We start from the raw sequence: 67,849 nt of genomic DNA, 5'->3' as shown, positions 1-67,849 counted from the left end.
GAGTCCAGCCATCAGCTGAAAACCACCACAGGAACTGGAAAGACCGGTCCCCAGGCCCAGGAGGTCTGCTGATTGGGCACTGGGCAGCCGCTCTGGCAACTAGAGCGAGTAGTGCGCTCCTGCCCCCTGGTGGTCGGGGGGAGCAGTGTCCCAGCCTGCAGGGCTGTAGGCATAGCACCTTGAAAAGGGAGAAGCTGAGGGGACAGTCGCAGTTGCGGGCAGTATCCAACCACAGGGCTAGAGAGCACAGAATCGAGATCATCTTACAGATGAGAAAAGCGGAGCCCCGAGAGGGGAAGGGCCTTGCAGGCCCACAAAGCCAGCTACTGACTCCCAGCCCAGCTGTGTCTCATTCCACCTCACCCAGTGACATGCTCCCTGAGCAGGAAGAGGAAGCTGGGGGAAGAGTTAACAACAGAAAAGGACACTCCCAGGAGGCTAGCTTCTTCTAGCCAAGGGGAGGACAGGAGAGAGGTTGGGCTGTTGGATGAGGAGGTGCCAGGAACACCAGCACGCACACACATGCACATCCACACACAGATGCCCGGACACCCTTTCTCTAGAGTCCAGGCTGGTGCCATGAGAGAGAGACGATGTGTGTGTGTGTCCCAAACACCAGCATGCACACGTGCACACCTCCACACAGATACGGGGATGCCCTTACTCTAGAGTCCAGGCTGGTGCCATCAGAGAGAGACGATGTGTGTGTGTGTCCCAAACACCAGCATGCACACGTGCACACCTCCACACAGATACGGGGATGCCCTTACTCTAGAGTCCAGGCTGGTGCCATAAGCGTGTGTGTGTGTGTGTGTGTGTCCCAAACACCAGCACACACACGTGCACATCTACAGACAGATATGTGGACGCCCTTACTCTAGAGTCCAGGCTGGTGCCGTAAGTGTGTGTGTGACCCAAACACCAGAACACACACATGCACATCTACATAGATACGTGTCCAGGCTGATGCCGTGTGTGTGTGTGTGTGTGTGTGTGTGTGTGTATGGGTGGGTGTGGGTGTGCGTATGTAGAGGCTTCCTGAACAGGGGGTGTGTACACGTGAGAGAGAGAGAATAGACACTGGCAGGAAACCAGGAAGTGGGAGGGCCCTGTGATAGGAAGCAGACCCCAGATGCGGCACCTCTGCATAGAGCTCTGCTTCCTCCCCTGGCAGGTAAAAGGGACAGTGACCCACAACTACCCCAGTCACCGCAGGGCAGATATGATGGGGGCTGGGGGGGTTGGCGGTGCTAACCTAGACTGTCAGCAACTCCCAGAGCTGGGAGGGAGCAAAAGCGACCCGAGCCTCGGACAGCCCAGCTGCCTGGCCTAGTGGTGAGCTCCCCACCTTGACTGGGAAGCAAAGCTCACCTAAACCCCCTTTTCCCCCAACCCAACTTCCAGGGCTGGGAAGGCACCACATCAGCCATCCAAGGAGCCGCTGCCCTTGTTCTTGCGGCTTAGGGGGAAGGCAGACTTGCTCTGGGGCTGGGTCATCTTGCTGGCCAGGTAGACGAAGGGCTCCAGCAGTGAACGGCGGTCAGCCACTGACACCTCCCACAGCTTCACCTTCTCCGACTTGGCCCAGTGCTGAGCCACGTCTGGGTCTACACGCCGCTGCTCCTGCAGGTCACACTTGTTGCCGAGGACCACAATGGTGACCTGTGGAAGAGGAACACAGGAGAGGCCTGTGGCTGCAGCATGGACCCTGGGGGCTGGGATGAGGGCCAGCGACCACCTCAGGCTTGTCATGGAACTCCCAGAGCGGGTACAGATGGAAGCCGGAACTTGAACAGAGGAAGGAAAAGAAAAAGCAACCACTTCCACGTCAGAGTCCTAGGGGAGGGGAAGAAGTCTCAACAGCTGAGGTCTCATCTCTTCCTACATTAGAAACTGTGGGTGGGGCCTCCATCTGGCACTCCCTCCAGGGGTTCTGCTACAAGCCCTGTGTCATTCATGCCTGATCACTACTGGGAGTTAGTGCTGGCTAAGTTAACTGGTGAGGAAGCACTCCCAGCCTGCCTGATTGAGAACAAAGGGCCTTCACAGCTGAGCACACAACCACTATTAAAAAAGCCTAGTGAGGACATCATGTGTTAGGTCAGGGATCTCCTAAACTCGAGTAGCCTCTCTGGCTGAGCTGTCTCAACATGTGGGCACCTCTAGTGGTGAAGACACCTGGCAGTGGTTTCCATCCCCGCCCTCCAGTTTCAAACCTAGCTCCTGGCAAATGAGTGAAAAACAGAGCCGTTCTGGGCCTCCCAAAGCCAGCCCAGGGCCCACTGTCTCTCACCACCGGGGTTCCACCACACACCTCCTTCTTGTCCTTGGATTTGTCAATCTCCTTCTTGAGCAGCTCCACGCGCTGAAAGGACTCCCGGCTGTCCGTGCTGTAGACCAGGACATAGCCGTCAGTGCAGGAGAAGCAGTGCCGGGGCAACTCGGCCCCGTCTCGGAGCCCCCGGGTGTCGTAGAAACGCACCTGCTCCCGGACCCCCCGGTCAGTCTCAATGGAGCCCACGTAGATGTCCTCCTGCGTCTCGATCATCTCGGAACCTGGGACAAAATGAGGAGGAAAAACTTGTTTCTGGGCTTCCCTGGTGGCTCAGTGGTCAAGAATCCACCTGCTGATGCAGGAGATTTGAGTTCAATCCCTGATCTGGGAAGAGCCCACGTGCCTTGGAGCAACTATGCCCCTGCGCCACAATTACTGAGTCTGTGCTAGAGCCCGGGAACCACAACTTCTGAAGCCCATGTGCCCTGGCACCCATGCTCCGTAACAAGAGAAGCCACTGCAAGGACAAGCCCCTGCACTGCAACTACAGAGTAGCCCTCTCTTGCCTTTGCCACAAGTAGAGAAAACCCATGCAGCAACGAAGACTCAGCACAGATTAAAAAAACAACAACAACCTTGTTTCTAGGGAGAAAAGAGATTGGGAACCTGCATGACTGAGTGTATCCTAACAAGCCAACCAGATAGGGGGAGAAAGGAATGTCAGGGCTGAGGATCAGGGTCAGACTTCAAATCTGACTGGACTGGAATGATTTGGGGAACAGAGTCAATCTTATGCTGATACCACACTAAGCACAGCGTGACTTGCAAGCTTTTCCTTCCTATCCTTCTCTGATATTGGGTTTCCTCTTTCCAGATTTCTTCTGTGTGGCAGGGCTGGGATCTTCCAGATCCTGGGAGCACCACCAGGAGCAACTTTTAGCCTCTTGGTATTGTGATCAAATCTTTTCGTACTTCTACTTTCTCCACCACAGCTCATTCCCAGCAACTCACCCACTACATGGTTTCCGTACAGAAGCTGCTCCAGGATTGAAGTCTTGCCCACAGAAGCCTGGCCACACACGACCACCTTGCAGCTCTTCCCCATGCTTAGCTTTCAACCCTGAAGAATGGAAGCACACTGGGTGAGGCAGGATTAAAACACAGGGCCTTCCCTGAATCGAGGGCCCAAGTTCTGAACCGAATGCACAGCCTTGAGGAGTCGGCACTGTCCACTACCCTCAGCAGGGTGTACTATGTCCGCTATAGTGTTTCTGACATGTCTATGTCTGCTACTGGACAGTGAGCTGTATTGTACTCATCTTATCCCCAGGACGTGGTCAGTAAGTGGCACAGAGCAAGTGCTCAGTAAATGCTGCCACAAAGCGGGAAGAGTAGCTGGCTTAAAGGAACCACTCTCCAGTACCTTTTCTGTGCACAGAATGTACAGGTGTAGGAAAAGACCAGTTGCTGAAGGGAGCTCTGGCTCAGCTCCCTCTCTTTAACCATGATCCCGTAAAGAAATAACCAGAGATATTGTTTTGTGCGGATCTATCTTATGTCACTCTCCCTGGGGAGTGAACAATTAAGAAGAACATTCTGCTTTCCAGAAAGGTTTATCTGGACAATTCGTTCCCTCTAATTCCCAGTCAAGGCCATGGCTAGGACGAAGAATATCAGACAAGAAACAAAGGAGGGAAGGAATCTAAGAAAACGATACTTTGGAAAAGAGAGAGACTTTGCCGCCCTCGGACACACCCAGATAAGGCTTAGACATAGAAATCTCAGGACACTCCAAGAGATCTCAAGGCACCTCAAACACAGGTTTCCCAGAAGTCCTAGACAAAGATTCCCCCAGAGAGGAGAGACAGAGATAACTTCCCAAAGGGTTCTCACACGGAAACTTCTCCAGAGGTAACTCCCAGTACAGATCCCCGCTTCCCGCAATTAAGGGGTACCCCAAGAGAGACTGTCACACGAGCCTCCTGCACACTCTCCCCACCAGGGGGCTCCCAGAGAGAATCAGAATCCTGCCACCTAAAGCGTCCCAAAAGCCGTGGTCGACCCCGGCCTCCCAGTTCCATACCTCCTAGGGCCCTCGCAGCAGCACAGCCGGGCCCCCCCAGGCTCCCGGGGACCAGGGGTGGGGCAGCACCGCGGCAAACACTCGGATCTTCCTCTGCGTCGATCCAGGCTCGGTCTGGTCCCGCCCCCGCAGCTTCCATCCGGCAAGACCAATTCCGGCGGCGGAGAGCGGTCGCCGGCAGCACAGCGCCCTCAGAGGCCGGCGGGGAGATGACGGCCTGAACCTCGGCTAGGTGGTCGCCAGGGCACAGGTTATACGCTGGCGGGACGCGCCGGGTGCTGTTCTCGTGTCTCAGATGCCCAAATGTTCTTTTTCTAAAGGCTACTAGAGTAACACTTCATTTATCCAGTCGTTTATTCATCCACTGTCTTCTGAGCGCTTACTCTGTGCCACTTACAGGACTACGTGCTGAGAAAAGGCTGGCGAATTAGACCTGGTCGCGCGGCCCATTAGAATGTCACCATCTAGACATCTAACCCAATTACAGTCTAGCATGTAAGATCTATTACAGAGGTGCTGTGGGAGCACAGCCAAGGGGTATTTAACTTGGGGACAGTGGGCATCACGTTATCCATGGAACCTTCCTGGAGGGGGTCAGGTCTGTGCTGAGGTTTGAAGGGGGTGGAAGGCAAGGGTGAAGATAATGTGGCAACATCCATGGCATTTACTGGAACTACACGTATTTGGGTTCAGTATTGATAGCAGAAAGGAGCCAAAAAAAGAAAAAGAAAGAAAGGAGCCAAACAATCTAAGACCTGTGTGTTTGGCCAAAGAGTTCAAACTCTATCCTAACAGCAGTGGAAAGCCATTGATAGGATTTATGCCAGTGAAGTGACATGGTCAGTTTTTGCTTTTAAGCAGGTCACGCTAGTAAAGAGTGAAGACTGGAGAGAGGTGAGACTTGGGATTAGTTAGGAGAGTAGGGTAGTATTCCAAGATTTCAAAAAAATGATAAGAATCTGAATTGGGGTGTAAAGGAGGTAGATTTGAGAGACATTTGATGAGAGAATTAACAAGACTTGGTGATAAATTGGGAGGTTGTTTTTTTTTTATATTGGAGTATAGTCAATACTTCGGCCACCTCATGTGAAGAGTTGGCTCATTGGAAAAGACCCTGATGTTGGGAGGGATTGGGGGCAGGAGGAGAAGGGGACGACAGGGGATGAGATGGCTGGCTGGCATCACCGACTCGATGGACTTGAGTTTGAGTGAACTCCAGGAGTTGGTGATGGACAGGGAAGCCTGGTGTGCTGCGATTCATGGGGTCGCAGAGAGTCAGACACGACTGAGCAACTGAACTGAACTGATAGTCAATTAACAAATGTTGTGATAGTCTCAGGTACACAGCAAAGTGACACCGCCATCCATATGCATGTATCCATTCTCTAAATTGAGAGTTTAAGATTCAGAGAACACAAAATAGGAACGTGGGTAAGGACAGGTGGGCCTCCTGCATTAGACTGTAGACCATGAGCCATTGGCAAGCAGGGCCCGAGTCTGTGCCTTCCCAACCTAGCTTTGGAGAGAGTTGTTGAATGACTGGCTGGAAGAATGACGTGTCTCTTCCAACCCTGGTGGAGCCTCTCCCCTCCTCCACTACCCAGTGACAGCTGTGGTTTCAGCTCCCTCAGCACTGTGGTAGGCAGGGACTGTGCAAGCAGCTCATGGACAATGGCAGTGACTTTTACTGGAGAAGGGGGATAAACTCTTCTTAAATTCCTTTGACCCCTTCTTTGGTAACCGTTAACTTTATTTTTTTTTTAATTCTTTATTGAATTTGTTACAGTATTACTTCTGTTTTATGTTCTGGTTTTTTGGCCACAAGGCATGTGGGACCTTAACTCCCTGACCAGGGATTCAACATGCACCCTCTGCATTGGAAGGCAAAGTCTTAACCACTGGACAGCCAGGGAAGCCCCTAACCGTTAACTTTAATACTTTAACCTCAACCTCCCCCGCCCCTCTCAGTTTAATGTCAGTTCATTTTAGTTCAGTTCAGTTGCTCAGTCGTGTCCGACTCTTTGCGACCCCATGGATCACAGCACGCCAGGTGTCCCCGTCCATCATCAACTCCCAGAGTTCACACAAACTCAAGTCCATCGAGTCGGTAATGCCATCTAGCCATCTCATCCTCTGTCGTCCCCTTCTCTTCCTGCCCCCAACCCCTCCCAGCATCAGAGTCTTTTCCAATGAGTCAAGTCTTCGCATGAGGTGGCCAAAGTACTGGAGTTTCAGCTTTAGCATCATTCCTTCCAAAGAACACCCAGGGCTGATCTCCTTTAGAATGGACTAGTTGGATCTCCTTGCAGTCCAAGGGACTCTCAAACCCCAATTTAAGTCAGGTCCACAAAAATTATTGGTCTGGGTGAAGGGCTACGAAAATTAAGCTGTGTCCTTGCCCTGTCTGAGTTCCCAATCCAGATTGCATTCGGCAAAACAAGCGTGCTGAGCAGGGAGTTTATATGAGGGTTGGGAGCACTGGGGACACTGTGGAACAGGGACCTCACCCTGCGAGCTGCCTTATAAACTCCAGGGCAGGGTCTGGGGCTCTGTGTCACCCTCCCTAGGCTTAATGCTGAGATGGCACTCCCAGGCGGCTGACATGAAAGCAGCCTCATAAAAGGGTCAGCGTCATTAGGGTGAGGAACCAGTTGGTACTTGGAGGTCCAGAGGGGATGAAAGGCGCGGTGCGAAGACGCCCTGCGTTCCCCAGGCTTGGTTGGGCAGGGCTTCCAGGGGCCGTTGAACACTAGGAAAACTGGATTCAAAGTGTCTCTTCTTGCCTTTCGCAGGAGGCGGCTGTGGACATACTCAAAGGTCGGGAAGGTATTAGTAGGGGGGGGGCTCTTTATCTCCAGAGTCCTGGGTCACCGCGTCCGTACCCAACTCAGACTCCCGGAGCATCACCAGAGACGCTCTAGGATTGGAAGTTGTTATGGCAACGAAGCTCTCGGAATACTGAGGAAAGCCGAAGCCTAGAGAGGCGACACCCTCTTATACCCTCTTCGGCCCCCACGGGTAAAGTGGCGCCCCCTACGCACAGGAACCGTCCTTGGCCCCCCGCCCCGGCGCGGAGACCACCCTGGGCCTCCGGGGGCGGGAGGCCGCTCTGGCCCGAAGCGGAGCCTCTCGCTGGTAGACCGGCCCGAAGGAGCCCCTCTGGGCGCAGCGCCGGTGAGCTGCTCGATGCTCCGACCGGAAGTGCTCTTCACCGCCGACCTCCCACCCGGCTCTTTGGTCCCGGCGGTAAGATGGCGGCTGCCGCTGAGTGCGATGTGGTAATGGCGGCGACCGAGCCAGAGCTGCTAGACGACGAGGAGGCGAAGAGGTAACTGGGTGGCAGGGTAGGGGAAGAGGCGAGCTTCAGCTCCATGGCTCCGGGAACCCCGTCCTTGCTGTGGTGCAACCCCTGTAGAGGCGATGCCCCGCCCTCCGAGACCCCCCCCCAATCTGAGATTAAGTCCGGATGGACCCCCTGAAGGGGCGCTCTTGGAGGTTTGCCCTCCTCTCCCGCTTCCGCCTTGCTGAGGAGCTGAGGTATGGCCTTGTACCCCAAGCAGAGAGGAAGGTCGTTCTCGTTGTAGAGGCCAGGTCTCTGAGGGGATCTTGGAGGTCTTTTGCGGGGCGGAGGAGGCGGCACCGCAATAATGCTGGCTTCTTACACCGCCCCCGACTCCCTCCTTCTCTTGTTAATTTCTTCTCTTGTTAATTTCTGTACCTTGTTGTCTATCAGCCCTTTGCATCTCCAGAGCTTTGGCTGTCCTCACCCCTTTCCTTCGTAATCGTAGCCCAGCGAGCACTAGTTGGGCCCGAGGTGACTGTGTGTGTCTCTATGATCGACCTGGTGGCCCTTCGGTTACCCCAGAAGTGGAAGGTGATAGAGAAAGAAAAAGAAGGGTGAGGGGTTTTGTCTCATGCTGTACACGTCAAACCCTCTCCCTCCACCCTTCCAAAGATCCTCATTCTTCCCAGGGCTGTTTTTTAAGTTAAGCAGCAAGGAGGAGGGCAGCTGCTTGGGCTGTTGGCGCTGCTGGGCAGCCGCAGTGGCTCGAGATTGCCAGTCCGGACCAGCCAAGGGAGCTGCTGAGTGAGTGGTTTTCGAGAACACTCTGGATTTTGGCTACAGCTAAGGCAGGTTATTGGAAGTGGGGCTGGAACACAGTTGTGGATAGTCATACTTGTCCTGAATATGGAGCAGAATTAACAAAAAGCTTCTGGAAGTTTGTAGCCCTTTCTTTATAAACTGCGAGTTAATTGACTACAGTTCCACAGTCTCTTTCCCACATATTTCTTATCTTTATATCAAGGCCATTCTGGCTTCAGTCTGGGTGGTTTGAGGTGGTGGTTAGTTCATGAGATCTGAAATCAGGATTCCGAGATTTTTTTTTTTTCTTTTTAACTATCCAGATTTGAAACAAGAAGTACTCAAGGAGGCAGAATGAATAGTTAACTAGCTTAAAGGTGGTTACTGCAGCCAATTGTCTCAAGTTCCTGACTTGTTGGGAGCTGAGAACCTTGACAAAATGTAATTTGCAGGTTAGTAGGTCCCTGGGATGGACTATATGTAATTTAAAGTGAATTCAGTATAAATTTCTGATGTAGGCACTGTCCCTAATTTGAGTTTCACATCAAAGCCCCTGTGTAAACCAAATCTTTTCCCTTAAAAAAAAGTTTCAGCCTTAGAGGATATTCTATCATGCTGCTAAGTCACTTCAGTCGTGTCTGACTCTGCGACCCCATCGACAGCAGCCCACCAGGCTCTGCCGTCCCTGGGATTCCCCAGGCAAGAACACTGGAGTAGGTTGCCATTTCCTTCTCCAGTGCATGAAAATGAAAAGTGAAAGTGAAGTCGCTCAGTTGTGTCCTACCCTCAGCGACCCCATGGACTGCAGCCTTCCAGGCTCCTCCATCCATGGGATTTTCCAGGCAAGAGTACTGGAGTGGGGTGCTTTTGCCTTCTCCGATACTCTATCATAAGAAAAGGTAAAACAGGTGCTGCTGTAATGTGACCAGGTGATAGCACTTGTCTGCTCAGTCTGACCCCACAGACTATAGCTCACCAGGCTCCTCTGTCCATGGAATTTTCCAGGCAAGAATACTGGAGTGGGTTGCCATTTCCTCCTCCAGGCAGTCTTCCTGACCCAGGGATCGAACCTGCATCTCCTGCCTTGGCAGGCAGATTCTTTACCACTGCACTGCCTGGGGACCCCCATCATACACACAAAAACACGATATTTGCAGGCAGTTAACAGAATAAGGAAAGGTGTTAACTCACGTTAACTGCCTTATTTCATGGAGTTCAAGATTTCATTGAGTGTAAAATACATGGTTGTTTTAGCTACCACTAAGAAAAAAAAGGCAATGGCACCCCACTCCAGTACTCTTGCCTGGAAAATCCCATGGATGGAGGAGCCTGGTGGGCTGCAGTCCATGGGGTCGCTAAGAGTCGGACACGACTGAGCGACTTCACTTTCACTTTTCACTTTCATGCATTGGAGAAGGAAATGGCAACCCAGTCCAGTGTTCTTGCCTGGAGAATCCCAGGGACGCGGGAGCCTGGTGGGCTGCCGTCTCTGGGGTCGCACAGAGTTGGACATGACTGAAGCGACTTAGCAGCAGCAGCAGCAAGAAAAAAACAAAAAAGCATCCTTATGAAATAGACTTGTATGTTAAACATATAGATCTTCTTATTTTTATTTTTTTTAGATCTTTTTAAAACATAATAAAATATAAATGTTTACTGTCTATCACATTAAAAAAGTCAAAAGGAAAATATAATGAAATAAGCAAAAATATCACAGTTTCACTTTGTGTCTTGTAGAACATCCTTAGGGGGGTAAATATTGGACTCTGTTAGTGAGAAAAAGCCTTGTTTATATGTAGATTTCCAATGCTGAAAATGGAGTGGTGACTTAGAGGTTTTGAGGAAAATGGTTTCGCATTTTTTATGTATTCTGGAGTCCTCCTGTGTATTCACAGCAGAGGGCAGGAATAGGTATGTCTCTTACAAATGCCCTTTACTATCTGACTTGGTTAGTTATTTGGCCAAGTTTGTGTTGTCTCTTGTTACAGTCATAGTCCCAGTTCACTTGGGGACAGAAACGTTGATGGGTCTCTTGGGTTATTTTTGTAAAGTCCAGCAAGGAGTTCTTCCTTGTATTGTGGCCCAAGGGTAACCTGCTTCTGAATTGTCATAGTCCCATAGGGGGCAGAGTGAGGTGCTTTCAAGATGTTCAACCTCATGGTTGTAGCATTTTAAATGGCTGCATGTTTTATTTCCTTAGCTTTAGAGTCTCTAGAGAGAAAGAAATGGACTTCAATTTTTTTTGCCTGTCCTTCTGTACAAAATTCTTTTTTCCTTCATAGCTGAGAGGCTAGAATAAAAGGTGTGTTAGCTGGCAGTCCAGAATAGATCAGGCTTCTGAATATGAGGATTATTATTTCTCTTTGCCCACCAGAACAGACAAAGCTGCTTGGGAAGCCCAGAGAACTCAATTTCTGAGGTTGTTTATTTCAGCTAATTTAAGGTCTTCTCATTTTCCTGAGAAGTTGCTGATTGTTTTACCTAATATATGAATGAATGCCTATCTCGAGTGCAGGCTCTCAGCTCACATTTCCTGAATTGGGGAGCAGTTTGGTCACGGTAGGTAGTCTTTATTATGGTAAAATCGAAGGATTTCAAGTTGCTTATCAAGAGAAGAAGCACTTGTGTTTCAGCATATCCCTTGGGGATATGACTGGGCAGTGAGGACTGGAAGACCCTACAGGAGCCATTGGCTGAGGAGCAGAGCCTACGTGCACGCTCAGACGTGTTGGACTCTTTGCAGCTCCATGGGCTGTAACCCACCAGGCTCCTCTGTCCATGGGATGTTCCAGGCAAGAATATTGGAGTGGGTTGCCATTTCCTCCTGCATGGGATCTTCACGACCCAGTGATCCTACGTTGGCAGGCGGATTCTTCACCACTTGAGCCACCAGGGAGCAGGGATCCTAACCTGATTCCTTGGGCTGATCATCTCAGTATCTGTTTCCCTGATGGAGAAAAGCAGGAACAGTCATTATGAGGCCCTTTCTTAGTACCTCGGTATTGTAAACTAAACTCATGGAATTTCGCCTTTTATTTCTCTCTGCATATTGGTCGTGGGAAGCACTAAACCCTGGATCCCTATCCAGGAGTTACTATTCAGTGCAGCTCCTTGGGGTGTTTTGGAGTTTGTGGCCTTAACTGTGGAGCTTGCCGGGATGCCTCTCCCCCTTCTTCCCCACTCTGTTTCAGATTCCTAGGCTTTTGTCCCCCTAAACTCTCTTGATGTTCCAGGGCAGGCAGCTTGACAAAGCATGCAAGGTGAATGGGAATTGTCTTTGACCTTGAGCCCCAGTCAGAGAGAAACTCTGTTCTCAGCATTCATTTTCGTTTTGGTGTGCTCTAAGTACGTGTGGTGTACTCACGTGTGTCCCGTGAGGAAATGGGATCTGGGACAAATAAGTCATGGTTAGGGAAGGGCTAAGCCTAGGAATACAGAATCCTGAATACCGGCAAATAATTGATTGAACCCTGATACTAACAAGTGACAAAATTGTTAATTAATCATAGCAGGAGCAAAAGTAGAGTTTGGAGGAAGGATGTCTCTGTTTTCTGCTGCTTTCATTCAGATCCACGTATTAACTGAAGCCAGGTAAATCGAGCAATTTTAATAAAACGTTGGCCCAAGTGAGTGGCAGTTGCTCTACTGTCTAGTTCATTCCCAACGACCAGAACTCTGATTGGCTTAAAGCCCAGGCTTATTGTACATTCCAACCAATCAGGGATTGGTTTAGTCATTGAAGTTAGTAGTTTTAAAGTTTTTAAAATCTGCCTACTAGGCACTTGCCTTTGCTTTCTTTCTCTAGGCCTTTAAGAGATTGGAGAACAATGGTCGGTGGCTGCCTAGGTGCCTTGTGGTCTGATGCAAAGTCCCTCTGAGAGCCCATTTCTCCCTTACTTCACTAATGTTTGGTCCCCTTTCTCCTGTGCTGAGTGATGTGGAAGTTACTTAGAGGTCGTTCCAGGTATTCTTTTAAACTGTCTTAATTTCAGCAGTAAGAACAGGATTCAGCATGCAAGTTATTCCAGTAGTCTGTTCATTTTATTGGATTGACAGTTTTTTTCCTTCCCCATGCAAGATCCAAACAGCAGTTTCTGTGTTTTAGCCCACCATGGCAGGGGTATAAGTGATTGAGACTTTTGAGAATGGTAATATGAGCAGGAATATTTGACTTTCAAAGTCTGATTCTGAGACCTAATGTTCTATTGGCATATGACTTTGTGTGGGGAGGCCAGATTGTCCGATAAGCAAAGTGTTAACTGTCTCTTCTCATTCTAATATTAGGCTTCTGGGGAGGGTGTCTGAGACAAGCAGTACCTTGTCTTATTGGTGTTGCTGTCCTGAGAATTCTTCCTCGTGTAGTTTGCTCTGAGATCATCAACCACCTGATGAACTCAAGAACCAAGAAAACTTGGGAAGCAAAATAACAGTTGGCAATGTAGATGCCTGACTATGGTTCCCATCTCCACTCCCCCCCACCCCTCTCACACACATACACCCAAAAAAACAACTTGGAAAGCAGCCTTTTTCATAACTGTAGTTCCTCAGTTCTAGATTTCTTGGCCACATCGCCTAGCTAGGATCGCAGGGATCCTAGTTCCCTGTTTGGGGATCAGACCCAGGCCCTCCGTAGTGGAAGTGTGGAGTCCTAACCAGGGGATTCCCCAGCTCTTGATTTTTGATGCATGATAGTGTCCCCGTGAGGGTAGTGGGAGATGTCACAGAATGGGAAACCAAGGGATAGAAAATGATGGATTCGGGGAGATATTTTGAAAACAAGTTTCTGGCCAACGCCGAAAAGCCAGTGGCTGTTGTCCTCAGAGTAGCTTCTACCAAGCTTACTTCTCAGAAACAGCCTTACGGTTGGGTCTCCTGTGCCCAGGGGTAAATGGAGGTTAAGTAGATGCCACAGATTGTGACATCCCATTTAAGGAACTAGCATAAGTATTTAACAAAATTGAGTTCACCATTTCTTTGAGAATATCCTTCCGCATTTAGTGATGGAATTTCTGTCCAGCCTGACTGCTTCCTTGCTTCCTCTTTTTCCCTGCTGAGTAGGAGAAGACCACAGAGCCTGCTCCGGAGCATTGGCTGGTGTCCTTCCCTGCTTGAGCAGTAGAGAGCGCTGTTGCCTTGTGTAGTCCTTGTCTCTGTCTGCCCTTGGCAGCTCTTGGTCTCTCTCTTCTGGCTCTGCCCCTGTTGAGACTCCTGCGAGTGTCCAGACAGAGGACAGTTTGAACTGGTATATTTTCTTCATCTCCATCTCCTCTTTTCTGGGGAGGGCGGATGTTTTAACTGGGCTTTTAAGTGAAAGCAGAAGCTTTCTATTCTACAGAATATTGGGGAAAGGAAGCTGGGTAGCCCACCGTTCACCCCACTCCAGTACTGTTGCCTGGAAAATCCATGGATGGAGGAGCCTGGTAGGCTGCAGTCCATGGGGTCGCTAAGAGTCGGACACGACTGAGCAGCTTCACTTTCACTTTTTATTTACATGCATTGGAGAAGGAAATGGCAACCCACTCCAGTGTTCTTGCCTGGAGAATCCCAGGGACGGGGAAGCCTGGTGGGCTGCTGTCTATGGGGTCACACAGAGTTGGACACGACTGAAGCGACTTAGCAGCAGCAGCAGCCCACCCTTACCAACATGTAGCAGCTGGATAGAGACCACGTTCTGTTTTCTCTGGACCTTTATGAGGCCTTTGTTTGCAATCAGTACGCAGCACTTTGCATTGCGCAAACACTGTTATCTATGAAATGGCGTTGTTGTTTAGTTGCTAAGTCATGTCCAACTCTTTGTGACCCCTTGGACTGTAGCCCGCCAGGCTCCTCTGTCCATGACATTTGTTCCAGGTCATATGTAACTTCCACCTATTCATGTGAAACTTAAATTGTTAGGTTAGCGGACTAAATAGAAAGAAATCGAATAATGTGCATTTGGTAAGTTGGAGTGAAACGCTTCTCGCTCCTCTTACTTTGCTCTCCATGAAGGCCCGAGAGAGTACACATGGCACAGCCCCTGTGGCATGCCTTTGGGACAAGAGGCTCATACTGTGGGAAGGAAGGAGGAATTCTACTCTGAAACTGGCCAAGATCCTGTAAATTCTGAAGGATGGAGGGCATTTCTAGATCAACGGGGCACTAGTAAATCTGATTGAATAAAAGACATGGGTGCAACAGTCAGAGTAAGGGTGGCATTTTGGAAGTAGAAATACGATACAAATGCAGGAAGGATATTCAACCCATTGACAGTATAAAGTGTTATTATTAAAAGCCTGAGGGTAAAGAAAGGAAAGATATCTTGTTCTGTGAAGTTATTCCTGCCAGTAAAATAGTCTCCAGGTCAGAGGCCCCTAACACTTCTTTGCTCTAACAAGAAATCATTTTGTCCCGAGTTGTAATTTTAGCAAAGCTGGAGTTCTCTTCCACTTCTGAAGTAGCAAAATACATCAGGAAAACACAGAGGAAAAAAGAAAACCTCATTCAAGCTGCTACATATGTTTTAATTTAAGCTGTTATTAATGGCTATTGGAAGAGCTGAACTTTATGAAAAAATCTATTCTAGCCCAATACTTGAAATAAGAGCACAGTGGTTCACCCACCACGCCCTCACTTTGATCATTCAGAAATCTAATCAATCAGTATTGCCTCAGTTGCAAATGTAGAATAGCGAAGTCTTTATTTTTCATGCATTGGGGTAAAATATATCTAAAAATGGTATATCACAAATATACCTGTGAAGTAATTCCGAGAGAACCCAGTAACGTTGAGACATTTCAAAAACAAAAACAAAATACTTGCCAGTGAATCCTGCCTCAAGTGAGAGCTGAGTAAAGTTTCTAAATACTTTGTTTCTAGAAGGTAGGCTAATTGGCCTAAGGCAAAGGTATTGTTTAAGTGTTTAACGTGGAAGTATTTAGAGAGAAAATGGGAGTTTTTATAGAGCAGCTAACTTGGGACACATTATATTTCAGCTTTGGCGTTTTAATGTGTTTTTAATTTAGCTGAGTTGTAAATGTGCAAAGTTGGCTGGTGATCATAAGCCCAAGTTGTCTGATTTGATCACATGATGCTGAGCCCTGCTAAGACCTGTGTGATACCAAATGATTCCCTTGGCAGGGTTTGTTGGTGTAATTAGCATCTGTGAATGAGTGCTAAATTAGAGAATGGAACCGCATGATCAGAGGATGTACAGATTTTTAGTGCACATGTAGTGTTAGAAGAGCAGGTTTTCATGCTGCAGCTTTCTGATTAATGAAGTGATTTCTGAAAAGTAAAGAAATATATTTTTAAGTAGCAAAGCAGAACAAGAGTGGAGTGTCTTCTCCTTACCTTTGTCTGTGGAGAGAAAGCAGCCTGGCCCTTTGGCACTGATCCTGCTGTGGGACACCTTCCCATCATACATCCAAAGAACAGAGTTTTTGGAAAACATTTCAGTAGCTGTTTTCAATAGGAATTTGTTGCTGACTATTAAAGTGAAAGGACTGGTCTGATGGAGGTAGTCATTCCCAGCATCTCTTAGTGAATCAGAGAAGTGACACTTATTCTGCCTGGAGTTGATCCAGGGATTGGGTGTGGAACTGGATAAATTAGTTTTAACCCCAAAACCTTGCCACTAACAGGATCTAGTGGGGAGAACTTAAGACTGGAAGATTTAGGAGACCTGTGCAGCCCCCTTGGGTGCCTTACGAGCTCTTCCTCTATTGGAAGACACACGATATTGGGTCCTCATTGGAAATGTTTTGAAATTTTGAAAATGCATTAGAAATATAGTGTAGATGTTAATCGTGACATCGGGTCAGCTGTGGCCAAGTCTGTATTTTGATGTGGTATTGTATTTCAGGGTTTAGTCTGAATTTTATTTTGCAGCCATAAAAATAATATATAGTTTGATGTAGTCCCTTTTGAATCTGTTCCTTTTTTAACCCGATCCAGGTGAACCCAATTAATCCTAATTCTTCATTTTTTTTTTAGTACTGATGTGTTTTAGTTAGGTACATGTAACCTCACTTGGTTCTCACATTAATTGACTGGCAGTTGAGTGGAGTGACAGAGGCCACTGCCAGATTGCCCTCAGTTCCAGTGTCAACCAGCTCTCCTGCTTTTCCAGTCCTGTGCCTTTGACATCTCATCCTTTAGTCCCTTGGCTGTAAGGGCAACTTGAACAAGCTTCAGCCCTTTCTCAGACTCCCAGGCAGGACTTGAATGGATTTGACCCTGGAATTGTTCCTGATGCAGCCTTGTTCAGTTCTTGCTGCTGCCATGCTGGATTCCAAAGATCCACTCTTGGCTGGTCTCACAGGGTCAGGCCCATTGGTCAAAACTCATCGTGTGGTGGGGAGGTTCACAGTGAAGGAGGGTCTCTGCTTTGGTTGTTGGACCTGGAGGCAAAAAATAAGCATTCAGTTTAAAAGCACTAAGTGCCCATTGTTTAGGCAGCTGTTAATCAACCATGTTTCTATGAAAATAAGTCCTTTTCATGAGGCAGTTGTGTGGGAATAGCTAATTCTGGCCTGATGCTGTGCAGTGTGAGGTTAAAAACATGGTAACTTGTCACAACACAATTCTTCTTGTTCTTTCTGCTGTGGGCTGACTCTACATTACTCGCTTTGTTTGCTCTAGAATGGAATCTACTCACCATTTACTAAAATGAAATGCATTTCTTGGGGGAGGCAAAGTCCAGTTCACTAGGTCATGCATCTTAAAGGGAAAGAAGCCCTGCTCGCTCTGTGACTAATTGTTAGGAGTGTCATTTGACTCATTTAAATCCAGATTGCCTGTCTGGAGTTGGGTTTTATACGCTGGGGCTATTTTGTGTCTTAGCATTACAGATTCATTTTTAAAATCTCAGGCAATAGGTAGAGGTGAGTATTAGAGAGAGCTCAGTATAGTAGATAGGGTACAGCTCAGCTTTGGGATCTGACAGGTGTGGGTCAACACCCTGACCTCCAGCCAGTTTTTAACCTCTAAGCCTTAATTTCCTCCTTTGAACCATGGGAATAATGAAACTCACCTGATAAGATAATGTATGGAAAGTACCTGGCCTCAGTAATGATTACTGATTTTCCACAGAAGTCATATTTTGAATCTTGGGTAGAAAGCCAGTGCTGAACTTATGGCCTCCTTCTCTTTCAGGAAAGAAAGGGCACCTCTATGTAGCTCTCCAGATTGTTCCGTCTTTGACTGACAAGCTTTCTACACTGACACAACATGTATCAGAGTGCCCAGCTGCCTTTAGTTTTCCTCAAGAATTTGTGTGGTCTTAGCCACTGGCTGCAGAGAAGGCAGTAGCACCCCACTCCAGTATTCTTGCCTGGAAAATCCCATGGATGGAGGAGCCTGGTGGGCTGCAGTCCATGGGGTCGCTAAGAGTCGGACACGACTGAGCGACTTCACTTTCACTTTCCACTTCATGCATTGGAGAAGGAAATGGCAACCCACTCCAGTGTTCTTGCCTGGAGAATCCCAGGGACAGCGGAGCCTGGTGGGCTGCCGTCTATGGGGTCACACAGAATCGGACACGACTGAAGTGACTTAGCAGCATCAGCAGCCACTGGCTAACTGAAGAGAAGGCTAGGTCTTCTCAAGTACAGTTTGGGCCCAATGCCTTTTTTGCATTTTCTCCTCCCATTTCTTCATAGTGGTTTGACTCAGCTTCTGACATCCAGTGTTGGAGAAGTCCTTTCTTCAGTCTTTTGGCATGTCTGCTCTTTTTTTCTTTAATATTTATTTATTTGGCCTTAGTTGTGGCATGTGGGATATAGTTCCCAACCGGGGATCAAACCCAGGGCCCCAGCACTGAGAGACCAGAGTCCTAGCCACTGGACCACTGGGGGAGTCCCTGGCGTGTCTGCTCTTAAAGGATAGGCTCTTCATCATTTTTATAGTGCGTGGCTTAATTTACAGGTGTTCACCGTGTAGAAAGATTGTGCCTGGTCTTATAAGTCTTGCGCTTGGGGGTTCTTCCTTGAGAACTTCTAATGGCAGAAGGCCTCTTTACAGCATTGTGACACTTGGTGTAGTAAAATTATTCAGATCCATCGCAGATCAAATCTGTCAGCATTTATAGGTCATTTTCCTTTTCTTCTGAGTTCTTTTTTTTTTTTTTCTTAGTTCCCCGACCAGGGATTGAACCTGGGTCCCTGCAGTGAAAGCGCCAAATCCTAACCACTGGACTGCCAACGAAGTCCCCCATTTTGCCTCTCCTTTCTGCTAGCAGACCTTTCATGTTAGTAGGTCTTGCCAGGGCAGTGATGGAAAAAACTGGAAAGGAAGATCGCCTCAATAAAAGGTGGCTTTACCGGTTTATAGTTTAAAATACACAAGTAAATAAAATCACAAATCTCTCCAGTGGCACAGTGCACAGAATCAAGCTGTAAACTTCTTGTACCATCACCAAGGTTAAGAACTGTACTTTCATCTTCCCTTCAGGCAGCACTTGAACTGGGCTCTTAGTGTGTGTTAAGGAAAGAAAAAGGAAAAAAATTTCGTTATTCTTCCTTATAACAGAATGCCCAGATATTTAGTTATGTTACAGTAATTATTTTGGTAAAGAATTATCATTGTCATTCAGGTTGGTCATTAGGGTGATTCATCAGAGTGATTTCGGGTATCTCTAATATAGGTTACAAGTTTGTTCTTTGAGACATTGTTGGTCATATCTGATTTGATTTTAGTTTTTTGGTCAGAATTATAATTCCCCATTATATATCATTGTTTCTTTTTGAAAGTATAGTTTGTCTCATGGCACAGCTTCAAAAAATGGATCTTGGACTAGGGCAGAATTTTTTATATTACCCATTGGGAGGTTATGCAAGGTACTAGAGGGATGGTCAAGGGAGCAGTAAGCATCCACAAAGATGTGACGGAGAGACTTCCGGTAGGCGGGTCCTTTTAGAGTGTGACTCTGGCAGCCGATATTGTGTATGCCTCCGTCACCCGAGTTCTCGGTGTCCCGTCACTCAGCTCTGCCCTCCGTTTTAAACACCAGTATGCTGTGCTTTTCACGCTTTTGTCACCTGCTTTTGCTCTGTTTGTCCTTCCGGTGACCAATGCATGAGCCCAGTTTGGAAAGAATAAATCATCAAAATTCCAAGGCTACGACTCATTCCACATTGAGAAATCAGTTACCCCTGAAAGGAATTACCTAAAACTGATTTTGTCAGTTTGCTAAAGAGGCAGAATTGTGACACAGTGGAAAGGAAATAAATATAAAAATTTCGTCTCTGTGAGAGAGTGTCTGTAAGTTGGTGTCTGTCCTAAGGGAATGAGTAAAGGTAGGGATAGTGAGAAGGGAGGTCAGGCAGCATGAGAGAGTTTTCTTGATTTAGTTTGAATGTATCTAAGTGACCAAAAAATACAGCATCCGAAAAACTCAGATTCTCTCATTAGCACCTCCTTTTGGTCCATCAGCCCGTTGAACAAATCTATAAATTCCTTCAAGTATCACATTAACTTTCAGCTCAATGTGCCGGGGACGCGAGACCAAAAGATTGCTCCCATAAGATTGTAGAGGTCATTCCCTGGGTATTGTAACATGATTCTCTTTCTCTCTCCTTTACAGAGAAGCAGAGTCTTTCAAGGAACAAGGAAATGCCTACTATGCCAAGAAAGATTACAATGAAGCTTATAACTATTACACAAAAGCCATAGGTGAGAAGGAATATGCTGGAAAATAATTTGCCAGATGCTGTTATAAACAGCTCCTCTGTAAGAAGGAACCTTTCTGCTTAGTGGATTGATAACTTAACTGTGTGAACTGTTTTGTGTTTAATGACCTGAAAGAATAACTTCCTCTGGCTCAAGCAGGTGATTCTTCATTTGGCAAATTAAAGGCAGTTCCAGAAATTCTAGATAATATGGCAGAAGGATATCCACCTTAATCCTCTCAGCCATTGCCAATTCATTTACTGTCTTAGAAAATGACCTTTGTAGATTTTTAAATTATTTATTTTAATTGGAGGCTGATTACAGTATTGCGGTGGTTTTTGCCATATGTTGACATGAAATAGCCATGGGTGTACATGTGTCCCCCGTCCCGAACCCCCCTCCCACCACCCTTCCCATCCCATCCCTTTGGGTTGGCCTGTACACTGGCTTTGAGTGCCCTATTTCATGCATGAACTTGGACTGGTGATCTGTTTCACACGGAGGAAACCAGAATTGAGAGACCTTTGTAGATATTAACGAGTTTTAGTTACATGCTCAGTTTGCAGTATTTTAATCTCGTATCAGCATTTTTCTCACCTAACTTGCTCCGTCTGCACCTCCAACTCAACAAATGCAAATTCATTTTTGTATCTTATTACATAAAATACAAATCATTAAGATAAATGTGCTAACCCCTCACTCCTAAAAGATAATCAGTACACTTTAAAGCTAAGTATAAATTATTTCTAAATAACTTTTATTTGTGAATTGATTTCACCATTGTTACTGTCCATTGCACAAGTACTCAAAAATTTGGCCATGGCCTTTAAAGAGAGCATGCCAACATTCCTGTTATAGTTTGATTGTCTTAATATAGTTCTGAGGGTGTCGGCGTCCCTGAGTTTTCGAAGCAGTGACCCATGCTAAACTTTGTTTCACATTCTTCTGCCTTTCCTGTAGATATGTGTCCTAAAAATGCTAGCTATTATGGGAATCGAGCCGCCACTCTGATGATGCTCGGAAAGTTCCGGGAAGCTCTCGGGGATGCACAGCAGTCAGTGAGGTTGGATGACAGTTTCGTCCGGGTATGTAATAGGGCTGTTTCAGGGGTACTAAGTTGCTTATACTTGAGTTCCTGTAGCCCAGGGTTTCTCAGATTTGACATTATTAACATTTTGGGCCAGATAATTCTTTATTGTAGGAGGCTGTCCTGTGCATTGTAGGATATTTTCAGCAGATTCCTTGCTTTCCCAGTTGTGACAAGCAACAACATACCTAGCACTGCTGAATGTTGCCGTGGAAGGCAGAATCACCCCTGGCTGATTACTGCTGCTCTGGCTCTTTTTATCCCTTGTTGATTTTGTGTGGGTGTTCCTGCTGTTGATGTCCCTCTGCTTGGCCAGTCATGTTCCTTTTCTTCCCCGTTTGTGTTTCTCCTAGGGACATCTACGAGAAGGCAAATGCCACCTATCTCTAGGGAATGCCATGGCGGCGTGTCGTAGTTTCCAGAGAGCCCTAGAACTGGATCACAAAAATGCTCAGGCCCAGCAGGAGGTATGGGCTTGGCCTTGTCTGTATCAGAGGAAACACGGTGGTGTATTTGGGAGGAATAGTGACTTGAAAATCAGAACCGAGATCCTGTCTCACTTCTGCCATCAGCCACACCTGGGTGACTGTGCACAAGTCTCATAGTCTTTCAGAGCCTCAGCTTCCTTATTTGTAAAAGGGGTTTTGAATATGACTTATAGCTTTGGAAAATCTGTGAAATGTAGAGAGTTTCCGAGTTGGTGGGAGTGGGGCGTGGGCAGATGCATCAAGGAACTGATTTGAGTGAGGTTAAAAAAATTTGTATGAATTCAGATCCTAATTAAATTGTTAGCAGCTAAAACCTGTTTTAATTCCATTTTCTTATGTACCTTGTTTACTGTTGGATACATTTTAGTGAGAATCTCACCAAACCCCTGACAGTGCCTCTTATTTTATGTTTCTAACTTTTAAGTTCAAACTGAGGGTGAAGGTTGGGCCTTAACCTTTCTGTTAAGAAGTCTTGGCTATATCTTCACCAATATGACTTGTGAAAAGTCTGTGGTTCTGATTTTCTTTAAATTCATCAAGGCCCTGTTGGGTTTTGTGGTTGTGGAATCTACAGCTTCATTAAAACTCTCTTATATGATTTTTCTGGTATAGTTCAAGAATGCGAATGCAGTCATAGAATATGAGAAAATAGCAGAAACGGATTTTGAGAAGCGGGATTTTCGGAAGGTAAACTACAACTGTGTAGAAATCTCATCTACACTTCTCTCACAAAGTTCTGTGTGTGTGTGTGTGTGTGTGTGTGTGTGTGTGTGTGTGTGTGTGTGTGTGTGTGGTAATTAGAGGAATAAAAAGGTACAGAAGATCTAAAACAATAATTTCCCTTTAATTTGGCATTGACCATTTCTTTCCCTCTTTTTTTCTTAAAGACTTAATTTGTTTAAGAACGTTTTAGGTTCACAGCCAAATTGAGAGGAAAGTACAGAAATTTCCCATAGCCCTTCTGCCCCACACTTGCATAGCCTCCCCCATTATCCACATTCCCCAGAGGGGAATTCCAGAGATATATTTGTTAGAACATGTTTTGGGCAGTTATGCATAAAGCTGCTCTAGACATCTGTGTGCAGGTTTTTGTGTGGCTTTAAGTTTCACCTCCTTTGGGTTAATACCAAGAAGTCCAATTACTAGATCCTATAGTAAAAATTTGTTAAATTTTACAAGAACCTATCAAACTGTCTTCAAAAGTGGTCTGTATCCTTCTGCATTCCCACCAGCCAGGAATGAGAGCTCCTGTTGTTCTACATCAACAGAGTTAAAAAAATTTTTTTTTTGTTGAAGTGTTTTTTTTTTTTTTCTTAATTTTATTTCACTTTGTAATAAAAAGCAGTACAGGTCTGTTACTTGAGTTCATCCCTATTTCTAATAGGAGGTAGTAGCCTAAAAGTGTGTTAGTTAGTAAAGGAAAAGCCAGTTGGAATTAAATATTAAGTTTGGATTACATATTTTTATTAGAATAATGAGAGCTAGCTTTAATACCTGTGAACTGAACGCAGCAGAGACCCCTTTTACGTTTTTGAATAGTGTTTATAGCCTGTCATTAGGCTATAAACACTACCCTTTTGACGTTAAGCGTTTCCACGAAAGCACACCACTGTCCTTTATGGAGCTGTATGACAGTTCATGAAAAATGTACTTGGCAAAGGGATTGACCTGTGTGAAACACGGGAAAGGTATCCGAGTTGCAGGTATCTTTCTAGGTCTTGAGCAATGGAACTTGGAAGCAGCTTTCACTAGTTTCAAAGGGAGGTAAGTGGCCCTGAAAAGGGTTAAGTCACTGATAAGGATCAGTTTTCAGGATCACTTAAAAGAAGTTTGTATCATCCAAGAGCTGGAGTTGTCAATTCATATGTGGGAATTTGCTCAGTACTTTCTGTAGCAGGTCCTCAAATGCTTGATGAAAGGGTATAGTTAAGAATCATTCTTAAGTCACAGACTGTGATGGTCTTTTTATTTGGTAATATCTGATTAGCTTATAGAGTCCGCATTAACTTCTTAGCATCCCTCTTCTGTCCTTTGGTTTTAGTAACCGCGGTGTCTTTGTAGTATGATTCGTACTTTGTGTGTGTGTGTGTGTGTGTGTGTGTGTGTGTGTGTGTTTGGAAAGCAGTTCTGCCTCCTGTCACGTTTTCTGAGGTTTACATAAGCAAAAGCTTTGTGTCGAAAGGCGGTCTTTTGGGTTTCTTTTCTTTCTTGCCTATCCTGGAGCCAGAATCCCCAGTTTGTGACAGAATCCTCTGTTTGTGACATCCCACCCCCACCCACCCCCCACTGTAGTTCATGGTGATGTCACAAATGAAGAATTATGATCCTGGCAGGGGAAACAGATGAACTTGTAAGAAACAAAGATCTTCTTTGCCTGCAGCTGTCGATAGTCCTGGGGAGGTGGGGGTGGGAAGTGAAGCCCTGAGGCTCCAACTGACACTCCCCACCAGGAGCCAAACCATCTCGGTACAGAAACTAGCAAAGGCAGCAGGGTGTGACTGCTTACATTTGACTGACTGCTCTCCCCCAATTCTTTTTCTGTTTAAGGAGGGGAAAATTAGCACCATGACTCACCTACTCAATGCCTGCATTTTCCTATGGTCCTTAGAATTTCCAGAGTATAACCTGTGCCATTCAAGGAGAGGCGTCCCCACTTTTGACACTGCAGAAAAGTCTTCCAGGTGCAACAGCTCATGGTGTTTACTTACTCTCCCTTACTTTTAAATTTAAATATTTGAATAAATGCTATTCTTGGTTCAGAAGCTGGAAAGTATAAACAGTGATAAGTGTTTCCCCAAACTTGTCTTCCATCTGTCTATTTCTCACCCCCGGGGTAAGCACTGTTCTTGTTCTATTTTCTGCTACAGTTTTGGTCTACATAAATAAACAAATACAGATTTTGGCGTGCTGTGTGGCTTGCAGGATCTTAGTTCCCCAACCAGGGAGTGAACCCGGCCCCTGGAAGAGAAAGCGCCAAGTCCTAACCACTGGATCACCAGGGAATTCCCAACAAATACAAATACAGATTCTTCATTTTCTTTTTTTTTCTCTTTCTCTTTTGAATGAAAGGTAATAATGCTATGCAAAGTTCTATACCTTGCCCTTTTTAAAATTTTTTTACTTAATAGGCCTTGGAAGTCTTTCCATATTAGTACGTAGAGCTTCTTCATTCTCCGTTAGATCCACATATTGTTCTGTGAATGTCTACATTACCTAACTAGTCTCCTGTTGATGGAATTTGAGTTATTTCTATGTTTTCAAATTTCATCACTTCTTGATCCCGATGACCAGGTTTTTAGAGGGAATAGGTGTCCCTGAACTCCAGATTTCTCTGTTGGATCAGTTATTCTTAGGAGAATATGATTCAAGAAGGATCTCCCAGGAATAGCAGATAAACAACAAGTGAAAGCTCAGAGAACAAACTGAGAAAAAAGATGGGAATATATGGAGAATCTTTATTAAGCTGAAAGACTGAAAAAAATCTGAGCTGTGTGTGTGTGTAACTTACAGTTTGGTTAGTATAGTGACGTGGTAAGTATAGTCTAGGACCACTGAAGGCGAACTAATATATTGGATATTCTAAAGTGGAAGAGTGGCCACCAGGGCAGTCAGTGAGATGTGAGGCTCGCGCCACAGGACGGAGGAAACTGTGAGTGGTGTCAGTGGCGTAGGGAACAGTGACTCTATCAGGTTCTTTTTTGCTGTTCCTTGTCTTTATTACTAGGCTAAACATGAATTATGCAAAGTAGCAAATAATAGTATTCTAGAAGAATGAGAGTTGTTTTTATTTTTTTTTTAATTTTATTTCTTTTGGGCTTCGCTGGGTCTTTGTTACTGCCTGAGAGCTTTCTCTGGTTGCAGTGAGTGGGGGCTGTTGTCTTTATGGTGTGTGGTCTTCTCGTTGTGGTGGCTTCTCCTGTTGCAGAGCATGGGCTCTAGTAGAGTGTGGGAATTCAGGAGTTGCAGTACGTGGGCTCGGTCCCCCTGCAGCATGTGGATTCTTCCCAGCCCAGGGATCTCACCTGGGTCCCCTGCATTGGCAGGTGGATTCTTAACCACTGGACCACCAGGGAAGTCCAAGAATGAGAGTTTTGATCACAGTCACTGTCGATTGGATTCCCTGTGGAGGCACCTTAGCATGGTGATGAGGGTTATAGGCTCTGGGTCTTTGTGTCTGAGATCAAATTCTATTCTTATCACTTACTGGCTTTGGTGACCTTGAACAAGTTAGTTTAATCTCTAGTTTTTTCATCAGTCAAGAAGGGTAATAGGGACTTCCCTGGTGGTCCAGTGGTTAAGAATCCGCCTCCCAATGCAAGGGACACAATTTTGATCCCTGGTCAGAGAAGAGAACTAAGATCCCACATGCTGCGGGGCAACTAAACCTGGGCGCCACAGCTAGAGACAGTCATGTGCCATAGCGAAGAGCCTGTGTGCCGCAATGAAGACCTGATCCAGTCAGATAAGTTAATTTAAAAAATAATAAAGCCAGAAAAAATAAAAATAAGGGTAGTAATACAACTTTCTTGATAAAATTGTTGCGAGCATTAAATGAGTTAGTGTATAAAATACTCAGTAAGTGTCTGCTGCTGTTGTCATCATCTGGATCAGCTGCTCTCCTCATTTCAGTGGTTTAATCTGGTAATTTAGGAATGTTTTTAAACCTCTGGCATTACTTTCCCTTAAATCTCTCTGTTACCTGTGACCAGACTAAAGTGAAGACATTTCTGGAGTTCAGGATGAAGAATCTCATTTGCTTTCTTTTTCCCCATAGGTTGTTTTTTGCATGGACCGTGCCCTAGAATATGCCCCTGCCTGCCATCGCTTCAAAATCCTCAAAGCAGAATGTTTAGCAATGCTGGGTCGTTACCCAGAAGCACAGTCTGTGGCCAGGTATGAAGCCAAGCCAGTTCTGCAGTGAAATGCCAGATAGCACTGGACAAATGCTGTCCAGCAGCTCTCTACATCAGGAGTACGTACGGTCCTATAGATAGGGTGATCAGACCTTCCTGGGACTTAAAGCCAAAGGTTAGACCAGGTCTGAAAACCTAAGGGTTTTACAAAGTTCAATAGGTACTTGACCTGTATGTAAAAGAACAGATGTTAAGTGTTCTTTTGTTTCTACTCAAGGGGTTTGCAAACTGTAAAGTACCAGTTAGTAAACACTTTAGGCTTTGCAGGCTGTGTGGTCTCTGTTAACATTTCAACTCTGCCACTACAGTGTAAAAGCAGCCATAGATAATAGATAAACAAATAGGATTGCTGGATTTCAAGGAAACGTTATTTACAAAATCCAGCAGCAAGTGGAATTTGGTCCTGTGGGCTGTATCTGCCAACCCTGTTCTAATTAAAGATTGTGAGACACAGTGTGTAAAAGGAGGGAACGGGTAATTTTGGAGGAGTTCTTGGGAATCTACCTTTGGATTCTTTCCATATTAGACACATGGTCAAGGAAAAAGAAAAAAGGCCAAATGATAGTAACGGTGAGGGAAATCCAGACCACAGCTGAATGTGCCCCTTTCTGGCTGTTGCAGTGACATTTTACGAATGGATTCCACCAATGCTGATGCTCTGTATGTACGAGGTCTTTGCCTTTATTATGAAGATTGTATTGAGAAGGCGGTTCAGTTTTTTGTACAGGCTCTCAGGATGGCTCCTGACCACGAGAAGGCCTGCGTTGCTTGCAGAGTAAGTTCTAGGCACCAGATCTGGGTGGGAAAGAAAGCTTCCTTTTTGCACCTTTATGACAGGGTGAAAGGTTTCGGCCAGTCACAGGGAATGTGATAACACTTCTTCCCACCTTGCCAGGATGCTTGGTTCTTTCATTAGAATTTATTTCAGGACAACTTTGTATTTGCCTGAAGGTAAATACGATAATTTAGAGTCAGATCCTTTTAATATCTCAGTGTTTTTTCTTTTTTTCTTCCTTCAGTGAAGAAAAGATAGTCATGCTTATCCTGGGGAGTAGAGAGAGGTAAACTCTGGGTAGCACAGGTCTCATTGGTATTGTTTTGTAAATCTCGGTTTCTCCTGTCCACTCCGTAGCAAGCACCAGTGAGCAACAAATAGCCTAGGTGGTGGGGTTGGGCAGGGTAGGGGGTCATCCTGGGATCTAAGAAACAGAAAATAGACCCTGGACTCTCTGCAGTGGTCTGAGCCTTTCTGGATGTGAACTGAAACTCCCCTTGCTTTTCTCTATAGAATGCCAAAGCACTTAAAGCAAAGAAAGAAGATGGAAATAAAGCATTTAAAGAAGGAAATTACAAGCTAGCATATGAACTGTACACAGAAGCCCTGGGGATAGACCCCAACAATATAAAAACAAATGCTAAACTCTACTGTAATCGGGGTACGGTTAATTCCAAGGTAAGCACTTGGTCTGTGACTTGGGGCCTATATTTTTCAGGGCCAACAAAAAGTCTTGGGAACTTTGCCCAGTGAGGGTAAACCAGATGAGAAGAGAAAAGGTTAATATTTCAGCTTATGAGGAACGAACTTCTGAGAGGCAAGCTTTTATTTCTTCTGTGGAATTTAGGGACACTTGAGGGACAGTTTGGAAGGATATTCCCACCTGTTCTTCAAGATTCTTTCTTATAGTAAAAAAATAGCTGGGGGAAAAAAAAAAGAGAATGGCTAAAGGCATTGAGACAATTTTTAAAGCAAGTGTTGCTTCTTTTTGCCTAACCAAGTGATTCTTTTTTAGGAGGGATTCTGAGGGCATGAGAATATTAGACAGGCTTAGTTCTTTCTCCAGTATAACCAATGGTCACCCTGCTCATTGGAAAATACCCTAAGTGCTGTCCCACGCAACCATCAGGAAACAAGAATAGGCTCCTTACTCTTGCAGAGTCCTAGTGGTTTAAAAAAATTACAGTAATTCTTATTCCTGCAGTTGGCCTCTAAAGAATAGGCGGCAAGAACCACCCTTCCTCTTGCCATGTCTGGTTGGGCACTAACCTGAAACAGTAGATGTGGTTTTTGCTTGCAGCTAAGTGTGCCTGGCTTCCATCACTTAGAAAAGAACCCAATTTTGAATTTGGTGTCCTTAGCCCTCTGAGGGACTAGCTTTCTAAGAATGAATGTGACAGTGGGCCAGCATGACTAATGGATCCTCTTAGAATTCTGAACCCATGGCCACAGCTTCTGGGCTCCCTCAGTCACCGAAGATGTGAAGTATGACTGCTCTCTCTCTCCTGAAGCTTAGGAAACTAGATGATGCAATAGAAGACTGCACAAATGCAGTGAAGCTCGATGACACTTATATAAAAGCCTACTTGAGAAGAGCTCAGTGGTAAGTGCCTCTGGTGGGTGGGGGGAAGAGGGCATTGCTGCTGGCCTGCCAGGGGAATTGCACTGTGGATGATGAAGCAGACCCGGGGATGTTGTGAGGTCATTTGGTCCTTCCCCCTGCCTCTAGGTGGGATTGTTCCAGCCCTAGAGCTATCTTTATAGACCTCCAGCGGAGGAGATTGCACAAGCTCCCTCAGTCTCCCATGCCTGTGTCTTACGCCCCTCACGGTCAGTAAGTTTCCTCTGATGCCTGACCCAAATTCCTTTTGTTAAAGTTTAAAATCCATTTCCTTTGGAGATTTTATTTTGTGTTGTACACTTTTGCTCTAACTTGACACAGTGCTTAGCACACAGTAGGTGCTCACTCAATTAATGCTTTGTTGAATGACTGTATGGTGCTTGGAAGAGGAAGAATAAGGTGTCTCTTGTGGTAGTTTAGAGTTGTGCCTATCCTGTATGTTCTGGGTTAGGGAAGACAGTGCTTCCATAGGAAGGGATTTAATCTGGCTCCACATCCCTGCAGTATAGGGAAGTCCCCTTTGAAATATCCTTGTCTGGCGAGGTTATTTATGAGCCAGGATGTGCCTGCCTAGATCCAGCGCTTAAATTTCCTTCAGAGTCAGGTTGCTCTGCAGCATACTTGTTCATCTTATTTTTGAAGCCGCTAGACTCTTCTCCAGACAGGAACATGAGCAAGGGCTGAGAGAGACCGCTCCCCCAAATCCATCTTACTTCAGATTATTTCCCAGACAGAGAAGAACGTTCTGTCTTTTAAAGTTCCTAGAGGAAGACCCATTTGTTATGTCCCAGTCCTCCCACAGCTGTCGTGTTCCTTGTGGAGTGTCCTAGCCAAAGGACAGGTGTTACTACTGCTACCTGGTGAGCAAGCTCATAGTTCCTCAGGCTCCCCAGTCTCACCAGTGGTGAGAGCATGGGCTGCCTCCCATTTAGTGTGCCCCAAATTATCCACGTTTGTGAAAAATAGGAAAACTGCTCTCCTGTGTAGTGCTTTTTTGTTTTTCTTAAGTGAATTTCTAAAGTAGATGACTAAGTCTGTCACACACACAATTATATTACAGATTCTATGAGACTATCTATCAGTCATCTCGTCTTTTCATACCACTTGCAGACATACATGGAAGCTTTGGAATACAGAAGTGGAGTGTACCCTTTGACCAGCTAGAGACTTATTTTAACAGATAGAAAGTATTGTATCCATGTTTACGGCAATGTTACTGTTAAAGAAAAAAAAGCAGACTCTCACCTAAATGTCTGGTAGGGAGGGCGTGACTGGAAACCTAAGACTGTATCAACTCAGTGGAACACTCTGAAGCGTTTGAACAGGGAATGGGAAGAGAACAGAAAATTCTGAATTTGTTAGGAGGGTAATGGGAGGAAAGATTATGTTTTATTTATATGTGTGCAATAAACAGAAATTGCTTTGGTCAGATAGCTCCTTATCTTTGTGGGAGAAGCAGAACTGTCCTCTGCGTAGGTCTGCTGTGAGATCCTGCCACAGAGCACAGCTTGCACTGTTGGGCACAGTTGGCTGAGAACTTGGCAACAGCCCCCTGGAGCAGCTGGGACTGATGAGACGTCCTGGAGATTAGCTCAGGCTGAAGCCTTCCCAGAAGCCTGAGTGCTGCTGGGATCTGCGTCAGCTCACCCCACTGGTGGGGAGAGGCCGGACCTTTGCTGCAGTTCCTGTCACGGGCTGAATGGAGCTTTCCGTTTCCCCTAAAGCTCTACTTTTCTTTTTCTTTTCAACATTGTTTTCTCTAATGTTAGGATGTCCTTGAATTTTTTAAAAAAGTGTGAAGTGCAACTGTAACGTAGGTGTATTTAGTACGTTATGTAAGGGTCTGGAAGGTCCATCGGGTTAGCTTTTTTGTCACGTCAGTCTTTACCCAGAGTTGTTACTAATTTTGTGTTCCTTCAGTTTATATTATTATACTTAATCCTGAAAATGGGCTCTCTGCATTCTTAGTAGCATTTGTGCCCTGCATTTCTGGGGCATTGGTTTTGCGCCGTTTTTTAAAAGTCATGAATCAAGATGTGGCCAGAAATTTGGAGATGCCTAAGAATGTTGGGCTTGTCTCTCGCCAGCCCCATCAGTAATGCTCCCTCCGCCCTGGCCTCTAGGCCTGGGGGTGCTATGTGATGTTCGCAAAGATGAGCTTGGGTAGCAGCGGTCTGAGAAATTGAACCTCTCTCTGCAGTTGGCAAGCTGCACTGTGTGGTCACTCTCCACTCCCCAGCTGATGGTGACTGTTTCTGGAATTCCTACAAGAGTCTGTTCAATCAGTAGGCCAGTCTCGGAGCGAGTGATATCATCAGGAAAATGCCACTTTATTTCTGTGGAAGAGACATAAGATTTGGCGATCAGCCTGTCAAGCTGGTTTCCTCCCATCTTGGGTCAGGGTCCCTCCTTCCTCTGTGCCACTGAAAGAGAATCAAGCCTGTGTTCACAGTCTCCTTTTCTGTCTCACTAACCTATATCTCTCGGACTGACTAGTCTTAATGGAAGCATTTGCGGCAGCCACCACCTTGAACTTGATCCTTCTCGTGGCTGACTAATCCCACATCTCTGGATTGGAGCTGGCCCCGCATGTTTATGGCACTTTCGGTTTCAAAACTCTTCCATATCCATTGATCTCACTTGATAATTTTTCTCCCTTGTTTCAGTCCCAAGTGTCAAGTAGGTGCCTTCACATGGTCTCTCCTAAGGTGATCCAGATGCCTCTCGGTGGCTCTGAGTGAAATCAGAAGGAGCGTTCTCCCCTTGGTTGCTTTCTCCTCAGAGCAATGTATCACTTTGCTGGTGGGTGCAAGTGGCGTGAGACCTCTCTCTTTTTCTTGAGGAATTGGTAGCGAAGTTTTCTTGTGGCTAGCTTAAGAACTCCTATTTCATGAAGCATCTCAACCAAAAGTTTATGTCTCTTGCTTGAGCCATGCCTCTCTCCCTAGATTGATACCAAAGGCCATTGCTGTTTACGTCACTGTACTGCCCTGTATTTCCTTTTCAGTTACTTGGACACAGAACAGTATGAAGAAGCAGTAAGGGACTATGAAAAAGTATATCAGACGGAGAAAACAAAAGGTAAAGAATTTTGAGCACGTGTTCACTTGTAGGTCCTAAAACGGGACACAGGAGTTGTCTGATTCAAGGGTGAACCTGGAGCTCATTGGAAGAAGTGAGCCGAGATCCCAAATGTGGGACAAGGCACCTGTTTTCTGGTCCCTAGTTCTCCCTGCCACTTTCATTTTCTGTGTGATGAGGCTGATGTGAAGAACCTGAGTATAAATAGATTTTTAAATCTCCACAAGAAATCATCATAAAAGCCCGTTGTATGGTTAACAGGGCTTCTGACTCCAGGGCATCTGGGCTGGGACTTGGTAAAGGAAGCCAAAAACAGATTTATCGGTTGACGCTAAATGTCTTCCTCCAGAACACAAACAGCTCCTTAAAAATGCACAGTTAGAACTAAAGAAGAGTAAGAGGAAAGATTACTACAAGATTCTTGGTGTAGACAAGAATGCCTCTGAGGACGAGATCAAGAAAGCCTACCGGAAGCGGGCCTTGATGCACCATCCAGGTAGATCGGTTGGGGAGTGGGGCTCAGTGGGAGGAGCAGGTTGGGCCGGCTGCTGCCATGGTCAGTCCAGCACCAGAACCTCAGAGAGGCTCCTCAGCTGGAATTAGGTGGCGCTCGGTTCTGTATACTCCACATGTGGGAAGTACTGGATTGTAAAATGAGACGTAATGTAGTCTTTCCCTTGAACTCTGTTTTCTTGAGACTCTGAGTTCTTCCTGTATTCCTCCCTTCAGATCGGCACAGTGGAGCCAGTGCCGAAGTTCAGAAAGAGGAGGAGAAAAAGTTCAAGGAAGTCGGAGAAGCTTTTACCATTCTCTCTGATCCCAAGAAAAAGACTCGCTATGACAGTGGACAAGACCTTGACGAAGAGGGCATGAATATGGGTGGTAAGTTGGGAGCTGGTTGGGGTGGCCTGGGTTGAACCTGACACCTGTGAAATGTTAGCATTTTTCCTGAAGACATTCTGTGGGCAGAGGAGTGGGGTGGGGGTGTCTTATGCCATCAGCCAGTAGTGCCCAACAGTTTGTTAAGTGCACTCTGAGGAGTAGCTGTTATGTGTGAGGTGCTGTGATGGGTATGGAAAATAACAAAGCTGAATCAAACCCACAGTCCAAGGGTTTTCAAACCCTGGTCCACCGGCCAAGTCTGACCCTTGGTCTGATAGACATGGAGCCCATTGAGGGCAGTCAAGTATAGCAGGTGCCAGGGGTACAGAGTGAGTGCCGAGGTCAGCATTAGCAAGGGAAAGCTTGGATATGCAGAAAAGCACAGCACTGTAGGGGAGTGACCAGGGCTTGGCTAGGAGGGTAGAGGGTGCCTGGGGCATAGCCACACAGTAGCTGGGTCAGACCTCAGCAGGCCTTAGAGGCTACAGGAAACATTGGGTTTTTCCTTTTGGCTACAAGTTTTTTTTCTCCCATTGCAAAGTGTCTGATGACTGATACTTATGTGTCTGGCACATTCCCATAAGCCCTCACAGACTTCAGTTTCCCCAGAAGACTTAGAATGAAGTGAAGCGTAGCTGAGAGCATCATTGGTCACTGTGAGCTCAGTTAGAGATAAAAGAAGCCCTGAGCTGTGCACAGTTCTCAAACCACTGCCTCTAATGCCAGCCCTTTCTCTTCCACTGAGAAAATCGGAACTTAAAAAAATAAGGTTGATGATGCTATATAGATAACCCTGGCCTCGCCAGTTCAGGGTGGGTGGGTGTGTTTTACAAACCTAATTTTAACAAGAATAAACATTGCTCTACCCAGCAGTTGAGAAGAGCTGTAAGCAGTCAAAAGCTGTTGAAGGGTTTAAGAAAGGGAGCCGTGGACCTGATTTCAGCTCTGGAGTTATATTTGTGATGGCAGTGAGGAGAGCTGGTTTAGAAGAGGTGAAGAGGAGGGAAAACAGGATCACTAGAAGAGGATCGAGGGCACGGTTGGGAGACGGCATCGGCAGGAGTTGGCTGCTGAGCGTGTCAGGAGAGGCAGAGGACCAAGTCGAGAGTGGCTTGGGCACAGCTGATTCTGTGGGGCTGTTCACTGAGCTGGGGGAGCCAGGAAGATGAGCAGATACACAGGCAAAGAATTTACTTTTAAATACCATGTGCCTGTGGGATTGGCCGCTGGAGGTAAATCCTGTGCAGCTTGGGCAGACTGGCTACGTGAGGCCCACCATGGCCTGAGGAGAAAAGCGCCACTCTGGGGGAGGCTTGAGGCAGCAGTGTTCAGTGTTGTTGCTGTCACTGACGAGGGGGTTGGGCGGGCTGCTTGAGCTTCCCCCTTAGGTTTTGTTGAGTATTAATTGGGAATGATCTAATGTATGCCAGTCCCAACACTGTGATTGCCACCGGGCAGCTTTTTTTCTGGCATATGATGTAGACAGAGTATGGCATCACATGCATGCATTCAGCCATGTCTCATTCTTAGATACAGCCTGGTGGCACTTAAGGTGTAGAGTCTGGTCCTTTCAGGAGCAGCCCCAGCATCATAGGGAGACAGTGTATAGGAGCAAATGGCCTTTCCCATTGTGGAGAAGGCGCAGCAAAGTGGGTTGAGGCAAGGAAAGCTTCCTTTGGGACACACTTGGAAGTAGAACAGAACAAAGTGGGATCAAGTAGTGGGCCTGCCTCTCGACCATGACTTTGGGGAAAGGAGGGAAGTGATTGTTATCTGGGAGAGCTTTGGAGACCCATTCTCTGTTAAGTTCCTCTTCACACACTGCGGATTTTTTCACCTTGTGCTTTCTCTGCTCCTTATTTTGCTCTACAGATTTTGATGCAAACAACATCTTCAAGGCGTTCTTCGGCGGTCCTGGGGGCTTCAGCTTTGAAGGTGGGTATGCCTGAGTTCCCAGGCCACAAGCCAACTCAGGGCCCCCCGTTAGGCAGCACTCTGAGAGTCAGAGAGGCCCATCAGTGGAGGCGGCAGAATCCTCTTCTAGCAGGACATCCACCCCCTTGGGTGCTGCTGAGGATGGGCGGGGGCGGTGGGGGGTAGGTTTCCGGGAGCACAAAAGCCACACCTGCTTGTGGCCAGGGAAGTGTCTGCCCAGAGCGTCCCTGTGAGGGTGACGGTGTTTCACACATGCCACCTGCTCGTGGGCCTCCTGCACCCCAGGGCCCAGCCTGTTTGATACTCTCAGGTGGCTTTCCCCTCGCGGTTGAAGCAGCGCTTCGTAACCAGGGCAGAGTGATCTTCCCTCGGAAACTCAGAGCCAGTTGACAAACTCTTCTTTTCCCTGCAGCTTCTGGTCCAGGGAATTTCTTTTTTCAGTTTGGCTAATGAAAGGACACCACCCAGAATCCAGAAAATGCAGACTTGCTCAGCTTAACCTCGAATGTGGACACAATTCACCTCCTCCCTTCATCATGTCTCCACGTCCTTAGAGCAGTTTCGTTTTCTCAGTTGGATACCCTGTGTCTGTGTGAGTGGGGTGAAGGAAAGGGAGCCAGCGCCGAAGACTGCGGGGAGGGGAGGGAGGCGGGGGGCGGACAGGGCAGCTTGTGAATTTTTGTTTTACTGTTTAACTTTATTAAAAAAGAAAAAAAATTAAGAGAATAAAATGTTTTGACCCTTTCTGGCACTTTGCTCTGGCAGCTGCTTTTTGTCACTCCAGTCAGCGGGGCCAGACCTGGGCCCCCGGCACGGAGTGGATGCCCACGTGGACTTCAGGGTCAGTCAGCCATCCCACGAGGGGTGTGGGTGCCCCCTCAAAAATCTGTTTAGCACATGCATGCTAAGCAGGCCCTGGAGATGCTCTGGGGCCCAGCCTGATGCCAGTCATGGGGCAGTGAGTTCAGGGCCACTAGAAATCACTAGAAGCTACATGTGTCCAAAGTGGGTGCCAGGTGCCCGGCTGGGCTAACTCAGATTTATACAGGCGTTCACAGTTCCCGCTGCTTGAGGGAGATGGCAACAAAGACACAATCCTGCCTCCCTGACCCTCAGACCCTTTCCAAGTGGGACAGGCAGCTCCTGGGCCCAGTGGTATGGGTGCTGACATCAGCTCATTAGCTGGAATTCTTAGCAAACACCCCTAGCCTTCTCCACGCGTGTCCCTTTCTGCATGGAAGGCAAGCGGGGGCAGGAAGCAATGGCATTGGTCATGCTGTTCAGGTCAAGCTCTGTGTTTGTGGTGAATCATCTCAGGACATCCAGGCAGACACTTGAGGCTTTGGCTGAAGCTCCGATTTTTGGTATTCTGCTAAGTAGAGATGGCTACGTAAAGACCTTGGCCCAAATAGCTAACTATTTCTCTTCCTTCTGAGCCTCGGCCCCTTTGTTTTCCGTCTTCTCCCTTCACTGCAAAGACCATAGTGAAATGCTGACTGCATTAGGCCTGGGAAGTTCCCATGTAGCCAACCAGGCCTTTTGTTAGCCTGGAAGAGATTCTTGAATGTCAGTTCTTCCCTTGTGTTTTAAGTGGCACTGACTTGAAGGTGGCCCTCCCTGGAGAACTCAGGGTCTTCCTGAGGTCCCTCTGATTGGATTGGCTGGGCACACCTGGGGGCCTGTGCCCAGTGACTGGGGGCGGGGGGCTGCTTTGTGCTACGTGTCCCTCATATTCAGCCAACCCCTGCTGTCTCTGCGCCTCCAAGGCCAGCCTCTCTCCCTTCTGCCTCCTCATGAAAGCCGACACTGTTCAGCTGCCCAGCCTCGCCACAGCTGTGCCCAGCCCGCAGAGGGGAGACAGGACCGATGGCCCCAAGCTGGGGGACAAAGGCAGTCCTAACGCACCCTGCCCTTGCCCCAAGGAAGACTGAGCGGGCCACAGGGGGAGAGAGATGCACGCAGCTAGGATTAACACAATTTATTTCATTATCAGTCTTACAAGTTGCTGAGGTTGGGCAAAGCCGGGAGAGTAACTTCTGTCCAGGCACTTCTGTCAGGTGACAGCCTGATTAGCAAGGCCGTTACTGAGCGGAGGGCAGTGGAGGGCACCCCAGGAGCCCCAGCTCCTACAGCAGTGTTAAAACCCCTCCTTCCAGAGGCACCGGATAGGGCTTGGCCCGTGACAGCCAGGGGCCACTCCACTGGCTTTTGGTGCCCACTGACCCCTTTCAGCAGAGACACAAAGGCCTCCAGAGGCACCAAGGAGGCAGGATAGGCTCGGCAGATGGCAAGACTGGTACTTTCTCACTGAGGCTCTGTCTCTGGCCTTGATCTCCCCACCAACACAGCAGGGCCACACGGCTGGACGGATGGAAGCCCACCCCTTTCCCCGGGTGAGACGTGCAGCCAGCCTGGGGTGTGGCTGCTGCCTACTCTGTCCCCTAGTTGTCAAACTGTTAACCTAGTTACAGTGTGAGGAGGGGACAGGCACTTAGGACCAAAAGTGTAAGATAAACCCTTTCTCTACCCTGGAAAATAGTACACTCTGATTAGGAAATGGGCTCAAAACCCAGGGATCCTCCCATCTCAAATCCACCACTAGTTTTTTGTGGCTGGTGACCACCCCATGAGTACTTGCAGTGCTGGGGTGTCCCACCCCACTAGCCAGCCTTGTGCGGGGCAGTGGGCCTGGGGGGCCTGTTAACTGGAAGCAGGGCTTGGGCTTGTGGCTCCAGTCCAGGCCAAACTTGGCCCAGCCTGGTCAACTGTGGTCCAGGTTCCTAAATGACGCCTACCCACCCCCTTGTGTTGAAAGCTTGAGCGTTAGAGGGGAAAGGGGTGGGCAGGAAAAGAGAGCAGTTATTTTACAAGTTTTTAAAAATTACAGGAAAGTTAACTTTGAGTAAAAAATTAAAAAAATCAAAGATCAAGCAGAGGGATGCTCCCCTCCCCTCCCCCTTCCGTTGTAAAGAAGGGGCAGGTGGCCCAGGACACTCAGATGATGGTACAGGACTGAAAGGAGCCACCCTTGCGGCCGCTGCGTATGGGCACGGCCTTGCCCTTCCCATAGTATCCCGTAAAGATAGCCCTGACCTCCATCTTCTTGGCCAGGCTCAGCATCCAGCGCCCGCTGCCCAGGGAGTAGAGCTTGCCCCGGCTGAGCTCACCCACCTCCTCGCCGCGGCTGCCCCCCTTCTCCTGCCGCACAATCTCTAGCAGGTCAATGCCCGTCTGCACCGCCTCCACGTCACCCGCGCAGCCCAAGGTGATGTGTGCACGGCTGCCCCGTGGCAGGTTGTCAGAGGGGGACAGCTTGTCCACGTCGTTCGGCCACAAGGCCAGCTCCTGCTCGCTCAGCTCTACTCTGGCTCCCGTCGTCTTGGGTGTCACGAAGAGGGCCGAGATGGTCAGCGTGAAGGCCTTGCAGTAGGATTTCTTCACTACCTACAGAGGGGGGGAGAGGGCAGAGGACCGAGCTAGAGGTGGTGGCAGCGAAGGGACAGTGAGCGCCACAAGCAGAGAGCCTGGTGCCAGGTGGACGTCGTTCCACTGACACTGGCCAGGCTGCCTGAAAGAGCCAGAGGAGGCAGGAGACAGCAGGGGTGAGCGACGCCAGGCTTCCTGAGCTCAGGCCTGGGCTCCCCACCCACGAGCTCCAAGGCTCATTCACCTGTAAGAGAGGGCTGATGCTGAAGCTTCCTCAGGGTGAGGACTGAGGACCTAGCAAGGGCTGCTGTCGTTACTACTCAACTCACCCCTTAAAAGCACCCCTGGTATCCAGACAATATCCTGGAGGGCGGGGCGAGGGCAGAAATAAAGGCCTTTGATCAAAATCTACTCCATACACTGTGGCTTACAGTATACCTGATTCTCAGCAAGCCCATCTCTCCCATTTTGACCATAAAAAACTCCCCTATTTTGCTCATGACCCCTCATCCCAACAGTGTCTACCGTGTGCGTGCCCGTGTGCTCAGTCATGCCCTATTTTATGTGACCCCACGGACTGTAGCCCACCAGGCTCCTCTGTCCATGGGATTCTACAGGCAAGAATAAGGGAGTGCCACTCCCTTCTCTAGGGGATCTTCCCAACCCAGGGATTGAACCTGAGTCTCCTGCATTGCAGGCACGTTCTTTACCACTGAGCCACCTGGGAAGCCCTGTCTGGCAGTTAACAGGTGCCTAGTAAATCTTGCTAAATGAATGTACAGTTAGAGGTGGGAGTGAAAGTGTGCGCTGCGTGTTTGTTCGTGCAACTGTGGGAGGCGCTAGGGATACGAGGTGAAAGCTTCCATTCGTGTGGGAGGAGACCACTGAACAAGTAGGTAAAATGGCTGTTAAACTAGGCAGAGAAGTGAGGGAGCTGGCAGAGGGTCAGGGACCGCCTTCCTGCAGAGGCAACCTGAAGGAGGCTGGGGTCAGCCAGGCACACCAGGGTGCCAAGCCAGGTGGTTAAGGACCCCATATGAGAGGCTGTGGGTAGGAGACGGAGGTAGCCTGCAGGCAGGGGAGGGGCTGGTGCCCTTAAGCCAATGAGCCTTTCCATCCGACACTCCCCATTCCAGGGCACTACCAGGCCTCAGGCTCAGGACAGGGACTTCAGAGCACCAGGCTCCTGGGGTAAGGGACTTCTAGCCTTTGGAAGTGCACACAGGCTTAGAAGCCAGCATTCCCTGCGCATCTGCAGAAGGGGAAGGCCCCTGGGCGACAGCACAAGCTGGTGCCACTGCCTCGCGGGGCCACTGAGCTCAGTACCACTAAGCTGCTGGGGCGGACTCCACTTTCCCCGACAGGCTGCTGGTTTCTGGTCTCCAGAGGGGCCTGCCCTCTCCCCGCTTCCGCCAGGTTCCTGGGGAGCACTCACATCTTGCTGGGCATACTCCTCTGCCCCAGCGGCCTTCCCGTAGTCACAGAACTTGGTTGTGCAGTGCAGCACGCCTGGCGGTCTCTTCCCGAAGTAGGTGAGCAGTTCAATCTTCTCCCTGGGCTCATCCCCAGAGACAACTGCGGGGGGAGAAGGAGGGTGGTCAGGGCGGGAGAGTAGGGGCATCGCAGCAGCTATCACCAAGAGCTTGGGAGAGCCAGAGGAAAAACATCCAACATGGAGCTTAAGTTTGCGATCCACTGTAATTGAGCAATCTACTGCCATTCATTTGTTGGTCCAATTAAAGCAACTCTAGTGCTATGAAAAGGTGTTTTAAGTTCTCTGCTTTTTGTTCTGCAAATTTTTACATCTCTTACCCAGACTTGAAAACTAAGGCACTTGTAACCCAGGGGAAGGCAGCATAAGCCAAGGGAATCTGAGCTTCAACAGAGCTACACATCTGAAAAATCAGGGAAGCAGGTCATGAAAAAGGGACTAGAAAGAAAAGAGGAGGGGAACTGTGTGGTATAATGGAAGGAGCCAGAAAGAGCACAACAGCCAGCCCACTTCCAAGCTGCTGGACCTGGGGCAAGTGAGTGACTCTCATCTGTCAATCAGATACAATAGGAGGTGACCACCCAGATAACTATCAACCATGACCCATTTCAGCTGGGGCCCCTGGAACAAGAAACAGCTGGTCACTGGCACAATAGGTAGCCTGCAGCCTCCTTTGGTGGATGAGAGGCTACAATGGGTCTTAGAAAGTAATGGGTACAGGAAGGGTCTTAGGAGATAATGGGATAACCTTAAGGCTAGCTTCTCCATCACTAGGCTTTTCCTGTTAGCTCCCAGGGTTGAGTCCCTGTGAGGATGCAGCTCACCCTCCACAGGGGAGGGAGACCCCCGCTCGGATGGCAGGCCTTGTTTGTGGCCCACCACATTTCTCCTGTGCTGTCCTATGCAGAGGAACACCAGGGGGTTTTGGTTTTTTGGCCATGCCGGGGGGCATGTGGGATCTTAGTTCTGAGACCAGGGACTGAACCCATGCCCCCTGCATTGGAAATGCAGGCTCTTAACCACTGGATCTCTAGGAGGTTGAGGATCCCAATTTTTAATGATAAATGCAGCTTCGGAGAGGCAGTCACTCTACAGGGCAGAACCAGTGCTAACCAGGAGCCCTGCCTCGGGTGTGTCTCTGTCACACCACTCACAGGCACAGCTCACACCAGGTGGTGTAGGCATCCTGGTTTCCCGCTTTGCCAGCATTCGTATCTTAGGAGCTGAGAAAAGTCCTTGGAGGACATATATAGGCACAACTCACCTCTGACAACCCAAAGAAACACCGGCGGGGATATTTCAAGTCTAAAATTGATGGGTGGGGGGCAACTAGGAATGTGTTAAAAGAAGAGATGATTAGTGGGTGGGTGACATGTCCCCCACAGGTCACTGGAGGAGAAGAGCCACTAGGGGGCCCTTCCCTATCCCAAATCTCTCTTCTCTGTGGAGCAAACAGCAGGAGGGCACTCTGGTCCGACCCAGTAAGGGAAGGCTCCTCTAGAGGCGATAGAGTCTAGGGCTCTCAAGATAGCTTTGGGCAAATCCCACATCCGTTCTGTGCATTTCCCATCTGCAAAAATGAGGTTGGACTCTAGCAGACTGTTCTCTGGAGCTGTGCAATACCACAGGAGGTGCACTGGCTAACTCAGGGCCTGGGAACCGTCCCCGCTGGTGTTTACAATAGTTCTAGTAGTAAGTTTTCTGCAGCTTAGGACTCCATGGCATATTGTATTTTAGAAAACGGTTCTGCAGCTAAAAATGAATTTGAAAACATTGGACCAGACTCTCCCTCCAGGGTTCTATGAAATGTTGATGTACTTCCTATTATGACAGTATGCAATTTGCTCTCCCCACCTCTAAGACAGGGTCGGTGGTCTAGCTCCAGGCTGGGAGAGGGCAGCTGGGGAGACGGTGAGAGGGAAAGTCCCTGGTGAACATCTCTCCCACGTCCCATTGCGTGTGCACCGCCCCAGGAGACCTCTGCCAGCGCCAGGTGAGCCCCGCTGCATCCCCCAAGAGCTTGGAGAACAATGGTCCCAGCCACGCAGCACCCTATGCCCAGCTAGCAAGGGGGCTCATAAGGTTGAGTGCCCCACCCACCCACCCCGCCACCTACAGTGTCGCAGCTCCTTCTTGAAGGCCTTGTGGTTGCCCAGCTCCTCCAGGAACGTCTGGCCAGTTTTGCGGAGGGCCTCGGAACTCTTCTTGGTCAGGAACCAGCCGAAGTAGAGCGGCAGGAAGTCCTTCTCCAGCCCAGGCTTCAGCTTCTTCAGATCGTCTGCTGACAGCTGCCACTGGTTCTTCTCCTTGAGCTGGGCACAGTCCAGCCGCCAGGCCGTCTTGGGCTCCACCAGCACCACCTGGTACTGGTACTGGTCGGCCAGCTCAAAGAGCTGCTCCAGCCGCTCCCGCTCATGGTTGGTATCATCCAGCACCAGGACCCGGACATCCCGGCGGCAGTAGGCAGCCAGGTCCTCGTCCAGCCGCTTGTACTCCTCGGAGAAGGCCCCCCGGGCGCCGGGGGTGATCTTGTAGCTGTCGGCAGACACCATCTTGGTGCCATCCCGGTACCTGTCCACGATGAACCGGGCCAGCGTGGACTTGCCGCTCCCAGGCAGGCCTCGCAGGATGAAGAGCGTCTTGCACTCCTGCAGCGTGGCCACCGTCTCCTCATCCTGCAGGAAGGGAAACTGCAGCTCTGGCTTGTCCTTGGCCCCTGAGGATGACATTTTGCGGAAGAAGACCTTGGGCAGGAACGTCTGGCTCTTTCGGGAGAAGCCTCTACTCTGTGTGAGGAGGGGAAGACAGGCGTCAGCCAGGTCACGCAGGGCCGCCCCGCCAGCCTCGCCTCTTCTTCTCAGGCCTGGCCCTATCCAGGAATCCCCCCACTCCAGGCACCCCAACCCTTGATTGACAGGCACCCCCGGGGCCGTGGGCGCCTTCCCAAGCCGTGAGGTTCTAGATGGTCTCTCCTCCGTCCTTGGGACCTGAGGGCTTCTGGCTGTGCAGTATGCAGAGGGCTGTCTGGGCAGTCCCAAACTCTTAAGGAGAATCGTGGCCTCAAGGATCACCCACTGCGGCCACCTTGAAAGGAAAACTGGTGGGAAGTGCCTGCAGGGGAGGGCCTGAAGCCTGCGATTCTAGAAGTGAAGCCTAACTTATATTCCTGGCCTCTATTAAGGATGACCTCTTTGGAGGTGGAGGGCTCTATGTCTGGGTAAAACCACAGCTGCCCTGGCCCCTGAGGGCATCGAGGAGGGTGGGGGTGGAGAAGGGTCACCCAAAGACCGCCTCCCTTCCCCCAACAATGCCAGTAACAGATAATACTCTCTTGTCTGGGATTGGGGGACAATGGTCCCACAGAAGGACTGGTGGGGGGCTGGGCCAGAGAGCGCTAGACAAAGGGCTTCATTCAGCACAGCCTGCCACCTCCTCCTCTGCCCTGGGCCCCCCACAAAGTCGTGGTCTTTGTGCCTGCCTCAGGACTGGGCGGTACAGGGCACCTGCGTCGGAGTCTAGGTCTTCGCACCCCTTGCTGTGTGTCAGCAGCACCTCTCTGAGCCACTTGGGTTCCTGCTTGCGCAAGCCACAGGCGGCAACACTTTTTACTGTAAAGCGCCTTTTCCTCTAAGCCGCGAGGCCCCACCTCTCGCCAGCACCCAGACAGCTCAGCAGGCGCACATTATCTCAGACGAGGCCCTGGGCAGGGAGGAGGTGCCGAATGCCCGCCCAGCGGCCCAGTGCTCGCTACCCCGACCCACCCGCCACCCGGGTGTGCTCCGAGGGAGCTGCTTCTGAGGCTCGATTCGCTACTTCCCTTCTTTCTCCAGCGCCAACCCCTCTCCCCATGCTCCCCGCGGCGCCCCTACCTCAGCCAAGAAAGCCCCGACTCAACTCCGGAACCTCGAGTCCTCATTTGCATGCCACTTCCTCCCCCCCGCCCCTAAGTCCCCCAATACTCTCGTTTTGCATTAGGGTCCCGGCCCAGCCCTCCCGCTCACCATGATGAGAAGGGGTCGCCGCCGTCGCCGCCTTCGCAGCACTAGCTCTCCGGGGCCGCCCGCCTGCGCGGAGGGACACGGAGTCTAGCGGTGGCACGAAGCCACGCGGAGCCGCCTTACATAGCCCGGGGCGGAGCGGGGGCGGGCCGGGGGCGGAGCGGGGGCGGGCCGGGGGCGGAGCGGGGACGGGCCGGGGCGGGGCGGGGGCGGGCCGGGGCGGGGCGGGGGCGGGCTGGGCCGACCCCCTCTGCGCAGGCCCTGCGAATCGAAACTCCACGCTCACTCAGCCCTGGGAGGAAGCTGCGGAGCGCTGCGCCCCGCCCGCTGCGGGCGCGCCAGCCCTGGGCCAGCACCTGTTTGGAGGCGCCTGTGCAGGGGCAGGGTATGGGGGCTGGGGAGCGGGGGTTTGGCCTCTTTTTCTTGCACCCCGGTAATGATGCACTCGGTAAAGAGGCAAGCAGGCACCCCCCTCCCTGGCCCAGTGTAGAGATTAGATTTGAGGCAAGATTGTGCAAGTGCGAAGGCGAATCCTGTCTTTCTTTAAAATTTTGATATTTTACTCATCATCAGGCTGTTGGTTTAAAAAATATTCACAACCTGAAAGCTGAGAGTTGTTTTATTCCGCGGGAATTTTTAGGATTTCAAGCCAGGGAGATAGCATCTCAAGTAACGCTGAGAAAACTGCTCTGAGCAGGCGAGAGTAGGAGCTGCATTATATAGAAGTTTTCCAACAAAGGGCAGGTAATCTGAACGTGGAAAAGATTATTGTTAAAGAAAACCAGGTATCCCAAGTTAAGGAATTTAGAACTTTTCTATGTATGGGAACATGCAAGAGTGTGGACTCACTGAAATCATTCCTTTAATAGGCACCTCAGCTGTTTGGAGCCTGTGTCCTGCGTTTTTCACATCCTGAATTTCCTTTCCTCAGGGCCCAACCGTAGGGAGTGCTTTGGTTTCTGCTAGATTGCAGGTAGTCCCCTTTCTGTGCGCCCTTGGGGCTCACCAGCTCACCTTCCATGGTGGCTGCAATCGCTGCTGGCTGTGACATCCTTGTTTACTGATGTGGCAGGAAATATTCAGTTTCTCAGAGTTCTGCAATTTTTTTTTTTTTTGCGATATTGCGTTAAAATACTGTTTCTCTTGCTTACTGAGTTTTTTGACCCTATGTTCCTTAAAAGTTGCAGCTGAAATGCCTCACTTGCCTCCCCCTAGTCTGGCAGGCCCAAAGTCAGCCTCTGCCCCAATCAAGCCCAACCCTTCCAGGAACTGTGGAGCTGGAACTAGGATGGCAATGGCCAAGGGGCTAAATGGATAAAGCAGTGAGATTCTTAACTCCTCTTCTGGGGCAGCTGGTCAGCCCCGAGGCAGGTACTCATTATACAGAGGATGAAGCAAGTCTGGGGAGCTTGGTTTACTCAACTGTACGCAGGCCCCCAGGGTGGCACAGGTGGGTCCCAAGGCAACTCCTACTCCCAGCTGCTCCCTGTTCTCTGCCAGACATCTTCCTTCTCCCCCTGAGCTCCAAGAGCCCCACCAGTGCCAGCAGGCACTTCGTTCTGTTTTCAAGGCTTCGGGGTTTACAAGTAGGTCTCCCTCGCTGTGTGATGGCTGAGGTTGTCCCATCCTTATTTCTTCCAGAAAGCCTCCCACAGTACCCTGCACAGTGGTACTCAGCAAGATGAGCCAATGGTCAGCAGCTGGGCAGCCATACCTCTGTTCCCAAGCCTTTCTCTTTCCTCCCCACTTTAGGCTTTTTGAGTTCCTTGGAGTTCACCTGTTTCTTCCTCCCCTGAAACCCTTTCTTCTTAGCATCTTTCTCACTTCTCCCATAAGGTCCTCGCACAGGGTCTGGGGGAGAGGACCACATTTCACACTTTGGTGACACTGTGGGTCAGGCCTTGTTTGGGGAGGGGGTCTCCGTGTTTCTCCCCTAGTCAGAATGTCAGCGTTCTGCTCAGCAAGTGGGACTCCCATGCCTATGCAGTCATTCTCTAAGGCTCTTCTGAGAATGGGTGGCGATAAGGAGGCAAAATGACAGACTCGGGGTTTGTAAGAGTGAAAGATACACATTTAAAGGGAAAACAGTAATAGAGACAGGGTGACCTGTGGGACCCAGTCCACATAAGAGACAAATCTCAGCTTGAATGTCCAGTTTAGTAAGACCTCCATGGTCCCTGTGAACACCAGCCTGCTGATCCTAATGCTACTCAGTGGGTTCATCTTCCTTTTCATCTTTTTCTATTTTTTCAGAATTTTCTGTTATTTCCATTTCTTTTGTTTCTCCTGATTCTGTTTTCCCAAGTGCTTCCAACTCTCCTCCGTCAGTTTTTGAAAGGCTCTTCTCTAGTCCTTCTGATTCCCTTGGGCTCGATTCATCTGAAAGGTTTTGATCCAGTTCTGAAGGCCTCCTGTAAATTTCCCTGGTTTCCTCTCTGTTCTGTGCTGTCCTGCCTGGTTCCCCAAACTGTCCTTTGGCAGTGTCTCCTGGACCTCTCTCCTTCACGCCCGATTCTTTCCTCCATGAGGCTTTTTCTGGGTCTTCTCTCTGCCTGTGTTCTGGCTGCCTAGCTGTGACCCCCAAAGTTTCCTTAGACAAGACACCTTCGGGCTGTCTCTCCTGCTCCCACTGCTTCATCACCTTCTCAGGTTCATCTTTGGTTTTCCTCGTTTCCTTCTCCTTTGCTGTCCGTGTTTGATCCAACATAGTGGCATTTTCTGAAAAACAGGAGAAAGGAGAGAAGAGACATGAAGTTTTGTCATGAGAGGCCTGAGACTGAGAAAGGGGAAATCATACATGGCGTCACACTGAATATAATTGGCAAAGCCAACATTTGAACCCAGTACAGTCCGCCCCCAGCCCACATTCTTTCTTTTTCCCTACAAGAACTAGCTCAGGTGCTGGGAAAAGACAGAGGCCTCTCCTCTGGCATCCTCATTCTGCATTTCTCTTTGTCCCTGGGGAGCACACTCATCGTTTGTTGGAAGGTTCCCCTGTAAAAAAAAAGGGAGCAAATTGTGCTGGAAGTTCAGATGCAGGGCAATTTTACAACCCAAGGGATCCTTGCTCCTTGTTTTTACCAGCTATTGGAGAAAAGTTACCAATCTCCTCTTGAGTCTCCTCCACCCTCTTCCTGGAAGTCCTGGTTTCTAAGATGCCAACAGGGACTCTGGATTCAGAGCCAGCAAAAGCTGCTGTTGGCTGTGAAGACACATGCAATGCTGCCACCTGCTGTCCAGGAAGGGAAGTGCCCAGCAGCTGCCTATGCCTTTGGGGGCCTTCCTCAAGTTTTCAGGATGCCTTTCCCAGCATGCTGTCAGCCAGGGAAGGAGGATGCTTGGAGCACCCGCTGCATCCCCTGACATTATTGCTTCTGTGGCTTCTGAGAGCGGCTCCAACGGCATGTGGAGGCAGAAGCAGATCTCTGAGGGGATCCAGCCACCACGTGCAGGCTCTGGGTAATAAAAAGCCGTTATCTGACTGCTCAGGTGCCCGGAAACTCCACACCCAGATTGCCACTGCTGTGCTGGGATCCTAGAGGGCTTCAGCCTTGGTGCCTGGAAGGAGCTCTGTCCTCCCAGAAGCCCCGAGGGAGCCCCAGCCCTAGCTCCCCTTCACTTCAGTGTGGCTGGAAGGAGGGCCCACGGGATCGGGTCGAGTTGACAGAAATAGTATGTGCAGAACCACGGTAAAACCATGGGCTCCAGAGCCAGGCTGTCCACTGTGTGACTTTAACCCGTTGGCCCTGCGTCCTCATCCGTAAAATCAAGCACGTCATACTTGTTTAGGGCTTGCCAGGTGGCGCAGCGTTAAAGAATCCACCTGCCAGTGCATGGGATGTGGGTTTGATCTCTGGGTCGGGAAGATTCCCTGGAGAAGGAAATGGCAATCTACTCCAGTATTCTTGCCTGGAAAATCCCATGGACAGAAGAGCCTGGCGGGCTATAGTCCATGAGGTCACAAAGAGTCGGACACCACTGAGCAACTACACAACACTTATTTCCTAGTGCTCCAGGAGGGATCCGATGAGTCAGCATGTACAAAGCTTAAAAGAGCGCCTGGGCAGGCAGGAAGCCCTGAGTGGAGATCGGCTTATCACCCCCACCACTCTGGGGCCCGGCCCCCATCCCTGCCGACTCCTTAGGGCCTGGAGTCCCAGCCACTTCCTCTTCCCTCACTCCTTTCATGGGGGCCGGTCAGATAGCTAGTGCCTGGGGGGTGGGGGTGGGGATCAAAGGCCTCTTCACTCCCTGGAACTCTTCGGAGAAAGAACGTGGTAAGGCTAGACCGGCACAGTCCTGTCACCTCTGCACCTCTGCCGGCCCTCGGGCCCCCTGTCCCGACCCTGCCCTGCTCACTACTGACCCTGAAGAGCAGCTGCCCACGGTGGGAGCGAGTGTGGCTCCCAGTCAGACTGCTGAGTGACCTGGGCCAATTGTTCAGGCTCCAGTGTCCTCCTCCCTAAGCAGTACCTCCGCCTCCTGGCAGCGAGGATCTAGTGAGATCATTCTGGCTGATGTTAACCCAGTGTGGCCAGCGGTAAGAGCCCCCACAGTGTCAGCTGCTTGCATTCTGCTTCCGTGTTTGCTCCTGTTTCCTGCCTGAAATGCCCTCAGCCTTTCACCTCGCACCGGGAAAACGCCTGGGCATCTTCTGGAGCCTAAAGCGGAAGATTCTTCCTCTTGGAAGTGTTCCCTACCACCCCAGAGAACTGGGAGCGCCCTGCCCAGGCTCTTACAGCAGAGCGCGGCCCCCTGCTCAGGAAACTCAGGTGCCTGGCTTTCCCACTGGGCTGTGGGCTCCTCCAGGGCAGGGGCCGAGCTTCTGTTACCCCCAGAATCTCACACTTCCTGGCAGGTGACAAGTGCTTGACAAATATTTGATGAATTGAAGAAATATGGGAGTATTGGACTTCCCTGGTGGGCCAGTGGTTAAGAATCCACCTGCCAATGCAGGGGACAGAGGTTCGATCCCTGGTCTGGGAAGATCTCACATGCCTCAGAGCAACTAAGCCCAGGCACCACAACTACTGAGTCCACGTACTACAATTACGGAAGCCTGTGCACTTGGAGCCTGTGCTCCAAAACAAGAGAAGCTACCGCCGAGCACCGCAACTATAGGGTAGTCCCCAGTCAACCAGAGAAAGCCTGCGTGCAGCAACAAAGGCCCACCACAGCCAGAGAGTAAAATAAATGATACAATAAACGAATGCATCTTTTTAAAAAATACAGAAGTATGGAAGAAATAGGGCAGACAGCATGGGATCTGACCACAGGCTGAGGGGTCCCCCTCCTGCCTTGGGAACGGCTGCTGGCGGCACAGAAATCAGAATGTTCAGTGGGCAGTGCCAAGCCCAACTGATGGGGCAGCAGGAAGCGGGGCGAGGACAACTGGAAGGAGAGCAGAGGCAGGTTTCTGAAGATGCCGTCTTCCAGCTCCAAAACTCACCTTTCTCCTTCTTTTCTTTGAGTATCTCCCTGTAGTTGGTTTTCTTCAGCTCTTCAATGATGCCCTTATTAGCATCATCCAAGGCCTGTGGGTGAGAGGAGTATCAGTGAACTCTCTTAACGCTGTAGGACCTGTCCTTTCCCCACCCAAGCCCCAACCCTGCCCCCGGCCCCTTCCTCCTGGCTCCTCTGACTACTCCTGCCTGAGGTTCATGGATCCTATGGACTTGGAACTCCCCACGCTAAGTGGTATGAGAGATACACCACTGGGGGTGACTCAAACTCATTTCCCTCAGACTCAGGCATGTTTTAAGGGGTTGCGTCTGTCTGCTGATTCCTAAAGCTTCAGCCAAATTAAAGGAGACAAGGCAAGCCCCTCAGCCTGCAGCCAGGCAGCAAGCCATGGAGGGGACTCAGCAGCACACCGTGGGTGGGGGTGGGGCTGGGGGCTGGCCTGCCTTCAGAGCGGCTTCCAGGGCCTCTGCAGGACAGCCAGGGACTGGGAACTCAGCCTGTGCTGTTTCTTGAGGGCAACGCTGCTCTCTTGCAGCCCTCCCTGTGACTTGCCGTGGGTGGAACACCTCTAGACACTCAGGGAATGTCTACAGCCCCTGGATCGCCAGGCTTGGATGTTCTTGGGCAGTGCAGTCTGCCCCTTGGTATGCTTTCCTGCCTGGAGATGCCAATCAGGGGGTGAGAGGTCAGGGACTAGGTCCCTTGAGGAGCCATTTAGGGCCGTGCGTCTGTTTGGCTTGATGGGCACTTCTCTCTGTCTCCTACTTTCAAAGCCCTGCCCAGCCTCCGAGGTGACCTCGAAACCTCCGCCTCCGTGAGGGGAAAGGCCCAGCTCTGCCTGCCCGCTGGAGTTCTCAGTCTGAGTTCCCTAGTCCCTGCCGCACCAGTCAGGAGTGAGGGACTGTGTTTTCAGCTTCCCGAGGGCCAGGGCCACGTCATCACCTTTGGTGCAATGCCGGAAAGACTCTAGATCTGCACCTTGTGTTACCCAGAGGCCTCACGTGGCAACTGATCACTTGAAATGTGGCTGGTGTGGCTGAGGAACTGAACTGCAACGCTCGTTTACTTCTAACTCCATTTATGCTAAACGCTGCAGGTGGCTAGTGGCCACCTGACTGAGCAGCGCAAGTCTGGACTGGTGAGTGAGGCCATCACGCTCCTTTTCTATTATCTTCTGTGGGGGCTGCACTTTTCCAAGCGCAAGTCCTAAAGTCAGTTTACAGGGTCTCAGCCAGCATTAAAGACAAGGAATGAGAAGAAAAAAGAAAATAGAGTAAGAAATACAGTGTACACAATAAAGGTAAATATGTTTTGTAAAACTTGCTATTTTTCATGTTTTTTCAAATAAAACTATGTGTATTGAGGGGAATTCCCTGGCAGTCCAGTAGTTGGGATGCTGACTTTTACTGCAGTGGGTGTGGGTTCGATCCCTGGTTGGAGAACTAAGATCCCTTAAGTTGCTGTGCAGTGTGGCCAAAACAAAGTTAACAGTATGTGTATTGGTTGGGTTGCTATATAAACTGATGGCAACAACAGACACTGGAAAGCCACTGCCCGACCTAGAAGGTGCTCTGCGGTTGGGGGGAAATAAACATCTGGGGCTGAGGGTCCCGGGGCCTGCCCATCCCCAGCCCCAGAGAGAGAGGCTCACGTTGATGATGGCCTGCTGCGCCTCATTGTTATGGACCAGCTTTGCTCTCTCCAGGGCCTTCTCAAAGTTGTTCACGGCCGATTCGAAGTCCCTCAGCTTCACTGAAGGGCACAAGGGAGCATGAGGATAGTGACATAATATCAGTGTACATATTCAGGGTACAATAGTAGGGTACCAGGGGCCCTCAGGAGCAGCAACACCAGGCTGCCCAGCGCCACCCTTTCCAGACATTTCCTGGGCCACCTCACCACTAGGGAACAGAACCTGGGCACTGGAGCCTTGGATTTCAGGTGCCAAGAGTCAGTGAGGGAAGGGGTCTGTGCCCACATCACGTGTCTCCAGGGGGACAACTCCATCCTGCCCCACTGTTGCCCTAATGGTCTGGGAGTGAGCGACGAGAATGAAGACAGAATGTGAAATCTGGTGCAATGGGTCAGGGGACCAGCAGCCTCTACTGGACTGAGGTGCAGAGTCCACTCTGAATCCAGCTTTTATCCCTAACTGCAGACCATAAGACTTTCTCAGATCTTATCTTTCTCAAGACACATGCCGTATCAATCACATACTCCTAAACAGCATGGACTACACTGACATAGTCCAGAGCTCCTTGCGTTTACCCCAGTCCATTCCCTTCTGGGCTGGTCTTGGGAACAATTAGCAAGTGTGTAGGCAGCGTTCATGCCTGACGCTGACCCAGCATTCCAAGCTGTATGCTTTTATGATCCCAGTCATAATACCTTCTGGGTCTGGCCCTGGGGTTTGTAACAAGGCTATAACTCTAAGAAGACATGAAAAAGAATCATCAATATAGTTTCTTAATATATGCTGTTATTCCAAGTGCTATTTCTGTGAAATTTCTCAAGGCCATGAAATTACATTATTAGGAATTCCCACTATACCCCATCTTTAAATGGTTCCAGGAGAAGACATCTATTTTTTTTTTTCTTTTTTAATGTTTACTCAGATTTGTTAAGAACACTGTGGACACCAAACACAATCTGGCAGGACTGGATGTGACTCTTCATGAGCCAGTGGCTGGGACATCAGTGCCCATGTTGGAATAATCTGAACCCAGGAAGGAAGCAGCCCCCCACCCACCCCAGGGTACTCACCTGACCAGTTAGCACTGGGCCAGGGATGAGGGCTATGAACTGACTGCCTTTGGAAAAACCTTAATTTCAGGAAGGAAGGAGAAAAGTGCTCGCCTGCCAGGGCTGGGAACCCCACACTTCACTCTCTTTACACACCACTGCTTCCGCTTTTTTTAAAAAATTAATTAATTTGGCTGTGCTGGGTTTCAGTTGTGGCATGCAGGATCTAGTTCCCTGACCAGGGATCAAACCCGAGCGCCCTACTTTGGGGGCATGAAGTTCCAGCCACTGGACCTCCAGGGAAGTCCCTCCACTGCTTCCTCTTGTAACTAGCACCCCAAGATCTACCCCTCTCCCACAAACTGCTTTAGGATTCCTGGGGAAAGAAGGGCCTTGGATCCACAGCTCAAATTGCAAAAGGCAATTACATTTGAAAGGTGATTCTAGCATAGTTTGAAAAGTCTGTGGCGTCAACATACATTTCTTTCTCAAATACACATTTGAAAAGAAGAAAACTCACAGTAATGCCTCAGAGGCCTCCATGAATAAATGTCTACGTCATTCTGACATGGTAGGTCAGAATAGGAGTCAACATTCAAGTGAGTGGAAGCATTAAAGACCATTCTATTTGTTTTCAACTGAATCTATAACCTGAAATTATCTCCATTCTGGGGGCCCTTTTCCTCTTCTTTTCCTCACTCTGTGCATCCACAAATCCACACAGGTATATCCATATTTTTGTTGGCTTTTCCAGGGACTAATTGTTTCTTACCACTGTTGGAAACACTTATGGGAAGCTGATGGGGAGGAAGGAAGAAATGAGTATTTCCTGAGAGCTTGTTATATGCTGGTTCCTATTCTAAGTGCTTACATGCGCAGCCATTACCTCATGTCTTCACACTATGAAGAAGATACGTACACACTATACGTGTCAGTCGTGTCCGACTCCTTGTGACACCATGGACTGTAGCCCTCCCAGGCTCCTCTGTCCATGGGATTCTCCAGGCAACAATATTAGAGTGGGTTGCCATTTCCTTCTCTAGCATACATACTATAATTATCCCTATTTGCAGAGCCCAAGATCTGCCCGCTTGGCCAGGCTGCCTCTATAACCCAGGGGCTCTTTGGCTGCTGTGTTGGACTGGACTTTTCCACCATACAGCATGGAAACTGAGGCCAGTAGTGAGTGGCCTGCTCCTCCAGAGGCCCTCAGAGCCTAACAAGACCTCATCAGGGACAGGAATTCCCTGGTGGTCCAGTGGTTAAGACTTCACGCTTTCACTGCCAGGGCCCGGGTTCACTATCTGGTCAGGAACTAGGATCCTACAAGCCCTGTTGCAGTGCAGCCAAAAAGCAAACACAAAAAAAGTCATCACAGAAACAGCAAAGGGTTCTAGGAAAAGGCACAGTAATCACATCTTCCCCAGTTTCAAGCTTTCAAGTGGTTTTTTCCTCTATGTTTTTAGGAAAGAATCCACGATGTGTAAGGAAGCCTGAGAGGCCCTGTGGATCTGGCTCTTCACCAGCCTCCCTCCTCCAGACTTTCCTGGCCCCCAGAAGCTCAACACTGGTCTCCATCAGTTTCTTAAATCAGCCAAACTCTTGCCCACCTCCCTAAATGCGGTTCCTTTGGCGGAAAAGTTCTGCCTTCAGAACTTGGAACTGGTGCCTTTGTGTTCTTAATGATTCTGCTTTAAAGTTACTCCTCAGGGACTTCCCTGGTGATCCAGCGGTTAAGAATTCGCCTTGCAATGCATGGGACGAGGGTTCGATCCCTGGCCATGGAACTAAGATCCCACATGTCTCAGAACAACTAAGCCCACAAGCTGCAACTACCAAGCCCACACACCACAAAGGAGTACCTAGCTGTGAAAGACCCACGTGATACAGTGAAGATCCCATGTGCTGCAACTGACACCCAGTGCAGCCAAACAAATAAATATTAAAAAATAGTCACTCCTCAGATAGGAGGGCAGGAACAGTTACCAATTTTGCTTCCTACTGTATGCCCAGCTTTGGTGCCTAGAAGGTGCCAGGAAAGCATTAATGATGTGAGTAAGTGAATGAGTGATGAGACCCGTGATCAGAGTGCCTGTCATGCTTACCCCCTCTCTGGGGTCAGCCGTGTGCCCAGGGCAGGGCAGGTCCGAAACTGAACAGAAGACCCAGCTCCGCGGCTTCCTTATTACTGTGGCCTAGAGCTACTTCTCCTTTTAAACTTGTATTGTGAAATATTTCAAATATACAGAAAAGTCAAAGGAATAGTATCATGAATCCCCATTACTCATCACCTAGATTCAAATATCATATGATGTCACTTCCATGTGGAATCTAAAAAAATGATACACGTGAACTTATTTACAAAACAGAAACACCCAGAAAACAAACTTATCAAAGGGGAAAAGGTGGGGAGGGATAAATTAGGAGGTTGGGATTAACATATATATTAATACACTACCGGGGGAGCCCGGTGGGCTGCCATCTATGGGGTTGCGCAGAGTTGGACACGAACGAAGCGACTTAGCAGCATTATATATAAAATAGATAATCAACAGGGATCTACTGCACAGCACAGGGAATTCCATTCAATACTCTGTAATAACCTACATGGGAAAAGAATCTGAAAAGAATAGATATATGTATTTGCATAACTGAATCACTTTGCTGGTCACTTAAAGCTCACACAACATTGTAAATCAACTATATTCTAATATAAAAGTTTTTAAAAATTATCAGAACATTGCCAATCCTGTTCCATCTGTTCCTCCTCACCCCTATTCCTTGCTGTTTTATTAACAAGCCCATTAACTGTATTGAAATATGATTCACTCAGTATAAAATGTACCCCTTTGTAAGTACACAGTTCAATGATTTCTAGAAAATTTATAGACTTGTGCAATGAACACCACAACTCAGCTTGAGGACTTTCCCAGCCCCCTAAAAAAGCGCCCTCTCGAGACCTGGGGCAATCTGCAGCACCACTCAGAGTCTCCGTTTCCCAGCCTATAAAAGGAGGACAATACCTCCAGCACTCGCTTGCAGAGTGATTACAGCGAGAATGCATGTATAAAGGCTACTGAGCCAAGAGGAGTGCAGCTGTTTCGATGAGGATGTGACACTGTGCTGGCCTGCCTGCAGCTCAGCTGAGTTCCTCAAGGGCAGGGCAGTTCTCTGGGTCTCCCAAGCCCTAACTGAGTGTAGCTTAGAGTAGGCACTATACACACTGGTCAAAACACGGGGGTTTATCCCCACTCTCAGAATCAGGATTTGTCTGGCCCATCAGGAGGGAAAGTTCAGCGCGGGCGTCACGGCAGGGCCTGAGGGCTGGGAAGGGCACTGTACCTTGTGCCTGCGCCACCAGGACGCTGGCATTCAGCTGCCACTCCATGTCCCCTTCTTCCTCGGCGCACTGTTGGGACTTCTCACCGTAGCTCTGGGCCTCCCAGGCCTGGTCTAGCTCCAGGTAGCAGCGGCCAATCTCATGGAACAGCCAGGTCTTCTCCAGGGTGGTTTTGGCCAGAGGGATCTTCTCCTCCCACCTGGAGACACCAAGAACTGGGTCAGAGTCCTCCACTCAGGCCCTGTACTCGGACTTAGGAGGCTGGGCTTCCTACTGGTGGCAGAAGGAAAACTGTCCTCCAACTACCAGTTCTTTTAGGTGCAGGAGTGGAGCTAACAAGCACTATCATATTTTTTAAACTACCAGGGTTATTTTGGTGCATCTATAGAATTGGCTTTGATACCACAGTTGAAAATAATGCTTGTAAAATAGCATTTGAAATAACTCCATAACCTTTGAAAGTCAAAGTGAATTTGCTCAGTTGTGTCCGACTCTTTGCAAACCCAAGGACTGTAGCCTACCAGGCTCCTCCATCCATGGGATTTTCCAGGCAAGAGTACTGGAGTGGGTTGCCATTTCCTTCTCCACGGGATCTTCTCGATCCAGGGATCGAACCCAGGTCTCTCTCATTGCAGGCAGACACTTTACCATATGAGCCACCAGGGAAGGCCACACATAACCTTTAAGAATATGATTAAGCACATTTAAGAGAAAATCAACACAATGAAAAAGACTGGGATGAAAAAACAAAATATCAATAAAAGTCAGAGGAGAATCAGAATGAACACTTGTCTTTGGATGGTGGGACTGAAGACTTCCTCATCTAATTTTCTATATTTTCCAAATGAATAATTTAAGGTTAAGCACATCTGACTCTCTGCGACCCCATGGACCATACAGTCCATGGAATTCTCTAGGCCAGAATACTGAAGTGGATAGCCTTTCCATCCTCCATGGGATCTTTCCAACCCAGGGATCAAACCCAGGTCTCCCTCATTGCAGGCAGATTCTTTACCAGCTCAGCCACCAGGGAAGCCCCACATTAAGCACATATTTACTATAAAACATTTTATTATGAAAAGACATGAATGGGGAGGTGAATGCTCACATGCTTCTGTCTTTTGGCACACAGGCGCCAGGGGCCACTGGGGAAACCAAATGACCTGGAGCACCAGGCTCCGGTCAACAAGTCTGTTCTAGTCAGGCAACGAATGCCTGAAGCACAATTTCTCTCTGCAGTCAAGCCCGCCCCTAAGGCTCCGAGGGGCTGAATCACCCCACTGGAGCAGGTCACCAGCCCCAGGGTTGGACATCAAAAGTCCATCAGTTAAGGTCTCTAGGGAGCTCAGGCTCCATTCCCAGTGACCCCCATGTGGCTGCAGAGAATCACAGAATAACCTCCGAAGAACTCCCAGAAGTCAATGGTCCAGCCAGTCATGAACTTGGCCAGAGGTGAGGGTTGCCTGGAGAACTTGTTAAAATCAGATTCCTGAGCTCCAGCCCAGACCTGTAGAATGAGAACGTCCAGGGGAGAGGCTCGATAATGCACACGCCTAAAAACAAGTGTCCTGATGTTTGTCAACGGGAAATTAGGAGAAAATGCTGATTCTATTCTACTTATTAATATAGCTGACGAGCCTGAGTTTACAAAGTGGCTTTCTCCTGGTCGCCTAGCATAGCCAGGAGCCAAATTCGGGTCTTCCGATGCCTCTTTGCCTGACGTCCTGCCCCAGGCTGGGAGTCCAGGGGGAAGTTGGGATGTCCTAGCCCTTGAGTACGGAGGGGGTGGTCCTGGGTCACTCACGTGTCAATGGCTTGTTGGAATTTCCCAACTCTGGCAAAAACCCTGCCAATGTTGTCCAAAGCTCTGGACTTGGCATCAGGAAGATCGCTGTAGGGAAGGAGCAAGACAAGGTCATTCTAGGCACTATGGAAACTAGAAAGAAGGTAAAGACGGGCCAGTTGAAGGGACAATGCCCAGGCTGGCAAGGCTGAGGTACCCTGGCCCTCTTGTGGGAATGGACATTATCAGAATCTCTCTGGAGGGCAAACAAGCAACAGCCTACAAAGACACCCCTTTGGTCCTGCAACTCCCCTTCTAGAAATTTACCTCCAGAAGATAATGTGACAAGAATGCTCATTAAAATATTGTTTATAATAATAAACGGTGGAAATAATCTAAATGCAATCAGTGCAATTTTTGCATACAAAAAACGTCCTTGATACATTTAAGGTAAAAAATCAGATTATGAAAAAAAAGTCAGAATATAGGAGCTCGCACAATATCCGATGCCATATTTGTATTAAAAATGAATGTGCGGGAGACTTCCCAAGTGGTCCAGTGGTTAAGAATGTCAATCCAAGGGACACAAGTTCGATCCCTGGTCCAGGAAGATGCCACCAGCTGTGGGGCAATGAATCCCGAGCTCTAGAACCTGTGAGCCGCAACTACTGAAGCCTGCATGCCCGAAGACCTGTGGTCTGCAACAGGAGAAGCTGCTGCAAGAAGCCTGTGCATCGTAACTGGAGAGTAGCTTCCGCTTGCCACAACCAGAGAAAGCCTGTGTGCAGCAACAAAGACCCAACGCAGCCAAAAATACATTTTTAAAAAATATCTCCTTCCCAACAAATAAACCAAGAAACCCAACCTGAGCCCCCTCCACAGCATCCCCTCCATTCCCTCCTTCCCTGGCCAGCTCCCCCTCTTCCCATTGTCCCCCAGCCCTTCAGCCCCTGACCCCCAGCGGCAGGAAGCTCTGTTCGATTCCCTCTCCTCACAGGGCTGGGCTGCCTTCTCATGTGCAAATCTGACCAAGCTCTCCCTCCACCCACAGACATACCCACATGTGTCTGCGGTCTCACTGGAGCTCTGTGTGTGCTGGAAAAGGGGAGCAGCCTCAGTGGCTGCCCAGGGATGCGGTTACGCACGTTATTGCAGGCGCCGAAACACCTTTCTCTGAAGCCATTCGAAGAATGAGACGTTCCTTTCCAAGACACAGGCTTTTTAAAAAGAAGACCCACAGAAATGGGTCATTTCTGTTTAAAAAAACTCCTACGGGGAAACTTCCCTGGTGGCCCAGTGGCTAAGACTCCATGTTCCCAATATGGAGTCGGGGGAGGCGCCCTCGGTGTGATCCCTGGTCAGGGAACTAGATCCCACCTTCCACCACTAAGAGTTTGTATGTTCTATCAATCCCGCATGCTGTAACCAAGACCCGGCACAGCCACATAAAGGAATATATACTTTTTTAATGCTATGTGTGTGTACATGCACATAAATACGCAAGTCAATATGTTGCAAAGGGGCCAGGAGGACATTATCTCAACGTGGCCCCCAGACTGGGGAGAGGGGAGACGTCTGAGTCCTGCTCTCAGCACCACACGTCCGGGGTCAAGTACAGCGCCTCTGGGACTGGTGTGAGAACAGACTCCTATCGGCCCTCACTACCTCAGCGTGGCCTCCCCTCCTCCCACTCCCCACAGGTCCTGGCCACCCCAACACTACCTGGTGCACCCCAAACCCCCCACCCCTGCCCTGTCCCTCTGCCTTGGGGGGCCAACCCCTGGTCCTATCTCCCCCTTCTCTCAGAGGCTCCCTCATCTCCCCTCTCTGGGGCTCCTGGGCCGTGTTTGCAGCTCTGATGCTGGCTCCCCCTTCCAGAGTGGCTGCTCTGTTGTGGTGTGAATAAATATGTTGATTTACTCATAACAGTAATGTGCACTAAGCTAACTAAGTAATGTGTACTAAGATGTGCAGCATGGGGAAAGCCTGCAATCAAATCATCTATACAGTAATCAGGGAAAGAAATGAGGGCTGACTAAGGTCACTGGAAAAGCTACTCAGACTAGTCGGATTTGAGCCACGGCTGTAAGGATGGTAGTCTTTGGAGGAGGGGGTGAGGTTGATCTGATTGAGGAAGCATGTGGGGCATACACATGAGACTCACGGGTGAGACTGGAAGCCTGTGGACAGAGCCTGAGAAGGAACCAACATTGCTGCAGGGACACCTCTGTTTATGCAATCAGCCACTAAGCTCATATTCAATGCATGTCCATTATGGGGCAGGGGCTGGGGAGAGAAAGGGAACAGAGAAGTCTAAGGTCTATCAGGCAGATGAAACGTGTGGCATGTGCGGGGGGAGCGTGGACGAGGGCTGCTAGGTCACTCTGGGCACATGGAGGTCTTTCCCTGGGGGGAAAGCACTTCTTTACAATCTGAAGGACAGGGAGGAGGGAGCTGATGAAGAAAGCACTGGCAAAAGAGAAGGCTGAGTAGGAGCAGAGCCATGCGCTGTTGCCAGGGTTCAGGATGCCCAAGGGCCTGGAGACAGCCGAGTCAACAGAGATGAGGAGAAGTCAGGTCAGCAAGGGCGGGGCGGGCACTGGGACTGCACCTCACTGCTGGACATGTTTTGCACTGAAGGGCCAGCTGGGCGGCAGGAAACCCAGGTCAGAGGAAATAGGCAAGAAGTGAGGAAGACGTGGATGGAGCTGTGGGAGGGGAACAGAAGGGAAGATTCTCTCGATAGGAGGAAGAGGCATGGACAGGACATGGCAGGCTGGTGTGGATAGCAAAGGAAGGGAGGTGTCTGGGAAGCCACCTGGGCTCCTTCCTGGGGACAACGCAGCCACCAGTGCCATTCTCCCAGAAAGGGAGCCCTGGAGCAAGAGGTCTTGAAGGAAGATGATGGATTCCACTTTGGATATGTCAAACTGGGGGCTCCCATGGGACATCAAGTGGAAATGCCTCAGACTCTGCGGGATATGCAAGTTCTGAGAGCTCGGAGGGGAGGGCTGGCAAGATGTGAAGATTTATGTTTAAGGCATGGGAAAAGACTGGATCCAAAATATTGTCTAGAAAGAAAGAAAGTGAAGTCGCTCAGTCGTGTCCAACTCTTTGCGACCCCATGAACTGCAGCCTACCAGGGTCCTCTGTCCATGGGATTTTCCAGGCAATACTGGAGAGGGTTGCCATTGCCTTCTCCAGGGTATCTTCCCAATCCAGGGATCGAACTCCGGGTCTCCCACATTGCGGTCAGACGCTTTACCATCTGAGCCGCCGCCAGGGAAGCCCTAAATACTGTCTATATTTATTTAATCCTCAAATTCCCCATGAGGCAGTATTATCATGCCTTCATTAGAGATAAGGAAACGGAGAGTGAGCAACTTAAAACCACACTGCTTCTAAGTGCCCCAGGCAGCAATTAAAGCCAGGTCTATCTCCGAAGTTAGCTGTTGTTTGAGAACCAGGAATGCCCAACACGAGATTCTGGCTCTGCACAGTGGGAGGCCGGTAAGAAATGAACTGGAAATGGACAGACAGCTTATAGGGTTCTGGTGACTGAGGAGAGGACACGAGGTGGGTGTGTTCTGGAAATCCAGTTTGACCCAAAGAGTGGCCTGACATTGGAGGGTTGGGCAGAAGTGGATTCAGAGAGGGCCCTGAGTGACCAGGAAAGGCCCATTTGCTTTGAACCTGCGGGCAGTGAGAGGCCAAGGCCTGTTTGTCAGCAGGAAAACAGTTGACAGGTAAGAAGCAGTGCGTCTCTGGAGGTGACTTATGAGAGCGGCTGGAGACGGAGAGGCGAGGGCTGACCCGAGTGGGCATGGGAGGATGGGAGGCTGAGGGGGCTCAGAACTGCGGGGCGAGTAAAACTGGGCAAGACAAAGTCATGAACGACTCCAGAGGTTGGAACTAGGGTGCCCAGAAAGGGATGGTACCTCTGGGGGTGGGCATCAAGTCTTGGGAAGAGTTGGTTCCTATGAGAGCTGACGTTACAATAGTCATCATGGATACACAGTGCTGTTGTGAGATCTTTATGTGAATTTCTGCATGTCATTCTCCTTCTCACCCTACTGAGTAGGGGCTACCACTGTGCCCCTTTGACAGAGGCTGAGAGAGGTTAGTTAAGTGCCCTGCCTAAGGCCCAGCAGCTGGGAGGTACAGCTCAGAAGCCTAAGCTCTTGGGACTTTCCTGCTGGTCCAGTGGCTAAGACTCTGTGCTCCAATGCAAAGGGCCCAGGTTCGAACCCTGGTCAGGGAACTAGATCCCACATGCTGCAATTAAATGATCCTGCATGCCACTGCGGAGACTAAAGATCCTGCAGGCTGCAACTGAGACCTGGCGCAGCCAAACAAATAAATAAAATGATAAGCATTTAAAAAAAAATAAAAATATACCTAAGAGCCAAACCACAGGGAGTTTTTTGGAGTTTGGGGCCTGTATCCTCCCTCTTTGTGGCAAAAAAGCTGATAGTCTAGATGTGCCCTTATCCTAGGGAGGTGGCTCCTCAATCCAGGGTATCCACTTCAAGCACGCAGGCAGAAAGCAGGGGCTCAGCCCCCAGCCCCAGCAGCCCCAGTGAAAGGTCAGTATGTAGCTGGGCCTTGGCCACTTGGCTTTCTGAGCCCGTGCAGGCACTCACTACTCCTTGGCGATCTCCAGGTCCTTCCTGTGGCTCTGCAGGGCCGCTACCATCTGCCCCAGCTCGATCTGGGCATTCCCTATGCAGCTGTATAGGTTTCCCACCAGTTCATCCTTGTTGGGCACCTCCTCTTTGTTCCATTCCAGTACCTTCTTCAGCACTTTCTCAGCTTTCTGAAGGCTGCCTTCAGCACTGCCGCTAGTCAGCACTGGGAAAGGAAAGAGGTGTTATGGAGGGGGGAGCAGTCTCCCCCTGGCCGACAGAAGAGCCTGCATTCTAACCCCCCCACCTCCCGCCCCAGTAGATTCCATCCACCCGCCAAGCGAAGCCAGGGGGCTCCAGCTGCCATGTGGCTCTGGCCCCAACTGGCCATGGGCCAGCCCTTCTGAGAATACCACCCACACATGTCAATGTCCTCCAGACTCTTGAGGATGTAGCGGGCTGTCTGCGAGGGACGGCGTTTGCGGTCCCGCAGCCACCTCTCTTGCATCAACTTCCGGTCCCGCTCCCTGGCGTAGATGGGTTTCTGCTGCCGCCAGAAGTCACTGCGCGTGTCCAAGTAGTTGATGCCCGTCATGATGAGGTCCTCCACGGTCAGGCCATGCTTGATGGTGCCTCTGATCAGATCTGTGGGGAAGGGGGTGGGGAGGAGTCAACTAGAACAGGGATTCAGGGGAGTCACCCCCTCTCAACTGAAGGTGTCCCTGGGGGGACCTCGACCTGGAACTGTGGGACAGTAAGGAAATCAAGAGCACCTGGGTGGGAGAGGGGGGTCTATCTGGGACCAGATGAAGCCAGAGCCCCCTCTTTGTGGCACTCCTATGGTACAGGGCTTAGGGCATAGGCCCCTCATGGCAAGACATGACGAGCTAGCAGAAGCAGCAGCTGGTGGATTGCTTTCTGAGAGGCTTCCAGCCCTCAGGGCTCCTTTATTTCAAGCTGTCCTCAGAGTAGTCGGAGTAGAAACGCATAACCTGGCCCCGGCTGCCAGTGCCCAGTGAGTCCCTGGGTGCCAAGTGGGCCAGGGAAAACTGGGAGCCAGAGGGGCATGCCCAAGCTCTCTTCGCTCACCTGAGCAGAGGTCAGAAACGGGAGTAAAGCTGCAAGGCCTTTTGGGTAACATGTGGGCCACCTCTTCCCTCCCTGGAAGCTCCTCTATATAGAGGGAAGCGTCCAGGCCTGTTCAGAGGAGATGGGCCAGCCGTGAAGTTGCCCCTGAGATGCAACCCGAAGGGAATCCTATAGAGGACCTTGAGACGTCAGTTCTGGAGAAAAGCCCTTGGATTTGAGAGTGATCCCTGTGCAGGCTCAACAGCTTAATGGCAACACTCCCACCACCAGTGTTCATACGAGATATTCACTTCAAGGCGCCTTCCTATTTCTTGTTCCCGCCAGTGTGGTGCAGCAGGAAGAGTGTGGAACTGGAGGTTAGGAGGTCTGGGCGCTGCTGTCAACTCCACCACTAACTTGCTTGTCACCTTGGACAAGTTACTCCCCATTCAGGGTCTCTCTTTCCTTACCGATAATAGAAGGGATTAGACCAGATGAGATTTTAGGACATTCTAATTCCACAGTCCTGGGAGTCCCTTGTGAGCACCTCTGAGCTGGATTCCCTTGCCCTTGGAACACATTGAAGGCTCAGGGGGGTGCCCCTTCAGGGACCAAGGTGGTAAAGAAACCGAGATCTCTAGCGTTCCCACCCAGGGTACCAGAGCACTTAAGAGCACTGGTTCTGAAACTGGACTTCTTGGCTTCCAATCTGAGAGCCGCATCACTGAGTTATGTAACCTCCCTATGCCTCAGCTTCCTCATCTGTAAAGTGAGAACAGCAGTGGAACCTGTCCAGAGGAACGTGTCAGCAAATATCGTTTTATAGGCTTTGCCTCTGGTTCATATGTTAAGCATCCACCCCAGGTTTTCTTTGCCCTGAATTCCCTGCTGCAAACAAAGTGTCCGACACCTTCGTCCAACAGGAGCTTCTCCAGGTACTCCTTGTCCACGTAGAGTTCACCCAGGAGCTGGCGGACAATCTTCTCGCTCTTGAGCGAGCCCTTCCGCTTGCTCTCTCTCTTGGGGTGGTGTACGAGCTGTCTCACGGGATGAGGCTTCTGCTGGGCTCGCATACTCTGGGAAGATGGAGCAGTACCCCCACAGAGTCTTAGAAAGGAGCCCAGAGCACCAGCCAAGACCCCCCGAGCCTGTGATCCCAGACCCCTCCCTCCAGGACCTCTGTGTGCGGAGAACCATGGAGGATGTCTGGTATGGGAACAGCTCGTGGGGGCTGGGGCAGAACCCTCTGACCACCTGTGCTGGGCAGGAGCTCCTCACTCGCAGGCACTGAGAGCCACTGAACCCTGTGCTCCTCAGGCACATGGGGCCTCTGCCCTTTGAGGGAGGTGGAGTCAGAGCCAGGCCCTTACCTCAGCCTGCTTGCTTAAGAAGGACAGATCCCCTTTGTTCTCCAGTTTAATAGAAGAGGGACCTGCAAAGACAGAAGCTGGGGCTCAGGCCGGCAGTGGCCTTAGGCACAACCTATCACACATTTTATGTGGAAATAGTTGGCCGTTGGTGGGAGGGTGGAACTCTCTCTCCGAGCAGCCAAGCCACTCCCACTAGCCCAAGGCCACATTTCCAAACAAAGACAGGCCCTGGGTACCAGGGCCCCTTTCCATTTACACACTCTGCCACCCACAGTGGCAAGCCCCCCTGCACCCCTCCTCCCCCTGCCACCCCCCCACTCTCCCACCCACACCCCCCCCCGCCCCCCGTCACCTGCACACGATGAACTGATGGGAGAGCCAGCCCCTGGTGCATGTGTGGTAAGGGAGGAAGGCAGGGGCCAGGGAAGGCCCTTCTCAGAACCTCATTCTGTACTATGACACCAGGCCAAAAAGAGGCTTACTCTTCTGGACTGGGGTGAGTGAAACGGTGTTATTCATCTGATTTCAAAGAGAAACAGATGCTGCAGTGCTCAGGACAGTGGACTGGAGACTAGTCCTCCCAGTGGACAGTTTCTAATCCTCAAGAAAATCAGGAGCACCCAAATCTAAGCTGGGGGCTCCCTGTAATCCTCCCAGTGGTGGGTGTTCACCCAGTGTACCTGAGGTCTCCCTCCAAACCTAAGGATTCCAAGAACCTCCCAAATAAGCACATAGGCCCCGTGGTCACTCACTTCCCACCGAGTTGTTGATGGCTTCCTGGGCTTTCTGAATCCCAACTTTGAATTCCCGATCAGGCCTCAGCTTATAGCCCCGATGGTAGAAAACCAAGGCAAATTCGAAGTCACCCATGGTGTACAGAGTCTCGGCCTTTTGTAAAATCCCCTGAAATGAGAGGAAGTCAAATCAAAGGGAACAGACAAAGCCTGCACAGACTCAGGTGTGGTGGAACGTAAGGATCCCTGGGTTGAGAACAAATGTTGGGATACAGGGGCAGAGGCAAGTGATCTATGAAGGAACACAACAGTAAACTCCAGGCAGTCTACTGGCTCTCTAACCATCAGAGGCTGCTGCAGGTAGCGGCAGTGAGAAAAGCGAGAAGGAGTCCTCCCACCCCAACAGTCACCTTGCAGAAAGTTGGGTCTCCCTGGAGTGAAGCCTCAGCATCTTCCAGGGATTTTTCCAGCTCTCCCATCTTGAGGAAGCACTTGGAGCGGGCAACCAAGCAGTTCTTATCTCCACTCTGAAGGTGAAGAGCCTGAAGAAGGAACCACTCAGATTAACAGGCATCTGGCAGGGAGCGGTAAGAAGCTGGACTGGACACAGCAGCCCAAATCCTTCTGCCAGAGTTTCAGGGGGACTCCATGGGCCAGCAAACAGGTCTTCTTTGGATCCTTTTAGACTAAAACCAGTACCACACTGATCTCTGCTTAGTCAACTAGGTAATCTGCGGGTAGTCATCATTCACAAGGTATCTTGGAAACTACTGGTTGAGATGTGAGAATATACTATACTACCCAGTGGATATACTGAACTTCCCCAGTATCTGGGATTCCTCCAGTTCACTTAGAATCCTAGGGTGTTTAGTGCTTAACAAATTCAACCATGAACCTGAAATGGTTGTACAACACATTCAAAATACTACTTGAAGGGGACTTCTCTGGTGGTCCAAGGGGCAAGAATCAGCTTTGCAATGTAGGGGTTGTGGGTTCAATCTCTGTTCGGGGAACTAAGATCCAACATGCCACACGGCAGCTAAGCCCATGCAGCACAACTACTGAACCCGGGTGACGCAATTAGAGAATCCGTGTGCCACAAGATCCCATGACACAAGGGACAACATAATGAAGATCCCATGGGCTGCAACTAAGACCCCACGCTGCCAAATAAATAAACATTTTAAAACCAATACTATTTGAAGACCAAGCATTCTGAAGGCTAACAAAATGGATTTTAGGATGATCTGCAACTTGTGTTACCCATTATACATGCCCTCTCTTTTTATATAGCTTGTTGAGAATGAATCATTGTTTCAGGGGATTAAGATGAAAATGCCAGGCAAAAGGAAACTGTGATTTTGGACCCAAAGTGGGAATGGAAAGCTTCTCCTTGTCCCCATGTCCTTCCTTCTCCTGTCCGAGATCATTACATAGTCTGCAGTGTGATGTTCTTCCTAAGGCATCAGACTGTACCCACCTCCGTCTAAGACCTTCCTACTTTTCCAGAAAGAGCCTTTCTTTCCTAGAAAAGACCACTTCTCACCCAAAGCTAAAAGCCCTTGTGGTGTTTTTTTCTACCTGAGCTTCTCCAAGATGAAACAGTTTCTAGAAAAAGGAGAATGGATGGGGCTCCTGAACTTAATTGCTGGTCCATCTCATCCATTATTTCTGGTTTTAGGATGCGGTTGGTGATCCAAAGGGACTAAAGACTCTAGGTAGCAACTGAGAAGTTTGATTTTAGAAGGAGTCTTGGGACACGTTAGAGAGCTATGCTACCACCCCATTATTTGTAACAAGTGGGCTATTTGTTGTAAAAAAAACAGTCATAATAAAACATCCAATAGCTTATTTGCAAGACAGTACAGTAGTGTATGATGGTAAGGTTAGCACCTCAGCACTGAAGTCTGACTGCCTGAGTTTGAATCCCTCCTCTGCCACCTGCTAGTTCAGTGATCTTAGGCATGTTACTCAACTTCTATAAAAGCTTTCTTACCTTCAAAATGGCATAATAACAGCACCTCCCCCTAAGCTTGCCACTTAGCAGTGTGTCTGGTATCCAAAAACAGCGCTCAACTGTTACCGCCTTAGGGTGGGTTGGGACAATTTATACTACAGTAAAGTTTTATAATGTTATTTACTGACCGACCACCTTCAATAAGCAGCTGTGTGCCAGAGACTTCCCTTCTGCAAGCAGCCCCCTAGCCAACCTCCTAGCCAGTTATGGGAAACTGAGGAAGGAGACCAATTACGACACATTTGAGCAAAACTGTAGAAGACGGGGTCACTGTTAGCGCAGAGGTTGGTAATTAACAACCAGGTAGAATACAAATGGGAAATGGTAGAAAATGGCTAAACAGGGGTTTATCTTTGACAGCGGTGCATCAATCAGTAACAATGGAATAGTGGAAACAACAGGGTGGTCCAGGCATCATCAAGACCTCAGTGATGGGTAGCTGAACGTTTCAGAGCACGACTCACATTGCTGAAGCTATGGGCGGCTTTAGCGAACTCCCCGCATAGATACAGCCGCTCGCCCTCCGCCATGTAAGATGGAAAGGTGCTTCGCAAGACTTCATTTTCTGGGTCCGCCATGGTGACGGAATTCGGAGACGCTGAAGCGGAGAAAGGAAGGAAAAGAAGCCTGAGAACCTGAGTCTGGTTTGTGGAAGCTCCGTCTCTTAGCAACCGGGAGACGTAAATTACTTCCGGCCCCCATCCCCCACCCCCGGCTCGAGCGCGGGGCGGAGTCCGGGTCGCAACCGCCGCCTGTGTAGCTGGTGCCTAGGAAGCCGCGAACTGCTTGGACCACGACGAGCGCGTGGCTATTCGCTTCAAGGAGGCCTCTTTGCGACTTGTAGTGTTGGCAGTTGCACGCTCCATCGGTTCTTCCCGGAGTTGCTTCGCATTCAGAAGCCACAGTCAGGAAAAAAAAAAA

The 67,849-nt window shown here is 49.4% G+C and overlaps 4 protein-coding genes across 10 annotated transcripts in view; 1 reads left to right on the top strand and 3 right to left on the bottom strand.

Moving 5' to 3' along the window:
- The window catches only part of NKIRAS2 (NFKB inhibitor interacting Ras like 2), a 4,904-nt gene extending 424 nt beyond the window's left edge, over positions 1-4,480 (bottom strand). Inside the window, exons 1-4 of the mRNA XM_012186111.3 lie at positions 4,359-4,480; positions 3,287-3,395; positions 2,315-2,556; positions 1-1,662 (exon numbers count right to left, since the gene is read on the bottom strand). The exon at positions 1-1,662 is cut by the window's left edge and continues 424 nt beyond it. Of these exons, the coding sequence (XP_012041501.1) occupies positions 1,423-1,662; positions 2,315-2,556; positions 3,287-3,380 (576 nt within the window). The 5' untranslated portion in view covers positions 3,381-3,395; positions 4,359-4,480 and the 3' untranslated portion in view covers positions 1-1,422. The remainder of the gene's footprint in view (positions 1,663-2,314; positions 2,557-3,286; positions 3,396-4,358) is intronic.
- Positions 4,481-7,594: 3,114 nt separating this feature from the next.
- Positions 7,595-35,621, top strand: DNAJC7 (DnaJ heat shock protein family (Hsp40) member C7). Of its 3 annotated transcripts, XM_042255952.1 has the most exons (15): positions 7,595-7,686; positions 18,553-18,730; positions 20,003-20,091; positions 21,049-21,173; positions 21,529-21,642; positions 22,276-22,350; positions 26,438-26,556; positions 27,198-27,351; positions 27,865-28,029; positions 28,863-28,954; positions 31,980-32,053; positions 32,403-32,549; positions 32,783-32,935; positions 34,808-34,870; positions 35,283-35,621. In XM_042255952.1, exons 2-15 carry the CDS (start codon positions 18,666-18,668, stop codon positions 35,318-35,320), a joined length of 1,473 nt encoding a protein of 490 aa, XP_042111886.1. In that variant the 5' UTR covers positions 7,595-7,686; positions 18,553-18,665; the 3' UTR covers positions 35,321-35,621. The 3 variants fall into 3 exon arrangements, with proteins under 3 accessions (XP_042111886.1, XP_004012963.1, XP_042111887.1); XM_004012914.5 differs by lacking the exon at positions 18,553-18,730; XM_042255953.1 differs by lacking the exon at positions 18,553-18,730 and having other exon boundaries at positions 7,595-8,894.
- Positions 35,622-36,833: 1,212 nt separating this feature from the next.
- Positions 36,834-43,881, bottom strand: CNP (2',3'-cyclic nucleotide 3' phosphodiesterase). 2 transcript variants are annotated; one of them, XM_027974524.2, is made up of 4 exons: positions 43,658-43,881; positions 41,905-42,574; positions 39,732-39,871; positions 36,834-38,314 (listed from the first exon to the last, which is right to left on the bottom strand). In XM_027974524.2, the coding sequence occupies exons 2-4, from the start codon at positions 42,515-42,517 to the stop codon at positions 37,865-37,867; spliced, it is 1,203 nt and encodes a 400-aa protein (XP_027830325.1). In that variant the 5' UTR covers positions 42,518-42,574; positions 43,658-43,881; the 3' UTR covers positions 36,834-37,864. The 2 variants fall into 2 exon arrangements, with proteins under 2 accessions (XP_027830325.1, XP_027830324.1); XM_027974523.2 differs by having other exon boundaries at positions 43,790-43,881.
- Positions 43,882-44,387: 506 nt separating this feature from the next.
- On the bottom strand, positions 44,388-67,594 carry ODAD4 (outer dynein arm docking complex subunit 4). 4 transcript variants are annotated; one of them, XM_060394897.1, is made up of 13 exons: positions 67,393-67,594; positions 65,322-65,453; positions 64,930-65,080; positions 64,178-64,239; positions 63,718-63,883; positions 62,160-62,384; positions 61,758-61,965; positions 57,136-57,222; positions 55,853-56,011; positions 55,334-55,530; positions 50,901-51,001; positions 49,236-49,320; positions 44,388-46,504 (listed from the first exon to the last, which is right to left on the bottom strand). In XM_060394897.1, exons 1-13 carry the CDS (start codon positions 67,504-67,506, stop codon positions 45,993-45,995), a joined length of 2,199 nt encoding a protein of 732 aa, XP_060250880.1. In that variant the 5' UTR covers positions 67,507-67,594; the 3' UTR covers positions 44,388-45,992. The 4 variants fall into 4 exon arrangements, 3 of the variants coding, with proteins under 3 accessions (XP_060250880.1, XP_027830319.1, XP_060250881.1); XM_027974518.3 differs by lacking the exon at positions 55,853-56,011; XR_009595350.1 differs by lacking the exon at positions 44,388-46,504 and having other exon boundaries at positions 50,228-51,001.
- Positions 67,595-67,849: the final 255 nt, after the last annotated feature.

The sequence above is a fragment of the Ovis aries genome, chromosome 11, assembly GCF_016772045.2.
Source record: "Ovis aries strain OAR_USU_Benz2616 breed Rambouillet chromosome 11, ARS-UI_Ramb_v3.0, whole genome shotgun sequence".
NCBI classification, from domain to species: Eukaryota; Metazoa; Chordata; class Mammalia; order Artiodactyla; family Bovidae; genus Ovis; species Ovis aries.
This window is presented reverse-complemented; position numbering and strand designations above follow the sequence as displayed.

Coding starts and splice junctions, on each gene's coding strand:
- DNAJC7 (XM_004012914.5), top strand. CDS start 7,610: ATGGCGGCTGCCGCTGAGTGCGATGTGGTAATGGCGGCGACCGAGCCA. Junction 7,687..20,002: donor GACGACGAGGAGGCGAAGAG/GTAACTGGGTGG, acceptor TCTCCTTTACAG/AGAAGCAGAGTCTTTCAAGG. Junction 21,174..21,528: donor TGGATGACAGTTTCGTCCGG/GTATGTAATAGG, acceptor TGTTTCTCCTAG/GGACATCTACGAGAAGGCAA.
- CNP (XM_027974523.2), bottom strand. Junction 39,872..41,904: donor CAAGAAGGAGCTGCGACACT/GTAGGTGGCGGG, acceptor CTCCCCCCGCAG/TTGTCTCTGGGGATGAGCCC. Junction 38,315..39,731: donor AGGAGTATGCCCAGCAAGAT/GTGAGTGCTCCC, acceptor CCCCCTCTGTAG/GTAGTGAAGAAATCCTACTG.
- ODAD4 (XM_060394897.1), bottom strand. CDS start 67,506: ATGGCGGACCCAGAAAATGAAGTCTTGCGAAGCACCTTTCCATCTTAC. Junction 63,884..64,177: donor TCTTAAGCAAGCAGGCTGAG/GTAAGGGCCTGG, acceptor CCATCTTCCCAG/AGTATGCGAGCCCAGCAGAA. Junction 62,385..63,717: donor GAAGCTCCTGTTGGACGAAG/GTGTCGGACACT, acceptor CCTTCCCCACAG/ATCTGATCAGAGGCACCATC.